The 60,948-nt window shown below is 32.8% G+C and overlaps 2 protein-coding genes and 1 long non-coding RNA gene across 4 annotated transcripts; 1 reads left to right on the forward strand and 2 right to left on the reverse strand.

Moving 5' to 3' along the window:
* Positions 1-17,949: 17,949 nt before the first annotated feature.
* On the reverse strand, positions 17,950-21,893 carry LOC123659519. The gene is made up of 2 exons (XR_006744026.1): positions 21,831-21,893; positions 17,950-18,306 (listed from the first exon to the last, which is right to left on the reverse strand). It is a non-coding gene; the product is annotated as an uncharacterized LOC123659519 (long non-coding RNA).
* Positions 21,894-27,317: 5,424 nt separating this feature from the next.
* Positions 27,318-31,885, forward strand: LOC123659518 (retinal homeobox protein Rax). The gene is made up of 3 exons (XM_045594729.1): positions 27,318-27,524; positions 27,913-28,027; positions 30,933-31,885. Exons 1-3 carry the CDS (start codon positions 27,318-27,320, stop codon positions 31,532-31,534), a joined length of 924 nt encoding a protein of 307 aa, XP_045450685.1. The 3' UTR covers positions 31,535-31,885.
* Positions 31,886-32,774: 889 nt separating this feature from the next.
* LOC123659517 (chitooligosaccharidolytic beta-N-acetylglucosaminidase) lies at positions 32,775-58,831 on the reverse strand. Of its 2 annotated transcripts, XM_045594728.1 has the most exons (10): positions 58,722-58,831; positions 57,915-58,118; positions 42,038-42,246; positions 39,996-40,329; positions 39,620-39,761; positions 38,861-39,046; positions 37,583-37,815; positions 36,927-37,162; positions 36,007-36,194; positions 32,775-32,995 (listed from the first exon to the last, which is right to left on the reverse strand). In XM_045594728.1, the coding sequence occupies exons 1-9, from the start codon at positions 58,829-58,831 to the stop codon at positions 36,007-36,009; spliced, it is 1,842 nt and encodes a 613-aa protein (XP_045450684.1). In that variant the 3' UTR covers positions 32,775-32,995. The 2 variants fall into 2 exon arrangements, 1 of the variants encoding a protein (XP_045450684.1); XR_006744025.1 differs by lacking the exons at positions 36,007-36,194; positions 36,927-37,162; positions 37,583-37,815; ... (4 more) ...; positions 57,915-58,118; positions 58,722-58,831 and adding an exon at positions 35,077-35,140.
* Positions 58,832-60,948: the final 2,117 nt, after the last annotated feature.

Here is a 60,948-nt window from a genome sequence, read left to right on the forward strand (position 1 = left end):
CATCCACGTCAGAATAAAATAAAAACTCTTTTTTACTATGAAATATTTTTAGAGGGGGAAATATGAGTCACAACATTTAATGTCTGACTGCAGTTTTTTTTTTATTAAACACTTATCTTTAATATTGATGTTAATAATTAATTCTTTTATTACTTTAAAAAAAAGCATTGTAATAGCCCCCTTTAAAATAATAAATAGCTATTTTTAGCTTGACAGGTCTATTATCGTAAACTCTATTCTTCCAATTAAATTAATCAGTGGTGATAAAACATTGTGGGAAATTAACAAAACTTATTAAAACCTGTATATTAGCGCGTTTGGATTACAATAATAGTATGATTCTGTCCTATTATGTTTTTATTTGAAATAAAAGTGTGATCAACCCTGAACTCAGTGGTAGCCGTGAGGAAAGAAGCGTACGGCAGAGCGTGATTGCTAAATTGATCATTGTTTTGGCAGTTGCATTACAGATATGAGAAAAAACACGCATGTCATAGAATGGACGCTCCTATTATAAGTTTTATTAAGAAAGAAAACTTTGTTTGTTTATCGAAACTACTGAACCTATTTTAATAATTCTTCAGACATACCGCGGTTAGACAGTCACATTCTTCCGATTACCAAATTATACCCATATTATATTACCGGAGCTGTAGCTATAATTGTCAAAACGTTAAAAACGTCAATTAAGTCTATTTGTAAACTATTATATTTCCAATTTTATATAAATTGTGTAAATAAAGTTACAGCACATTCATTAGCGTACATAAATCTTGCAACGATTTATATTAACCTATTAAATCTAGATTAGAATGATAAAAACTTATTCATAAATTACCTAACATGTTTTAAGTGTATTTCGAAATACATAAAAATAAGCATATATATAAGAAATATCCATGCTATTTTACGCTCATGTCCACTCCATAATATTCCATTGTATGTAGACAGTATTCGGAAACCGGCCACCTTGAGTGCTGTCCGCCCGCCCAAATATGGTATACGTTGACGACAACCTCTTGATACTTTACTGTATGTATAATGTATTATATTTCGTAGATAATGAGTTTATAAATAAACAACTCACAATCAACTGGCCATATCAGAATATCCGTTACCAAAAAATACATGGAGTATTATCATGTGTATAGGAGCCTATATAGAATATTTTTTTCTAAATTAATATCTAGCGTAAGATCGATTTTACTAACGTAATACATTCACATATCAGACACACCAGTCACTATCGTATTTTCTCACGCAAAACAGCCTGTGTCTAATAATAACAACAACACTATCGTATTTAATGTAGATTATATTTTAAAGAACAAATTAAAATTTTAATCGTTAGACATTTTACAAAATCTATTAAAAAAATATATTTTGATCGATTTTTATGTTTTTTACATAGTTAGAGATTAGGAAAATACATTTCTTTTAAAAAAGAGAATGAAGATGATCAAAAACTGGTGATTTCAATTTTTCAATTTCAATTTCAAATTTTTTAATTAGGTACGTTAAACTGATATCTTCAATTCTGGAAAAATCTTAAAATAACATTTTTGGCATACCTAATACATACATTGCATATTTGAAAAACATCCTGAATTATATTATCTGAAGGAAAAAATACAAATAAACTTTAAATGAATGCAACACGAGTATCAAAAGCGCCTTGTCTCGCTACGATGTCCAGTCGGCGACTTGGGCAGTTTCTTTCATTCGAAGCAGAATTCGCAACTAATTGTGGCATTAAACAATAGAACCTCTTAGCAATGCAAGTAACGCGCTTCGCCATTGTACATTTATATACAAACGCTTCGCACTGCACATTCAAAGAATAAAAATTTTACGAGAAATTGTTTGGAACTCTTTTCAAAAGCGGAACCGAGAAATACAGGTAATGATGAACGTATTGTCTGTATTAAAATGTTTAGTTTTTACGAAAAAGAAGCATTTCATAACTTATCTAGAACTTAGAAAAGATATATATTTTAAAGACGTGTTAACTTTCTAAAACAAAAAAAAACTCATTTAAATAATCTCAAGGTTTTCTCAATCTTTAGTTTTTTGTGTTAATTTTTGTTTAAAATGTAATAATAAAAAGTACTACAAACCTACAGTAATGATTACTTTAATTTTTTTAAATGTTATTTTATTATTAAGAAATAAATAATTTAATAACCAAACTTCAATTAATTAAATTTATTGAATGTTAAAACATCACTAACTTTCCAATGAATCTCGGACAAAGCTCAAAGTGTATTATTTTATAGACAAATCAAAACAAAATGGGCCTATGTGATTACATAATACATAATTACTTAAAGAACATTAACTCTTATTGTAATTGTAATAAGGTCAATTATCATTACATAATTCAATGTACTTTGGTCGTTTTCGCGATAATGAATTAATATAATAGGGGATGGAAGGGGCGTGTCCGTGGCTCGTCGCAAATATAATCAAGAACTGAAATTACATTGGAGATGTGTATTGTTGTTTGTCATTATTATAAATATATCTATAATACGTAAATCATAAGATACAAAGGGACGCAGATGAATTATTTTAGAATAGCAAATGAATATATTTGTAAATTCGGTATAATTTCGTTACTTAAAATTACCAAATCTGACATTGTTTGACATGACAGCTGTTTAACGATTGTTCAATAGTTAATACTTTAAGATAGAATGGTTCATCTTTGTAGCTTAGCGTTAGCTTACTCGCAGTTCCAGTCTCATGCAGGTACTACGATTAGATCTTACACAATACCCATTTCGTAGAGTTGTTCATCTGAATATCGATTACAAAAGAAGCAAATGCACAAACAACGTGTCTAGACGCTTCCACATAATTAATTCTTATATTTGTTTTTTTTTTTATATGTTTATTATAATATTCTTTATTCTTAGTTATTATCATATTTGATTGTATAATTTCTATCACAAAGAAGAAGTAGATGATACAAGTAGCTGCCAATAATTGTTTCGATAATAAACATTTTATAAACTTATTTAATTATTCAAAAATATAAACTATGTGAAAATGAAACGCAAACTGCGTTTTTAATAAGTTTTTTATAAAAAAAATATGTCACAAAAACAAAAAAGGTTCTGTATGATTTTACTCACTTTTACTATTCCAATTATAGAATTGGACTAGAAAGTTATTTACTCTTTAATTACTTCAAAACCTTAGCCGATAAGCAACCGATTTTTTTTAAACAAGATCAACATAGGTAATCAAGAATCAATGCGTTCAAATTAACAAAAAAAAATTCTGTTAGCTACTACTAGCTTTTACCCGCAACTTCGCCTACATTAACAAAATTATTATTTATTATTATGCTTATTGTATTTAACAATATTCTTCATAAGAACAGAGAAAGCGTGTATAACATTCAAAAGATTGAAAAATTTCTATGTAACATAGTGCTAATTAATTAAAATAAAAGTTTAATAACTTTTTTTATGAGTCATTCAAGATTATACATTAAATAAAGGTCAAGTATTAAAAAAAAACTTAGCGTTATTTGAAATCTATCAAGTGATATTTCCGTAACGAATAAAACAACGGTAAACCAGAACTCAACTGCGGTAGGGCACAGCAGGAATTTCCTGCTCAAAATATGGAGCAGCCCGACTGGGGTAGTACCTCGACCTTACAGAAGATCACAGCAAAATAATACTGTTTTCAAGCAGTATTGTGTTCCTGTTGGTGAGTAAGGTGACTAGAGCTCCTGGGGGGATTGGGTCGGCAACGCGCTTGCGATGCTTCTGGTGTCGCATTTGTCTATAAGCAACGGTAATCGCTTACCATCAGGTGAGCCGTACGCTTGTTTGCCGACCTAATAACATAAAAAAAAAAACCGCTATCATTTTATATCTTTAGATCCCATTCGACTCCATCGCTCCCGATGCTCACTAATCAGCGCTACGTCTAAGCTCCGCGCTGAGCGGTCTATCACAATGCCGCTATTACATTTGCTTAATAATTGCCACCCGCCCCCTCACAGATGATCGCGCCTCAATACTGCACGGGGTGGTCAATTTGCGTGATTTTACTATAATCAACTCCAGATACCTTATCCTATTCTATCCACATCGATAAACCAAACATTCTATATGTATAGGTATCGTTATACTTGTAATGTAAAAATGTAATAATAACGGCTTAAATTACAACACCTTTTTTCTTATTACAAAATTTTTTAAACATATTTTAGAGAATACAGAATAATAAAGTAACAAAAGCGTGATATGAATATAAATTATAAAGTTCTGCTTTTTTATACAGATACTTATATTTCAACTGAAATTAAAAATACTAGGTAACTAAGCTATTATTTTTTATTTTTACTAAAACTTTATCAGTATTTTCAAACATAACCAAATCAGTAATTAGTTTTATACCAAATAGAATTCACCTTAGAGTGGCAGATTAGTGGATTTGCGGCGTGCGGTCGGACTAATTCATTAGGACCTGATTAAGGCTTACGGAATAAATAACTACACTCACAAACTGACTGTAAATCATTTAACATAGTTATATATTTTATTAGTAAACATCGATTTTAGTTATGTATATAAATATTATAGCGCATTTTACTTAGATTTAGTAGTTATAGGTATCGACACAAAAATGTATTTGAAGCAGCTCTGGTTACTTGATAAAGAAGGATCAATTAAAGTTGATGGTCGCGGGTTCGCAAATCAAAGCGATAATTTTTATAAAAAAAAAAAATGTCAACCTTCGAGTCGTGCAGAGCTGACAGTGTCGTGATGTGAGTTTTTTTCTGATCGCTACTGTTAGCATTACAATGTTTGTCGTCTCTTTTTTAAAAATTATTTACCAATCTACAATCCCGTAACATGACAAATTATTCTCTAACCTCTTTACTAAAGAGAATAAAAGCTTTTTATCTAGTGGTACTTTTACGTATTGTTTCAGTGACTTCAGTTATATTATAAGCTATAAATAATCCTAAAGTGACTAAACTATTGTTAAATATTTATTTATTTTCGCCCGTATTTTTTTTCTTTAAGCATTATATAATCCTATATTATCAGTAAGGTTTTACGGACATTTATGTTTATTGCATTGCTTGTCCCATTTTTTCTGACAAACAGTCCTCGTTATACCACTTTCCACATGTTACAAAACTATGATCAATTGAAATTTTTGAAAGAAGTCGCAATTTTTTATTTTATATTGTGTTCTAAATATTTTTATAACATTTATTAGTTTTTTAACCGACTTCAAAAAATGAAGGATGTTACTCAATTCGATATATATTTTTTTATGTATATTCGGGGATAACTGTGTTGTTTATGAACCGATTTTGATAATTCTTTTTTTGTTGGAAAGAAAATATCCCTGGTGTAGTACCATGATAAGGAAACCAGGATCTGATGATGGGATCCCAGAGAAATCGAAAATCCGCATCACTTTTACTGAGTGTACCGATTTTGATAATTTTTAATTTAATCGAAAGCTGATGTTTATCATGCGATCACATTTAAATTTCATTGAGATCTGATTACAACTTTTGGAGTAATCTTTGATAATGCGTATTTACTTGAGTAATTTTTCGTCTTCCTACGTTGTATTACTTGTCGATATAATTGAAATCGGTTTTTTTTTTCGTTTGCCTACAAACACAATAATATTTTTATTATGTTGTATCCTTACCGCTACTTGTTTTCGACCTAAAAACCCGTTATTGAGCTTTATATATATAGGTATGATAACTATATTACTTGTATGTTTATCAACCAAAAAAAATATGTGTTGCAACACTAGAAGTATCGCTAGCGCGTTGCCGACCCTATCCGCATTCTTCCCCAGGAGCTCTTCATCCCACCACCTCACCTTACTCATCAACAGGAACACAATACTGCTTAAAAATAGTATTATTTAGCTGTGGTCTAAAATACCTCAAAAGGAGTCTCGTACTCAACAGGAAAAAAAAAACGGAACCATTATAGGATGACTTTGTTGTCCGTCTGTCTGTCAAGATCCTTGTTTTAGAAACGCTTGGAAGTATCAAATTTATATCAAATACTCGGGTTTACTGTCCTTTGAAGCTGTGAAAAAATCAAACTTCTAAGCCAATGCATTCAAAAGATATAGCCGTTTATGCTGCCAATTTTCGACTCTCCCCGACTCCCAAGGGTATCAAAACCTACACAGGATACTTTGCATGAACTCAGAATCTTGAAATTTGCTACGAAAGAACGTCTTATAGCACACATGAAGGAAAATTTTTGAAAAGTACAAATTTTCAGTTACATATTTTCAAAATCAAAATCTCAAAATATTTTTAATAGTTTTGTTTATACGTAACCCTCGGTGCGCGAGACCGACTCGCAGTTGGCCTGTTTTTATTTTATCATCTCGTAAGTAGTGACAAGATTCCGTTACTGTAGAAATTTTGGGACTTCTCATTAAAAAACCGCGACAAATAGTTTTGACAGTCCTATCTTGATGTTAACTTAACACTACCTAAAAAATCTGAAGAGACTGAAATAAACTAAAATCTGAGGGTACAGGATCAGGGCCACATGGTGGATGCATTAAATATTCCCAGTCAAACTCTCTTAGTTTTTGTTGTGTGGTTAAAGACGTATGTGGTTGGGCGTTGCTGCGATGAAAGACCACGCCTTTTCTGTTGAGCAATTTTGGTCGGTTATTCTCAATTTCTTGCTTTAAGTCTCATCAGCTGTTCACAGTAGAAATCTGAATCGGTGGTTTTGCTCAGCGGTAAAAGCTCATAATGAATTAAGCTCTTCCAATCCCAGCATACACTCATGTCACCGCATTGCATGTAAACCCAGATTTCGCGGTAGCCTGTGCGGCATGGCTGACCTTTGACCACGATCTCTTTTGTACATTCTTATCGTGTGATTCATTTTTCATCACCAGTAATCAATCTCTTCAAAAATGGTTCGATATCATGTCTTAAGAGAGAAGCAAAGATGAGGAAACGGTCCATTAGGTTTCTTACAGTGAATTCATGTGGCATCCATATCCAGCTTTTTATTTAGGATGAAAACTGTTTATAGTCGATTCTCAGACTTTCAGCTATATCGTAAGTACTCGAATGTCGGTCTGGTCCCGCTTTTTCAAAAGTGTCGTCACGTTTATCCGTAACTGGGCGACCAGAATGAAATGCATCTTTGTCATCAAAATTTCTGACTGAAAACGCTTACACCAATATTTTTCTAGTCTTACTGACATGCATTAGGTCCATAAATGTCCCTCTGTCCGCATTTTTTCCTTTTTAGAGTAAAACTTTAAAAAGTACCGAATTTCTTCGTCGGATCCACCCATTTTGGCGGATAGAAAAACAAATGAAAGGTGGCGGGAGACTTTTAATTCATTTTTTAAATGTCACCTTTTCATGGTATCAAACAAAACCAGTCGGCGGTTACAAACAATAAAACCAAAAAGATTTTATTGCAAGTCTTTACTAGAAAATGCGAAAAGGCTTTTTCGCCTACCTTATTATTCCACATATGGAATAAAAGTAATTCTATCTAAATAAATAAATAAATAAAAGTATTACAGAACTCCATGATGTATATAAACATTAATGAATTTCTAACAACTTAATAAATTACACAAACGTTACATAAACGATTAGATAAATGCTAATGAATTTCTAACGATTTAGCGACAAAACCCTTAAAATAGCTGATAGAGTGGTATTAATTAAGATAAATGAATCAGAGATAGCTTTGAAACCGGCGAAACGTCTGCAAATTACTTTGCAAAAGTAAAGCGTAAAAGTAATTACTTGAAATGAACCGTGCCGATAGAAATTAGTTTAAATAGGGTCGCCACGTGTAAATTAATTTGTACCTATTAATCAGAAAAAATAATTACAGAACATGCGTTTACTAAGCAACTTTTTTTGAAGTAAGTAGTTTTTAACTGACCGCATATTAGTACGAATAAGGTTTGAAACTATTTATTAGATTTAATTAATTTTCATGGTGTCTACAAAAGTTAATCAATTAGGAGAAGAAGGACACCAATTTTATTATGAATAAAACTACATTCTTATTTATAATTTAGGTTTCCTATTTATTAAAATACTAAAAAATTACTTTGAAATTTATTTTTTGGTTCTAGATTTATTCGAATGATACCTAGATGCTCATGGTCATACCTAAATGTAATATTTATCTACATGTGTTTAATTATTCGGCTTATATGGATGATAATTTATTTTATAAATGTTTATTTATGTATGAAATGTGTATGTACATATTTTTTTGTTTTACGTATATTTACCGTTTTTTTTTAATTTAATTTACTTTATATACGAATACCGTATATAATATTTAGTTTAAATTATTAATTTTTATACTTTATTGTTTATGTCATTAATATTTTCTCTATGGATTGGTTGTCTGCAAGAGACCACAGTGATAAGACTGCTATTGCACTTTTTTAAGTTAAAATATTATTAATTTTATTAATGTCATTTTAAATTTGCAATAAAATATTAAATAAATAAACAAGATAATTGCTACGTATTCATATGAAAAAACGTGAATAAGTTTTAAAGTCTCTATTTGCCGTTTTGTTAAGCGACCCTACGCGACTCTGTCTTTGCCGTGACCGCAGTGCTTTAATTAAAGGATTACCTGTTTTTCCGCCCGCCACCGCCCGACAAATACGGTTACCGTTCGTTCGTATCGAATGCGGAAACTATTCCCATTACTCGTATACAAAGTAATACTGTCTGTGCTTTTCTACGTCCTGATAAAGTACAATACTGTTATTTTATTTTAACGCTTATTTTTTAGAAAAAAAATATATGGAAATTGGTTTTATTGTACGATCAGCTTGTTATTATTAAAACTGCACCAATTTTATTCCTAGTGATATACGCTTTTTATATATTTAAAAATCCCGAATTTGAAACTGAATTTATTCTAAGGCATTTCCACATATGGTTATATTATTTTAAATGCTAAAATATTAAACATATACAACATAAAAATTATACACAAATAAAAAGTTTCAATCAAAAGTTCAATTCGCTTAAAATACCGATGGAGGAAAATCGTGACGCGTATTTTGTACATGAAACGTACATATATTTTATTAGCCGGCATCAAACGAATGGTAGTCGGATCCGGTTAGTACTCCAGGTGCTGAAACGAAATGAAATTTTTACTTTTTACCTTCGCTCGCCCTCTCTGAATCTGAAATATCTTTGGTTAGCGGTGTTTCTACTAAATTTATCTGAAATCCCATTCAAACATAAATTTTTGTACGAATGTCCATATAAGTACGAGTATACAATTAATTACAAAAAAAAATTGTTTTAAAAATATATCTTGAATTTATGAAAATGAAATGATGTTCGTATCTTATATTACGAATAAATTTGCAAGAGAAGGAAAAACGAGAAAACTATTTTAATACATTAAAAGATTTCTTTCCAGTCAGACCAGTCTTTGAACCAAGAAACATATATTTCATTTCATTTTATTTCTACCGATTATAGTATTGCTCACAGTAATTAATTATAATACATCAAACACTTAGTATATTATTTCCACAAATCAGTCTAATAAAGAAGTAGAAAAGTAATAAAAGTATATATCTTACAACAACAGAAGCATTAACGGAATTTGTAATTTAAAGTGTAAAGTTCAAAATAATGTTTTGCGGTAGGTATTTTCCAATCATCTATACATTCAGTCATTCATTTAAGCAGCTAAATAATTTATAACGCTACTTTAATATTTAAAAAAAATCTTTAAAAACAAACACATCATGCGATTATAATAACATAGCTTTAATAAAAGCAACTTTCCCGTAATGAATAAAACACAAAAGACTAAATACAATCGCAATACGAGTTCAATATGTAAATTCGAACAAAGCAATTTCGGTACATTCGAAGTGAAAACAGACCAACAAAAATGATCAGATGCAAACAAAACGCTCTTTATACATTATCCACTTTCAGTTAAAAATTCCCGGAGCGTATTCTGCGCTTTAACAAACTGCATTCGAAATTAAAATTTTTCATTCCCTCTGTCCTTACCGGAGGATCACTTTTGATTATATTCTCTCCACCGCAACGTAATTGGGATATTCTCTGAGAGCAACAATAGCCTTGCACAGTCATTCGTTTTAGGTATTATAAAATTTCCATTCTTCCACAATGCTATTCTGTGTGTTTTATTCTTATTTTCGCTTAGCGATTGCTTAGTCCTTTTGGATGTTTTGTATCATAATGTTCTTACCTGTTCTTTTGTTGTTTGCTGGATTCTTGAGACGGTTGTATTCAATTTGGTAAATGTGGCTAAGAAAGGAACCGAATAAATGAATGAATTATGAATAAACGAGATATTTGATTGTATAAGGTTTACATAGTCCTACTAATATTATAAACGCGAAAGTTTGTATGTATGGATGTATAGATGTATGGATGTATGGATGTTTGTTCCTCTTTCACGCAAAAATTACCAAATGGATTTTAAAGAAAATTTACAATAAAATAGCTTATAAATTAGAATAACACATACTATAAATACGAGGCTATAATTTTTAAAGATAATGTGTGAATTGTCCAAAATATAACGAACGATAATTGTCAAGTAAGTCAGAAAAAGTCTGCCATCTGCGATCTATTCTTGCGTACGTGTTGCTCTATGGTACGCTGCAAATACTGTATAGTTTACACGTATATAATGTATAAGAGAAATATTTATTTTAATTAGTCCTGAAAAAAAGTCCGACAACATATATCTATCTTTTATGAGTAAGCCATTATCGCAAAAACAGTGTACCATAAGTACAATAAAAGTAGATAATATATTTCTAATGCATATTTGGTAGTAACAAATTGATTTTTATGTCACAGAACCAATTTTGATGAATTTTGGTATAAAGGTAGATATTGAGAAGTTAATAAGCTAATCGAAGTACTTACTAATCCTGCGCAGACGAAGTCGCGGGTACCAGCTAGTTTAAATATATGTTTAAAACTGTTATTGAAAATAATACATAATTAGCACTATAATTTTGTACACGATATTCCACAAGTTAGTATTCATTTATGTATTTTAATAATAAATGTTAAAAATAATAGAATACACAAACGAAAATTTAATAATTAAAATAGTCTTAATAATTAAGCTTTCGTGGTTAAATTTATTAAAACTTAAATATAATTTTAAGAAACTAAAGACAGATTATAAATAACAGTAGAGTTTAATAACATAGAAAATTGCAACCATTTGTTTGTATCTTTACCTCAAAGGTTTTTATTATGCATAAAAGGCTTTATTTTCTTTATGTTTCTCATATGCAATAAGAACAGTAAACTATTTTCTACCTTTAGCGTGGAAACAACATATCGTATTTAATATATATTTTGAAAGAAAATATGTATTTATGTATTTATACTTGACTGTACAAACTACATGGGATACAGTAAACATCGTTTTAAGGTAATGCAGTTATATACTAAACTTACATGCAAATATCTATTATACATACTAATACTTATACAAAATACGTGTATAAATGTATATATAATAAGGTTATATACCTTATTATAAACTAATAAACATTAAGAAAAAATCCCTCTAAAAATATCTAGGTACTCTCGTAATTATTGTCACGTTACTCACGTTAGACACTATTCTGACAGAGAATAAAAAACAAGTTTCTTGCATCTCACCTTAGCTGTAAAATGGTACTCCAATCTTTTAAGGCGAATTACCGTGTGACAATGTGGCTCATATAATCGCTACGAGAGCGCCAGCCCGTGACGTCATCAACTAATGCACTACACTGATTATTGTCGTAGGTGAGGCCGCAAGGTAAGGCATCGCCGTGCTTGACAGATATACTGGAAATGACCCTTATTTTAAAGTTCCTATTAGTTTAGTTGACCTCAATGGCCTGGCAATATTGGTATGATCTCATCGATTTTCTCTGCCTGTTTTACATGGAATAGCATTTTTTTATAACAACACATCTGCTACGTCGTAGCGCCCCACTAGAAATGTGTTGTATAGTTACTGTAAACTCATGTGCTATATATAAAAGTAGTAGTAGTATTAGTAATACGATTTATACGATCATAAATAATTCCAAATGCAGATTTACGAGTATACTTGGTATTTTTATTATGTAGCTGCGTAACAAAATTTTACTTTACCTACAAATCATAATAATATCAAAATTTTAGCGAAAAAATAATTTAACCCTTATTCGCAATACTTCTATTATTACTTATTTAGTAATTCTTTTATTGTGTTAAGATAGCTACTTCTATTATTATTTGACATAGCGATAACATTATAAACCAATAAAAATATATTTTATAGGAATTTCGTTGTAGAGTCATTATATGTATTATCGTTTCAACTATCACTAACTCTGTGCAAAACCAGGTGCAAGATTGATTACTTCGCTGGAGCCCGCGACACGCACGGAGCAACTAATTAACGGTGTCACGCTGTAGTGGCAAGACAATAGGTTACAAAAAAACACCTTACTGAGAAAAAAAGCATACAAAACATTATCTGTAGTTTTAGATAGAGATGATTTTTTATAGATACTTTTTCCTGTTTTGAATTTAAAACTCACTTCGACTAAAATGTCATTCGTCGTCAGCTCTCATTATACGTGATGTTAAAAAAAAATTACAGTCAAAGATAATTGATTTATAAATTGATTAAACTTGTATTCAAGTTTTTGTTAAGAATTATATGGCATTGCGATCGCCAATACCCACTCACTAGAAGCTAAGAAATATAATTTATGTGACATGAGCTTATAGAGAGCTATGATGCAGTTGCAAACTTTTCACATGCATTTACAAAATGAAATTAGTGTATATTAAATAGAATTGAAAATTTATTCAATAATACATTGAACTTTTTTTGTAATGTTAAGCATTTAGTTTTATGCTTTTTTCAATATTAAATATATTTTTAACTTTAAAAACTCATATTTTATTTAACAAAGTTTTTTTATTGCTTAACCTATGTATCTCAACGAGTTTAACACAGCACACGCGACCATTTATAAATGTATCAGAAACAGATTATAGTAAAAATTTTGAAAGTACATAGGTACTAGATACGTTAAATTATTACTACATACATGTTTAAAATTATTGTTAGTAAGGAATACTTATTGCAACACACTACGCTCTACGTCTACGTTTTCGTACAAAACAAACGATAGTGAAATCGGAAAACAGGCTCCAAACTATTTATATTTATATCAAAGTAATAACTAACATTTGTTGCTAATTTATCGGACAATTATATTTTATTATATTTATTATAAAGTATTCATTATCCATTCATAATGTGCAACAACAAACGAGTTTATTATAAAGCGCCTAAGGTTCTTTGAGATGTTGACAGCTACCGAATGCGCACTCGGTAAAAATTACAAAATGAAAATTGCGGCCCAGCGCCGCTGAATACATTAATATCGAATATTGAATACATTTATTTTATACCAAAATATTGAATGAATGCCTCGAAAAATGTGAGTCGAATGAAAATAAAGTGATATTCCCAGGAGATTTTATTTGAAATGAGATGTTCGCATTAATGTTTATTGATAATCTGTTTGGCGCATTTTCCCGTAAAGAGATACAGAGCGTATGTGAAAAGTTATTATTTTCAGTAATCCAAATTACGATCGGGACAATACAACCTTCTTTTTAGCTGATTAATATAATTTTATTAGGAACTGGATATAAGTTTTATTTATTATTCTTTTACTATAGCTTAATAATACATAATTAAAGCAAATAAGCTAACTAAACCTAATTTAGCTCTATAAATCTTTTGCAAAATAGTCTTTCTATAATAAAAAAATGTTAAGGGAAACGGATTCTAACTTCTTTTCGTCGTCATTCTCCTTTCATCTTAATACACTGTCTTGAATTAAAGTTATAACTCTATAAGCAATGGTGAGTAACAAAATTAATAGAGTATTTTTGTACACATACCTACCGCGATCGAAATCATATGGCACAGCAATTTAGTAGGTAAATAAAATTAAAATGTTAACACACATGTCATCATAGTTTTATAACACTAAAAAAATTGTAAGCTAGAAGTACTATAATAGTTTTTAAAACTATTTCAATAATTTATAAACAATAGCCGTCTTTTATCATAATTAACCATAAAACATTACAGATATACAAACAATTAAACAATAAACAAATCAGATTAATGAAGTAGTGGTGGATCGGCGGAGGAGGGGTGTAGAGTGGAAGAGGGAGGGGGTATTTTAATCAACTTTGCGAGCCGATAGCCGACAATGCGCGCCGTGCAATCAATTTGTGTATTCAATCATCTCTCCGCTATTGAAAAATGGAAATTCAAATTAAAAAGTTTACTCGGGATGTTCGTCGAAGTTTATATTATTCGATACGTTTATTTTTAATGTAAGTAATTTAAATGTAGTTAGCATTGAGCGATGTGAAATTCGGCCTTCAATTAGTAATGATAAATAATAACATTGTTTAAGTGTAATAATTTATTCCACGCGGATATGATTAGTTCTTAAGTTGTGAATTGTAAATATGTGTAATGTTTAATAAAAATAAGTAACTTATAATATTATTACAGCAATACATCAACTACAACAATCTAAGATATATAAAAATAAAAATATGAAGGTAACTCAAATAAACAAATGACAATAATAAAAAGTAATCATAACCACGATATCAATCCGAATCCCCTTATAACAACCGTCAATTTTCGAATGTGATTAAAAATAACACACCGCCCCTATAATAGCGATTAATAGCATGAGCCGGTTGGTTCCGTAGCGAGAAAAGAGTGCAATCACATTAGCGGGTGAACCCTAAAATTTTAATCTGCGCCACAATGGCAGCAATCGCTGATTGCAGCAGTGCGCATATGCATAGTCTTTGGGGATCGCTTAGCGTACACTTCGGGCGCAAAATGTTACATGCGTTACGTATTACGTAGAAGAAATACGATAAAAATTTAGTTTATTAATTTAGCTTGTTTAATTACATTTTACATTAATTAATCAATTAATTTTTTGAAAAATGTATAAATTTTAAGGATATACTAATTTTGTATGATAATATTAATCTAGTCAACAATGACAAAAACGTGTTAAATAGAGGTATATACAAGACATAGATTATATTCATACTGTAAAAAAATAATCAATAACATACACACAGTCGTTTGTTTCTAAAGTAAGCAACTTAATACTCGTGTTATAGGTAACAGCCGAATATTGATAAAATTCAACTCAGAAATAAATAACCTATACTGTAAAAAATTATGTTACTCATAAAGACTATACTGTTATATTAAAAATATAGAAAACAGTAATTAAAAAAATTGACACCAATTCACACCACTGCAACGCAACGGAACTTATATATATATATATATATATATATATATATATATATATATATATATAAGTTCCGTATATATATATATATATATATATATATATATGTAGGTTCTGGTAATACTAACAAGTAGGTGTGTTTATTAGAAATATAATAATTTTGTACATCTGGCTGACCAGACAGACGTAGACCTGTCTCGCGAACTATCAGTTTAAAAAAATATCTGTACGTAATACGAAATTTTACAATGCTCTACAGATTTTTTATAATTTTCATTCTATAAGAACTAAAAAAAAAAATAACTAACACAACGAATTTAGCAAATTATTTTTCTTTATATAGATAAAGAAAAATATTCTGACACACTTAAAGTAAAAGTTTGTCAGTGAAATGGTCGCGAGTGTACAAAACGCGTAACTGCCGAGGGACGAATTGTTTTCATATTAATAGTATGTCGAGAGGTACTCACAAAGGCAAGAAGCCTGGCCCCTCACTAGTTGGCATGTTGTTCATGGCCATTTAATCATGTCGCATATTTTATTGTAATTATTAGTAAATTAATAATTTATTGAAGGCTAATTTTAAATTAATATTTAAACATTTAAATTATAAGTGTATACTATTAAGTATAAATAAGGTGTACTAAATACTAGATGCTTATAATCTACTAACTCTTTGTAAACTTAAATAATGAGGTATATTTGTGTTACGAGTACTCACGGTACTGAAACTGATGCTATAACTTGCGATATGAAAATATCTTCTTCTGCCTGAAGAAATAGGCCTATCTCAGTAAAAGCGATGTTACAGGATGTATCATGATTCGTGATTTATGAATATTCAGTTGTTTGTATGACAATTTGGGTCTGCAACAAATATATATATCAATAATGTTTCTCGTGTTATCACTTCTCCCTTCCATTTGTATCCAGATGACTTACAAATATACATGCACTTCAAGTTGACTGAGCTGCATGAGGCTGTAGAAAATTTAAATAGCGACCTTACTGCGGTTCAGGTCTGGGCTAAATATTTTGGATTGTTGGTCATTCCTGCTAAGTCACAAGCTATCATTATTGGAAGTAGTCGATTGAGAAGCAGACTTGACTGGAAATTGGTTCCTAAAATCTCGTATTCTGGGGTTCCGATTCCGTACTGTGATAAAGTTAGGAATTTGGGGCTCATTATGGATTGCAATTTATCCTAGGCAGCTCATGTCAGTGAAGTCAGCAGAAGAATACACTACACATTCCAGTCTCTCAAGAGTCTTCAACATTTTCTTCAATTTTAAACCAAGATTATTGCTTGCACAAACCTTTCTGCTACCTATCCTTGATTATGCTGATGTGTGCTATCTAGATGTGACTGAGGAGCTACTTAAAAAGTTAGAGCGTCTCTAAAATCTTGCCATAAGATTCATTTATGGCCTGCAAAAATTTGATCGCATCTCTCACTTTCGTGCTCAGTTAAAATGGCACCTTATTCGTCTTCGGCGTGATATGCACATCTTGTCCAATCTCTTCAATATCCCTTATGATCCGAATGCTCATCATATCTTCACTCCCGGTTTCACCCCGTGCCCTCTCCTACTCGTTCCAGGCGCCCTGCTAGTAAAGCTATGTTAGATATACCGAAATGTAGAACAAAATTTAAGTTAAATTCATTTACGGTACGAGCCTCCATACTATGAAACAAACTCCCAAGTGACATCAGAACTAGTCCTTCTCTTGTTTCCTTTAAATATAAATTAAAGATACACTTGCTTTCACAAGCTAATGTGTAATCACCTGTATATAATATGTATGTATATACTTATATATTGTAGTGAGTGTGTATTTGCATATGTACAAGTGTATATTTGTATTTTGGTATGTATCTTTATATGTAATTGTTAGTATGTAGTACGTTATATTTTTAAGTATATATATACTATGTATAAATTTATCAAATTTATCATCTTTTTTTTGTAATCTTTTTATGTAATTTTTCTTGTTCTTAAGTAAATACCTCTTACACTGTTTGCCTCGCTTATATAAAGCACTTACTCATGACCATGGGTTGACTGAAAGAAATCTCTTTCAGAGATAAATTCACCTCTGCCATAAACCTTATTATTATGTTGTTTTTACATGTATTTTTTGAGTGCATTAAAGTATATATATAAGCGTTATTGGTCACAGGTCTGATCTAAACTAGCCCCACATTACTTAAGTACTCGGTCTTCCTGTGCTGCGTTTGCTTATAAAATTCATTATATTCTTTTTAAAATATTTTGTCCCAAAAATCTCTGGATATGACCCGGTATAAATATTAACGAGAACTCACCACAGCCAATGCTACATCCATTTACTTTTACCATCACACATGGAGCTCTATCGCGTTTTAATAATAAAAAACTAGTAGGTATAATCTTAAGTAAGTAAGGTCTTCGTCCACCATAATCGTCAATTAAAAGTGTTACTATCTTTTTAAATGTGCTTAGTATTACACCATACCCATTCTTACGATAATAACACCAAATGAAAATTATGTTTTGATTGTTCATATTATTGACTAATTTATAATATCATTACATTATGAACAGTAACACAAAAAACATAAGCAAATCAAACTTTAAGTTTAGTAAATATAAAGTAATATACATTACTTAAAGTAAATACAAATATTTACTTTAAAATATAGCATTACATAAAATCTTAATTTAAAATAAAGACGGGAAAGCAGAAGCAATCTGCAGTTGTGAACTAATTTACTCTTTGACGGGAACTAGCAAACGGATTTGCTCGCAGTTATTACGTTGTGCAGGTGCGGACGTAGTTTTGTTTCACTCCGTCCTCCCCCTCGGCTCCTCTTCCCGCACTACAGACTACTGTACAGTTTCGTCGCGCCTGAAAATTAATTCCTCTACATAATCAGAACTTCCGTGAACACGCCGCCCGCCCGCGGCCCGCCGTAGCTTCATGTCGAAGTATTTAACTTTATTTTCAGATACTTTATTTATTTGTTTTTTTTTTATAAGGTACAAATTTAAGTAAATTTTAAAGTTTAAGTTTATTAAATTTATTTAATGTATCAATAACTCATTCCTATTATTAATGTTAGAATCTCATTTGAAATGAGTGTAAGTATAATAGCTCGAGAAATGGAGAAGAATATAGATATTTATTTGGCTATTTTGGTTGTACATTGTGTTGTTGTTGTGTTGTTTTTTCTTCATAATGTATCTCTTCGTACCTAACAGAAAAAGTAACAAAATTGCTACAGTAGGTTAAAGTTTTTTTTTTATATTCCAACGAATCTCATATCCCTACAATATTAGACAAGTCTAGACTCTAGACCATAGGTTCCCTACGGGGGCGGTACCAACCCCTAGTGGGCTCTGAAGGTTTTCGTGGGGGCGGTAGCTGGTCCAAAGGCAAATGGGGGGCGTTATGAAAGTTGCGGCATACCCCCTAATTAAAAATTTAATACAATAAAATACTTTGAAAACACGTCTATTTTGGTTGAAAAAAATTTTATTTAGCCATCTAAGATAAGTTATTTTATTAACGAATTAATTGATTCGGTTTAGGATTGGTGGTAACAAATCTACGCAAAATGGTAAAAAAGACGTGATTTACGCAATTAAGCATGTTTCGACAAAAATACGGGAAATTGTAACAACCTGTTTGCATGGCAAGTGCACCGCCGCACCACAAACAAAGGCATACAATATGATTTTTTTATCGAAAGCTACGCTTTTATTCGAAAGTTTACTTAATAGAAAGCTTACTTTTGTAGTTTAAATATTTATTAAATCATAAGCGTCGGTACCGCCTCCGTTGGTGGACTCTGGTTAGAGTCTAGTGTATATACGTATATCAAAATAATTTTATACGATAATCAAACGTGGTACCAGTGCATATTACATCCAGAAATCCACCAGAGCCCTTGTTATAGTTGAGACAAAAAGGCCCAACGTCATAATTAAAAAAATCTCGTGCCTGCAAAGAAAGGGGGAAGTGGCGCGAAAGCAAGACGGATGGGGCGCCACAGAGGGGCCTCGCAAAGACAATGTCGCTTTAGAAGCGTTGCTTAATCATAAATATATCAAGCGGAGACGTAGCAGGCGTCGGGCACACTTGCGAAATATATTTGTACTTATTATCTTACATGTCAGAATAATTGCAGGTATTAATTTTTTTCGCAAGTATCATCAGGTCTAATGCCTCATTACCTTTTAGAATATTCTTTTCATGTACGTATTATTTAGATACAAGTTGACCCGCCGGCCATGGGATTAGCCCTTCACACAGTTTACTTCGACTTCACACGGTAATACGCTATATATCACACATTATTATATACTAGTAATTTAGTTAAGCTACTAAACTAAAGTAAAAATAATCTAATAGTATTTAAGGATTGTTCCTACATTAAGACTACTTATTACTCAATTATCACTACAAAATGTTGGAAACAAAACAATCTAAGAAAAAACCAAATTTCACATATAATTTTATTTGAATCTTTGTTTAATGTGCTTTGAAACTTATCTCTTGAAATATTAATCAACGATAAAAACATTACAACATTAATAAGATACAATTTAGATACATAAACACATCAGCCTTTTCGCCAAAAATGGCATGAACTCATGTGTTTTGCCCATAGTCACCACGCTGGGCAGGCTAATGGACAATGCAATGAATTTTTTGTATATCTTCATATTAATGCTTTATTAGGTATCCATACCTATTTAATCCATCATTATTTCAATGCTATAATCAATATCATAAACTTACAAAAAAAGATATAAATGTAGTAAAATAGTGTACATTTTTTACTTTAATAGAATAGTATAGTTAATAATAAAGTATTTTTAACAAATTTTCTTTAAATATTTGGCCGTAAATATCTTTACAAGTAATAATAAATAATTGATAGCTTATAGAGTCAACAAGTTAATAGTTACTATATATTTTGTGTGGCACCCCTCACCTTGAATAAGGAACAGGTACCATCAATGTAAGCTTTGCTCGTATATTATTTGATTACTTTTAAAAATACATTATCGTACAGTATATACTAAGCTTAATTAATTTAAAACAAAATGAAGTAGTGTGCGCGCGGCGCAAGGAGCTCGAAGGAACCTATGCACATGGGCGCATGCTAAAGAGGGTGTTAAAACAAAACGAATGAGTTCGGACAAAGGAAGCGACGCGTCCCTGCGATTACAAGCCTTTTGATTCTATCATACATAACATATTTTGATTAATGAACGCCATCTTTATGTACACAAAGCTTTGTTAATAAAAAGTACAAAGTAAAAATTTTTTGTCATCTGTTTAAAACGTTTGTTTCTGTATGTAAATTTAAAACATACGTAAGAAAACTTGAGTGAAAATTTAAACGACTCTTTATGTGTTCTTCTTTCGAATATCTTTTTATTTTTTAAATCATTGCGATGTGGTAAGAGTATGACGCGAGTCTACGTTATAAAAAAATACAGTAATTTTTGAACATAAATTTCTAAAAAAAAAATTATTAGGTAAATCTGCTACTCATTTATATTTGTTAATCAAAGTTATGAGGGCTTTAATTTAATGCAACATATTAACTGAAATATTGTAAACAAATAAAACATATACTAAAAATAAAGTTATGTTTTATGTTCTTTATTAGTGTAGTAAAGAAGATACAATGATAAAATTGTGTAATAAAAATGCCAAAATGATAAGTTATAAGAAAATAAACTTTTGTATGACACCTATATTTTCCGTCAAACAACATTCAAAAGTTATGCATTATGTACCTATATGCTGTGTGGCTACGGCAGTAAGGAATATAGCCATACCTCTCTTTCCGTGTGTATCGTAAAAGGCGACTAAGGGATAACACAATTCCATTACCACCTTGGAACTTAAAAAGCCGAGCTATGACGGGATAACCATCCAAGTGCTAGCTTTCAAATACACAGGCCGAAGACGGGCAGCAGCGTCTTCGGTGAGTTTGCCCGCCTGCCCAGCGTGGTGACAATGGTTCGTGTCATTTTTGGCGCGAACTTAGGGAGGCCTGTGTCCAGCAGTGGACTGTGATAGGCTGAAGTGATGATGATGATGAACATTCAAAAGTTACTCATGTTGTATATACCTAATACCTCCTAATATAAAATTTGAAAATTTGATAGATAGATAGATGTTTAGATTTGTTTAAAATAAGTAATCAATATCTGAAATCAAAGTCATAAAAGCTATAAAGCTATAAATCATTTTCAATGTGAAATATACCTATATCACATACCTACAAAACGTATTACACATCCATATATGTACGTTTATAACCCATACGATCATTTACGACTCAATCAATAAACAATACACTGAAGCAATGCAAATGGAAACGCAGCTTAAAGAGATAGGTATATACCTACTAGGTGAGTTGATTAGCAGCCAGTTGCCGGCAGCCGCGTCGTTCTGGTCTGGTCCACGAGCTTCGTTCCCGGCGCATTGTCTGTCGCTCTGCCGGCGAATAACTAAACACTGTTAGTTCATGTACGCTAGGGTTAACACTGTCTAGGATTGATTGGAAATGTACTTATTGTTGCGTTACTTTCATATCTACTATTACGTACAATAATAGGCTATCTAACTTATTGCGATTGATAACAGGTTGTGATTGATATTTCTTTTTATACTTTTAAAATTTACTAGAAAAGTAATCAAAATTATATTTTTGTAAGCTTTCTTTCGTATCATTGTATCGTCTACGTTTCTTGGTTTTATTGTTTCGCTAAATTTACAGTTTCCCAGTTTCACATGACTTTATGGGTTTTTCTCCCTCTTTTAATATTAAACTATTTTAATACAAGTTAAAATATATTAACAAATAGACATACGCCGTATGTAATTTCTTTGTTGACTACGCTTGCTATTCTTTATTAAATTAAAAATCAGCTTATAATTCATCGCTCCGCAGCACACCACCACACACGAGCAATTGAAAGTTAGATCCTCGCTAAGCATGTATGTGCGTATTTGTACAAATATTTCTTTCCAGTCTGGTTCTCTGTCCTTGTGGGTATCACCACCGTACATCGGAGAGCACGTTAAGCACTCGCTCCCGGTTGTTAAATCATAGACACATGATAGCGAGCGTTACTCATAGTAAGGAATATATATACAACCCGCAGTGCAGCAGCGTGGTGGATTAAGTTCTGACCCTTCTTCTATATGGAGAAAGCCAGCAGAATATTAAAGTCTGAATGACTTATAAACTTTAACCGTTATATCTTTACAATAAAAGATAAAACAAACATTATTTAACACTGTAGGTACGAAGTACATTTAATTTTAAAGAAATCTAATGTACAAATACATTAATACTGCGTAGAAAATTTGAAAAAAAGAACTGTTACAACCCTAAAGACAGTAACTGGGGAGGCATTTCCCACTGGTTTGCGTCTCGCTTATAAATGCTATTTTAACGCGGAAAAAAAGATTAATTAACTAATTGAGCTGCCCGACATACCGACTGTGCTTTCATTTATCAACTCAACGCAAATGCTACTTGCGATTCTGTCTGGGTTAATGACTCTCGTGACACATGTTGATTATATGTTGACATTTTATCTTAGCAATAGATGTAGTATTAGACTTATTTTGCTATCATTGATTAATCATCTTATACATATATAGTCAATACTGAATTTCTATAGCTAATAAAATTGCTTATTTTAATGTGCTTAGCTCAGGATAACTAGAAGGATTTCGATAACTTTTTATTTTAGAAAGTTATTGCTAAAGGACAAATGATACGTAATATTCATAGGTACATAATAAATAAGATAAATACGTACTATAATATAATATAATATATATTATATAACATATATAATATAACATAATATACGTATAATATAGTATGATAACGAATTGTTTTATAAGTATTAGAATAACTTAGTTTAATGGAATTTTAGTAGTGTATTTTTTTTAGATAATTTAATAATCCTATTATCTAAAGAAGAATAAAAAAAAAAGTATTTGTACAAAAATTGCTGATGTATTCTATTTACGTGTAACGTTGGATAAAACTTAATGTAATATTTCAATTCATTGTCTAGTACCAACGATAGAAACTGCCTCTAATTTGAAACCATGTCGAATATCAAAGCTTTCGACAAACAAAGGTTTTTCACCAAAACTCCATACATAACTGTAAAGCTAATATGTGGAAAGCTGAATAAGTACATTACAGGGATTTTGTAGTATACGCCCATTAGAGGAATTTTACGGTAAGTTCCTTTACAACAGTTTAATTCTCCATTCTATTTTAGTTCATAGCACAATGACACTTATAAGTATTATTTGGTTCTGATTAAACAGTCTCCATCAATTTTTACTATATTCATATGAATAAAATACCATCAATTCATAAAGATGTCGAGATTTACAAAAATTGTTACACGTAACGTTAACACAATTGTGTGAGCTTTTCTAGTTTAAGTTTCCATTCAATCAGGTAAGTTGACATATAAACTGACTTATTATTTATTTGAAACACATTGTAACGTCCCACTGCTGGGCATAGGCCTCTTTCCCCATGTATGTAATATATAGGTACAACTAAATCGTTCCAATATCAAGTTGCATGCCACATTTTCATAGCAGAAACAACAACACATTTTAATATGTCTCAGATTATTTTAATCATCGTTTAATTAAGCCGAAATTTAATCAGCGCATTATAAGGCAACGAAATCCAGCATCGTATCTGAAACAATATGGCTCGAATGTTTAATTAGCGCATTGCAGGCTGGAGGGTGGAAACGGGTGGGGAGGTGTTATTCATTAAAATGTTTGCGGAAACTCGTTTAGTGCTGCGGTGGCTGCCCCGCCCGCCTCGTAGGGTTGACTGAATTATACTTAAAACTACGAACGGTAAGCTTGTTATTGTTCTGCTGAGACTGGGAATAGTTCTTAAGTTAATTGCTAATTATATGCATACAACTACATTAACGCGTCTTTGCTAGGAAAATATATTGTATTTTAAAACATTTTTTATTGTTATGTGTATATTCGTGGATGTAGTTTCTTATGAGTCTAGTTTATTTTCGACTTTAAGTAGGTGTTTGTATTGTAGGTTATAGTTTATTATAATTCATACAAATATAGACACGAATATTGTATAAAATACGCAGTTTTGTAAATCTTCCGCCAGGTGCGCTGCAATCTTAGTTATAAATTCATTAGCCGAGAAGTTCATATTTGAACTTGAACGAAGATCTCTAGTGAGAAAATACTTGCTGAAGAAAATGAGGAATTGTTTATTTGATTAAAAATTCTTTCTTAAGAGTGTCTATCAAACACTGATCAACAACAACCCTCCGTGGTTCGTTAAGACCCGTTTTTAGCCAACAGAACACATTTCCATATTCCAGCATTCAATATTCTTAAGTACACATCCGCGACTATCCGCGACTATTTTAAACGATGTACTAAATTCTAAAAGTAAAGTAAGTAATTATATAGAAAGTTAAGACTAAGCTGGATGATGGGAAATGGGAGATGGTAAGCGAGACGGCAAGTGCGCTGTATTTTTAGAATCGAAATATAAGTTGTACAAATACAAGAGTAAAGACTTAATATACAGTAAAAGCCGATGAAATGATTCAACAATACATTGTTTTTCTCCTACACTATAGTGAAAAACTATTTAAGGGTACGCCTCATGGTAAGCGGGTACTGTAGCAGTACATAGTACTGCTGCAACACTAGAAGCAATACTTTGTTAAGCCTCTAACAACTTATTCACAGAGATTAGAAGTTTGCATGAAGGAAATTTTTAGGCTACTGATAAATTTATTTCAAACGTTGAAGATAAAATAAAAATATAAATATGTTTACCATATGAATGGACAAGATATCAACAAAAAATTTAGAACATGTCTTAAGTTGAAAAAGAGGATATTTAGAATCTGACCACAACTGTATCAACAAATGGATCCGGTACGACTAATGAAACTGTTGATAGGATTTAGAGGAAACTGACATATGACGCAAGGACTAAGTAAGTCTAATTGCATCAATAGACGCAAAAGATTATAAGTATAAATCATGATATATATTTATAAAAAAATAACAAAAGAAATGCGTACTGACTTAGTATGATCAGTGCTATCTCTTCCTAATCCAAAAGTTAACAAAAACTATGTAGTAAAGTATTATTTTATAACATTAAATGAACGCTTAAAATTAAAAAATTTACCACAGATGTCTAAAACCTATAAAAGCGTATTGTACCATATTCTTGTACTAAAAGTAATTTTAAATCCAAAGTATGGACATCTCTTGAAATTTTTTAAATTCATTTTACTCGTAATATTAATTAAATAATATAGTATTAGAGCAGAAATTGGATTGAAGAGCTTTTTAATCCAATTTCTTCTCAATCTATTTTGTAAATATAAATAATGATGATAATGTTTTATGCCATACACTCATATTATATCTACAGGTACATTAAGCAGACTTTGCAAATTTTGTACGATAAAGAAAAATAAGATACATTTAGGTTCAATTTGTTGTTTGCACAGGAAGCAGTAGAAACAATATTATTAGCTCCTCACAAATTACTCTCTGGACTTTTCCTTATCTTTACATAAATACTTATATATAAATACTTTATATAAATACAACTTATAATACGAGTACTTAAAATAATAATAACAAATAATATACATGTGGACTTTTTAAGTGTTTTTTTTTAATTGACCAGTTTATGTTAGGAAATTAAAAAAAATCCATTTTTATAAAATTTTAAACAGTATTCAGTGCGCATTTCAAATTGTCACCCCTGTGGCGGGAGTGGGGGGCGCGGGCAGTAACTTTCATTTGCTCTTCGTAATCGCAGCTTCCGTTATCTGCAACCCACTTAGCGAACTCGGTGTTTGTTTTCGTTCCTTTGCCAATTATATTTTGCTGACTCTACATAATTAAGAAAATGCCTTCAGGCTGGTTGCTTTTACATCGCTGTTTAAGATGCACAATACTTTCTATTTACTATTTTAACGAGTTACTTTTAATTAATAGTTGATGATAATAATAATAATCTATAACTACCTACTAAATTTTTTGTACTATTATTATATAACAATTTTTTGCTTTTGCAAATATAAGTTACATAAATTTCGTAGTAAAATAATATACACAAGAATCAGTCGCAGAATAGACGAAAAAAAGTATTTTGAAGAGCATTTCGAATAATTGAAATTCAATAAATTATAAGAGTATATTTCTCAATCAATAAAAGCTATGTTTATTTTATTTGTTATAGAATAAAAAACAACAGTAAATTTACTATGAATTAATTTACTGCATATGAGGTAATACATATTTTCAACAATTTAGGCCGGAATGATCGACACAAAAATAACCATTAAGCTTTACATAAAAGCTGAAGCCTACACCGTTCAATATCTCATTAACAATTTCGGTGCAAAATTAACCGCATTTATACAAAATTTATATTTACAGATACGACATAACTCAATCTACACCTATTTTAAACACAACCCCTGAGAGGACGTCACGATTGGCCGAATCCTCCATCCCCTAGGGCGTTTAGCCAATCGCGCTCGACGATTATACTGCGGAGGGGTGGAGCCAGGGTAGTTTATAGCACTGTATTTTCGCGGACTCATACAGTATAGTGACGATCATCCCTCATGCAAGACTTTTAGAATCAATGTTCAAGTGCAATATTCACGTTACGCATACAAACTTTACGACATAAATAGTGAAAATGTTGTTGAAAGGAAATACAATTTTATGTTAAAGAAATTGTTACATTTAAAACACTACTATATATCAGTTTAAAAGTATTTGACTTTTGACAAAATTTTGGATTATTCTAACGAGAGATGGCTGGACCGTACTTGTCTCCATTGCCGGGAGATCTTCTAACAGAGTATATGTTCGGTAGACGGCGGCAGAGAAGGAACAGAACAACATTTACGCCGCAGCAGCTAAGCGAATTGGAATCCCTATTTCAGAAAACACACTACCCAGATGTCTTCTTAAGAGAAGAGGTAGCGTTAAGAATTAGCCTGTCGGAAGCAAGAGTGCAGGTAAATTGCTCAATATACATATAACTGTAATCCTAGCTATACTCTATATTTCTATATTTTATAAAGAAGAAGTCGTAAAAATACCGTCAACTTATTCAACCATATCCCGTAAGTTTATTGTTAATTTTAAAGTTATTGAATAATTTATTTATTTTTAAATTTAGTTATAATATTTATTGCTTTTTATATTTAATTTATTTAAATCCATAACTATTGTTACTTCTAAAATATTTATGACTGAAAGTTAAAAAATCTCGCAGAATCTTACATTATAATCCTTTATAATGGTCTTTTTAGGCTGAATCGCTTTAAATGACTTACTTTAATATCTGCTTGTTAGTTATTTAAACAATATTTTTGTGTACCTATAGCATAAATTATTTTTAAGGTATGGTTTCAAAACCGTCGTGCAAAATGGCGAAAGCAGGCGAGGCTTCAACTTCTTCAAGATGCTTGGAGAATGCGTTGCCTGGGTCTTGGTACTCCTCCACTAGGCATGCCAGGTTCGTTCTTTATAACTATTCAAAGTCTATATTTGTTGATACGTGTATATACAACTATATATATATAAAACTATATAAACACTTAAGTATATTATATCAATACGTGAATTAATATTGATACGTTATTTTAATATTAATATGTGAAGCAAAAACTTTGTATTCCTTTTTACGAAAATTGCGCGGACGGAGTAGTATGAAATTTCGCACACTTATAGTTTATATAGAGAAGGAGTGCAGAATACTAATATATTTTTTAAATTACGCATAATACATTAAATCAATAAAAAAAATATACACAGTATTTGACACACACGCATATATACTCTTTTGTTTATTATTATAGAAATATAGTCTTTGTCAACACCACACAGAACCGTAATAATATTCAAACTTATAATTTAAATTAATTGTGGTTGAATTTCGATCACTGGGCGACCATTAGTGTTAACAAAACGTCAATTTTGTACATTAAATTCATTTTCGGAATAATGTGTTCGCACTTATGCCACTTTTAGCATAATTATAAATATTAAAGATATTTGGGAGTTAGTTAATCTTTTTTTTCTTTTTTTTGCCCGTTTGTCTAAGCCGTTAGTTGCTTTTATCCTTCATTATAGCAATAGAACATTACATTACGCTTATTGGTGACGTGTGTAAAATTTCATAGCTAGTCTTGAACTAATAATAAAATTATTCTATATTTATCCAATACCTATTAACTAATTCGTTGTTTACGTTGTAAGAGTTCTGATAAAGTATTTTTTTCTTTTTATACTGATTACTTAAAACGAATTATATAAAAATTTGTGAAACTTGAAAATTAAAACAAAAACAAGGACAGGTTCAACACAAATTTTAATCTATTTAGAAATTTTCAGATATTGAAATTCAGAAAAAATACCTCAATTTAAATATATACCCAAAATTAAATAGAAAAATGAACTGAAAAAAAAAATAATAAAATTCAGAAATTGATTACTCGATTAAATATGTTTAAATTATTGAAGTTGCTAGTTATTCTTTGATTTCGTAAACACATGACTGTGCACGTCAAGGATGTTAGTAATCTGAATGGGGTTGGCAGCTCTTTGTGCTGATGTGCATGTGATTAAAGTTAGGGATTGTTGCACTGATTAAATTCTCTTGTGGAATATTGTGATGTTCTTTCTTGTATGTCTAGAGTTTCTCGTTTGAATTATTGCATTTTTATTTAAAATCACCGATAAGGGTTGTAGAAAAATTAACTCGGATAAAAAACTTTTATATTTTATTTTTTGTTTTAATTAATACTTGACACTTTTTCTTTTCAATAACGTATTTTATATTTTAGAGGATATCTAAGATTTTAATGAACGATAACTGTAATAGATAAGGTTCATATTATAATATACACTCATTAATATTAAACAAAAAAAATGAAGAAAACGTTGCTAAAACAAAGTTTTGGGTTTTTCATTTGTAATAAATTATAAGCACGTAAATTATTAACAACTACTAATATTCCAATTTTTATTTTATTTAAAACTCTCTAAAAGAGATAAACTCTCATATCAAACGCTAGTTTAGACATTCCACGATCTTTCACTCGCGGTGACTCTATTAGTCGAAACGTGGCCATTTACGAAGCCTATTTAAACAAAAAAAAAAGTATTTTAAAAATTAGATTAGATACGTAGATAATCGGTATATAGGATACAGTTTGTTTTAATATATTAAGTATAACTCTTCTAATTTAAAAGAAAATAAATATAAAGCAAGCATACCCAAATAATTCCAATTTAGACAGATTTATTTGACATTCGTTAAAACGAATCAAAACGAATCAATCAAAAACCATATTGGGTTTAATAATTTTAATAAAAAAAGGTGTCAAAATTTATCATAATTATAATTTCTAGTTACTAATATTTCAATAAATATACTATTATTTAACATAATTTTGTATGCTCGCAAAGGAAAAAAAACGACTTCAATTACATCGACAAGTAATACAAAGTAGGGAGATGAAAAATAGTCAAATAAGTACCCATTATCAGATATAGCCATATGACACACACCACTTTTCGATTTAAAAAAATACTTCGAAATCAGTCCGCCCAGTAAAAAGTTCTGAGGTAACTAACATACCAACATTAAAAAAATATATTATATAGTTGAATTGAGAACTCTACACTTTTTAAATCGGTTAATAAATGAACAGTCTACATTTATTTTCTTAATTATGTGAAAGCATAATTGTATATTATTATTCAACTGTTCTCTTTTTAATTTCTCACTTTTTCTTTCCAAAAGTTTTCGTTAGACTTATTATTTATTCAATAACTAATTTCGATTTTTTTACAATAAATAGAAATCAGTTTAAAATTCTAAGGTCAACACACAATTCAAAAAAGAAATATACCGGCACATAACCTTTAAACATACCTATTATCTAACTAGCTGTGACTGCGACTTTGTCCGCGTGGAATAAAAAAAAATATTATTCAGTTCGCAGAAATATAAAATAAATAAATTTCTGGAATAAAAGTTACTACATCAGTTATCTGCCAGTGAAAGCCCCGTCAAATCGGTCCAGCCGTTTCAGAGATTAGCCGGAACAAATAGATAGACAGACAGACTAAAATGGTAAAAAATGTTATTTTGGTATATGTACCATATATTAGTAAAAAGCGGTGGTACATCCATATGCATTTAGTAAAAAGCGGTTATTTTAATATTACAAACAGACACTCCAATTTTATTTATTTTTATAGATTAGTTTTTGCAATTTACTTAACTAATATCAACAAATTACATGCATCGTCACCATAACACACCTAGGACATTTTTTAATGATTCTCTACCTGGAAAAATGCACGTGATTTTTGAATAATTATGTAAACAAAAAACGATAATCTTGTTACAGGTCATACGAAACCACCAGAATCTTCCCCAGAAGCTGGAGAATCACCAACGCCCAAGGAATCACCAGAGCCGCCACCTATAGACAGTAACAGTGAATTAAAATCGCCCCGACCTGAAACCTACCACCACAATGGTAGCATGACAGAAAACATGCCATCAATACCACCACCCCATGACATGCCTCCTCCCATGCCATATAGTAACGAAGATGGAAGAATGATGCAACAGCCAGCCTTCCCTTTTCCACCATTATTGATGCCGCCGCAGCTTGACAATGAAGTTGTACCAACAGATTTGAGAGTGATCACATCAAAGAACAACCCATGTCACTGTGGCACTTCTGGCGAAGAAAACGAAGAACCACAAAACTTGGCATACCGCAGGAGAGACAATGAAGCGAGTGATAGTGAAAGTGACACGGAAATCGATCTCACATCGCATTCCAAAGATGATGACTTACGTGAATCAGAGAGACTCGCTAAAAGAATAGCAACAAACATATTCAGAAGCGATGCAGTCCTACACGACTTGTTACCAAACGACCTGAGTATGGGAATGAAGAATATCAACGAAAGAAATATTGGTAGGAACGTATCGATGTAATTTTAGATTTGATGTAAATTTCTGTTTCTAGTCAATATTGTACTTTATAGACTTGTAGATACTCATTTATTTATACTATTGAGATTAAAACTACTGTTAAGGTTGATATAATTGATCTTAAGTTTGAAGCTGTTGTAGATAGCGAACCAAAAAAATGTAATTTTTAGACTGTATTTATGAACTATGTTTATTTAGTTTTAGAGGTAAAGAAAGAAATTTGGAAAATGAATAATAGATCAAATTTAGAAAAAACATTTTATTTCTTCGTTACAAAATTGACTTAACCATATTGACAATTACCAGACGGTGTCGTTAAAATGACTGTATCAATTTATAAAATTAAAGGAATTCTTAGAACAAAGGTCACTTCAATTGAAACATTTAAAACCGAGTTTGCTCTTGGCACTGATAATTATCAATTTGACAAATTACTTTTAACAGATTTTTCACTTTTATATATTTATAAATTATTTCTTCACAAATTAAGTCAATCTAAATATAAAAATATTGGAATAAATAAAACAAACAATTAAATTAAACACTAAAAATTAAAATACCTTAAAATTAATCTTAAAATATGAGATCTCTTGGGATCTTAGGTTACCTCTTGTCTTTTATTTTCGTTAGTATGCATTGCGAATTAAAAAAAAAACGATTATGCTTTAGACCACACAAAAACTGAAGTAAAACATCTTTAGCAATATGCCTGCACAATAGGCTAGCACTTTGTCTAATTTATACGAAATGTAACTGGCTATGAGAGACAGAGAGAAAAAAATTGTGCTCGCACCCCTCTCTCTTACTCCGTTCGCCTCGCCCAATCAAACTTTTTGTAATGCTCTCATCATGCATTCACCGTCTTACTTCCCAAGTCAAGCGTGCCTACAAAATTTTTACTTCAAAAATGCAATTTGTGCTTTAAATATGAGACACAATCTCTGATATTTAAGTTTTTTTAAACCCGACATGCTTAAATCTTAACATAGGCTAAACGAAGGACTTTTGAAAAATAGGAAGCTGGCGTTTATATGCATATATAATAACCATTTATAATTTGTCTTTACTTACCAATCAGTCATCAACAATATTATTTAGATAAGTTATTAAAGTATCAAAATACAAGTTTTTTATATCTTAAATTTTTAAACATCTAAAACAATATCATCAAACACAATAGTTTTTTTTTAAGCCGAAGGCTAAAATACACTTATCTCAACATACACTCAATAATTAGCAACAATTGCTTACGAAACTTTATAATTTACGTTCAGTCTCCAATTTAATATATAAAATTTAATTTCATTGTTTTTGATATCACAGAAAGATCTAATAATTTTATGCATAATTTTGAAAAAGGGAGGACTAAAAATGTAGTCTCCGTACAAAAGAATGGAAGAGTTCACATCTCACATCGGTTGCTAGTGGAATTGCAGATTTTGTTCTTCTATAGACGGTCTAGCACTGTAATAAAATAAAACAAAACTATACTTTCGAATTTAAAATTATAATAGCCTTTTCTCTGAAATTTAACTTTTAAAACAATATTGGATTGCCTTGCTGTCTAATATCAATAATTCCATTACAAATAGACGTAGTTAAGAGACTTGTTCGATACAGTGAAATTTAATATGAACATTAGGTTACAAACATCTTGTAAAGTAGAGAAATGTACCATCATTCCAAACATACAATACAATTTTAGAAAATTGCTGTAAATTTGTACACTTTATCCTGTTTTCATTACACTCTAGTCAAGAAAAAAAATAGTTCCTTAAACAAGAAACTAGCGTTATATCGAACCGACCAATTTGGTATAATAATTCTTTTAGGAATTCCTAGTCCTAATTTATTCTTGGTTGAAATTTAGTGATTAATTCGTTTTCACATTCTTGTGATTAATAATGGATCTTCTATAGTAACCCGGAATACCTATCGCTATAGTTAAACTTAAGTATATCGGCCAAATCCTTACCGACAGAAATCACAGGTGAACAAAGACCAAAGGTAAGTCGCTAGACCAGTACATCGACGATAGCATTAATCTGGTTAGATTATTAGGGCAGATCTTTATGAATTATCTTTTTTTTATACTATCATGAAATTACACGACTGAAACAGCTCAATTGTTCTGGCTCTCTGATGGTTTCGGCTTTCAACGCTAAATCATACAAAACTTGCATTGTTGCTAAAGTTGAGGAGTAGTGATTAGAATGTCCCTGATACCTGATACATTACTAGCTAAACAGATTATCACTTTTTATGGAATTCAGACAATTTCTCGAATAGAACTATTTTTATTGAATCTAGTTACCATATTTTTACAAGAAATAACTGGTATACATATAAAATGACAAAACAAAAGTAAGGCAGATAATATAATAACAGCACACATTACTAATATACGAGTATGTGATTGTATTATATTTCTTCTGTTTATCTTTTTTTAGAATTTATTTACTTTATTAAGATAACTTTTTGACACTCAAGCGCTTGAACGTTTCATAAAAAAAGTGCAGTCTGTATTATCTGTTCGTCAGTCAGTCTTTCCTTCGCAGACATAATTACATATTTAACAACCCCAATTTGGACGAAAAATTTCTCTTTCGCTTGTCGCAGTCTCAACTATGTTTACGGCAGACAAAGTGAGATTTCTGTTAGAGGTATCTTATTAAGTACTTAATTAATTTTTTTAAAGACATCTAAATTGATAATGAGAAAAAACATGAACAGTAGTTTTAGTGAAGCTTTATTTCATGCAAGATATTAATAATTTTATAATAAAACACGGTCTATATATTTAAACGAGTAACCGTTTTTTAATTTTTAATGTGTAAAATGACGATTCGAAAGTGTTTTTGAAGCCTACTTGAATAAAGTTATTTTGATTCCGATATTGACAAAGATATGTAAATAGTTCCTCATATTTGACCGCATGACATATATTAAGCTCACGAGGAGGAAGTATTAGAAAACACTCGCCGGAGCTAGACGCAGCGGCACCAGGCATCGCAACACACAGCTACCCGAGTTAGTTACGGATAAGAAAACTAAAGCTAGAGAAATACTTAATACATCACTCGTTGACACAATTGATACCATAAACTGTAAAGCTTTTCATTCTAGTCCCACTCATTTTAGTCGATGCCTTAAAGCTAGTATCAACAAAAGACACTTATCCCAGTAGGTATAAGACGTCACGCTGCGCGTCATTCTAGCCCCAATCATTTGACCCGGTGCCTTATACCTAGTACCTTCATATAGATACCGTGGTGCATGACGTTAAGCCATCACGAGGAGCAGGTCCCTCACCTAAAAAATATTTATGTAGGACCGATGGTCGTTGACGACGACCACGTGTTGGCGAACGCAGTGTGGGATGTCCTCCGGCTCGCTGGACCGACGACCTACGTAAGATTGCCGGTAGAGGCTGGATGAGGATTGCTGAAAACCGGGATGTCTGGCGCGAACTCGGGCAGGCCTGTGTCCAGTAGAGGACCAGGATAGGCTGGACTGATTGACTGAATGATTATTTATTTTTTTACCTAGACGCAGCGCAGGTCGTGCAGCGCGCACCAGGCGGGCGCCAGCGCGTCGCCGCGCACGCCGCCGCCCGCACCAGCTATGTACTAGTTTACCTAGACGCAGCGCAGGTCGTGCAGCGCGCACCAGGCGGGCGCCAGCGCGTCGCCGCGCACGCCGCCGCCCGCACCAGCTATGTACTAGTTTACCTAGACGCAGCGCAGGTCGTGCAGCGCGCACCAGGCGGGCGCCAGCGCGTCGCCGCGCACGCCGCCGCCCGCACCAGCTATGTACTAGTTTACCTAGACGCAGCGCAGGTCGTGCAGCGCGCACCAGGCGGGCGCCAGCGCGTCGCCGCGCACGCCGCCGCCCGCACCAGCTATGTACTAGTTTACCTAGACGCAGCGCAGGTCGTGCAGCGCGCACCAGGCGGGCGCCAGCGCGTCGCCGCGCACGCCGCCGCCCGCACCAGCTATGTACTAGTTTACCTAGACGCAGCGCAGGTCGTGCAGCGCGCACCAGGCGGGCGCCAGCGCGTCGCCGCGCACGCCGCCGCCCGCACCAGCTATGTACTAGTTTACCTAGACGCAGCGCAGGTCGTGCAGCGCGCACCAGGCGGGCGCCAGCGCGTCGCCGCGCACGCCGCCGCCCGCACCAGCTATGTACTAGTTTACCTAGACGCAGCGCAGGTCGTGCAGCGCGCACCAGGCGGGCGCCAGCGCGTCGCCGCGCACGCCGCCGCCCGCACCAGCTATGTGCTTGTTTACCTAGACGCAGCGCAGGTCGTGCAGCGCGCACCAGGCGGGCGCCAGCGCGTCGCCGCGCACGCCGCCGCCCGCACCAGCTATGTACTAGTTTACCTAGACGCAGCGCAGGTCGTGCAGCGCGCACCAGGCGGGCGCCAGCGCGTCGCCGCGCACGCCGCCGCCCGCACCAGCTATGTGCTTGTTTACCTAGACGCAGCGCAGGTCGTGCAGCGCGCACCAGGCGGGCGCCAGCGCGTCGCCGCGCACGCCGCGCGCCGCCAGCCGCGCGCGCGCCCGCTGCAGCCGCGGCTCCGCGCCCGCCGCGCCGCCCGCGCCCGCCGGGTCCGCCCACAGCCGCTCCGCCACCGCCGCCGCGCGCGGCCACACGCGCGTGTCTGCACGCACGAGTTTATTTTATTCTTATTTATTTATTCAAAAAGCAACAGTATCGCTTATAAGTATATACACACCTACATACCACATAGCACTTTTGAATACATTTTCGGATTAAAAACATAAAAAATCACAAACTATTAAAATATTTGAACTTTAAATGTACAATAATACATTTGAATATTTGTAATACTCGTTTTTAAAAAAAGTGACACTTAATCATTTTTAAAAGGGGCTAACAAATGTGCGGCCTCCCTGGTGACAAGCGGTTACCCGTAGTCTATAGACGCCTGCAACACCGCAAGCCAGTGCGTTGCCGAACCTACCCCCAACCCTCTTGAGGAGCTCTGACCACCACAGGAATACGATACTACTTGTCACACGTGACACACTAACACGCTCACGCACACATGTAAAACCCGCACTACAAAATACAAAAATGAGAAAAATGTTAAGTTTCATAAGTGATGTAGAGTCAACGACAATTCGAAAAAGCTGAGGCGACTTTACTCACTGCAGGGACACAACACCGCTTGAGAGCAACATTAGTCGATGAGCTCTAAATTTTGAGCAAGATATATCTTGCTCTGCACAACCTCATATATTGCACCTACATCTCGATATACACAACTTCTTACTTTATTCTACACTACATTAGGAAAATTTAGTCACATCATCATCATCAACTTTGCCTTCTAGACAATTTACAATCCATAATGAAGATTAAATATTACCTAAAGCTTGTGCATCAACATATTCGCTCCACATTGCCACTTCTCCGCCCAACATGTTCGGGTCTCTGGGCAGCGTGTGTGCATACATCCTTCTCCAGTTCGAATACTTAGTATTTCCCCAGAACCCGTGGTCCAAGTACCAAATGTCCTTGGGGACGGATACTGTGTTATACCCCATCCTTATCAATTGCGGCAACAGCCCACTGTTAACTGGTTCCCAAACTTCAATCACGTATCTGAAAGGGTTACATAATAATGCATACTAGAAAAAAGAATGAATGAAAGAATATATATATATAATTAATAATCTATGGACTGATTTTTTGTGTTAAATTGCTTATAAAATTTTATATATCCGTTATACAAACAGTCATAGAATCAATTTACTCAAAATGGAAATTTTTGTTGACGGTTTCGAATAGAGTAGACCCCATTCGAATTATTGAATGTGCTCATTTATCAGATTATCGATGAAAGGTTCTTACCTATTACCCCTTACCTTTCGATGATGCCGATTATTTAGAATATATTTATTAATGAAGACATACCTTTCGATAGCATGTGCCATGAATCATGAAAGGGCACTGCATACAAACCGATGACAATAACGATGATCTAAATTTAGAAAATAGTTACAATAGATACATAGAGCGTACCTGTCTTTATCCAAGTATTTCTGAACTCGGTGCGGCTGCGTGAGCTCGGAGGACCAGATCATCACGGGCTGTGGTGTTTGACCGACCGCTTCCAGTTCCTCGTCCCATATCTTGAGGACTTTTTCGTGGAACTCCCCCCACAGCTTGATGAAACCTTCCACGTTTGTCTCGTAGCCCTGCTCCTTCATGTATGTCGTTATTTCTTCTGAGGAGTTCCAGCAGTTGAAGAATACCTGAAATATTCCAAAAAAAAAACTACCGTGTCAAAACTTCCGTAAAATTCATTTAACAAAAATTTGTAGAAAGGTTTAGGAAACCGTTAAAAGCTCAAGTGGATTTAATTATAAATTCATCATTTTGTTTTTAGTGACGGTAGTATAAAAACAAATTGTAATATACCAACGAAATCTATTATTCTTTATAGTAAATTGTAATTAAATCCGTGTTATAATTTAATCTTTATTTTCCATTCTGCTTTTGCCTTTAATTTAGCTTTATGGATAGTACTAGCAGAACTGTAGGCCTAACTAAGGGCAACGGTTCTGCCGTTTTTAAAAAAGTTAACGAGGCTTCTAATTTGATATATCAATCATCATCATTACAGCCTATACAGTCCACTGCTGGACATAGGCCTCCACAAGTTTACGCCAAAAATAACGTGAACTCATGTGTTTTGCCCATAGTCACAACGCTGGACAGGCGGGTTGGTGACCGCAGTACTGGCTTTGTCGCACCGAAGACGCTGCTGCCCGTCTTCGGCCTGTGTATTTCAAGTCGTCGTAGTTGGCTTTTTAAGTTCCAAGGTGGTAGCGGAACTGTGTTATCCCTTAGTCGCCTCTTACAACACCCACGGGAAGAGAGGGGGTGGCTATATTCTTTAATACCGTAGCCACACAGTACAGTACAGTAGTAATTTGATATATATATATATATAGCTGCTTTTAATAGCTCCTAAACTAAAGTCATTACGTTTAATATTTTTGGTTAGTAAAATTTTTAAGCTGCAGTTATTTTAAAACAAACCTTCGTGGCTTCGTATTGCTATGTTAAAACTTAAATGATAAGTTGATAAACTGAGAATAAGACACGCAGAATAGTAGAAAAAAAACGATAGCTCAATATTCGTCATCGTCATCATCTTCGACAGCGGATAGTCGACCACAACTGGTCATCTCGTGCATAGGTTATCGGTATTTGTGCGCCAGTGCCAAATCGTACAAGCGTGGTAATATAGTTACATTTGTGATAACAGTGAAAATTTGTTAAATAGCTACTAACCTCATCTCCTCCCACGTGAAACAAGGCGGGCTTTGGTAATACTTCAGCCAAGTCTCGGTAGAGGTCTCTCAAGACGCGGTACATGGCTGGATTGACAGGGTTGAGCTGCCCACAGGGAGGTTCGATGCAAAAGTTTCGCCATGCTTTAGAATTCACGCAAACGGCTAAATCTCCAAATCCATATTCCTGGAAAAAAGAGGACAAAAATATAATTCAAATACAGTTCTATTTAGGTAGGTCCTACCAGGTTGTAATTATTTTGCTTAAAATCTGGAGAAGCCCCATCTGGGTAAGTACCTAAACCTTCCAGAAGATCACATCCAAATAAACTTTACTCAAATAGTGTTGTGTTCCTGTAGTGAGCAAGGTGGCCAGAGCTCCTGGGGACGGTCGAGAGTAGGTCGGTCAGTAACGTTCTTGGTATGCTTGTGGTGTTGCAGGTGTCTATAGGCTACTGGAACCGCTTACCATAGGGTGGGCCGAGCACTTTTTTGCTTTTTAATCGTATAAAAAGAGGCTACTTTTGGCTTTTGCCAAAAACTATCTTTTGACGACGCATTAGTGTAGCGGTCACAGCACTGGCGATAGAGCTGGCGGTCGCGGGTTTGATCATAACAGACAGATTGTATTGGCCATATAGGTGTTTGTCGTATCTGGCGGTTGTTGTATTGTATGTGTTTCCAGTTCCCCGACGTAGAAAAAAATCCTACTATGGGCTATTGAGTGTGAAGAGTTTATTTATTTGTTTTATTTATTTACCTTTCCCCACTGCCAACCATTTCCAGCGTGAGCGGGAGAGTCAATCTCTATGACGACTCTTACTCCACGCACTCTTGCATAGTGTATAAACTCTCTGACTTCATCTACCGTATATATATCATAAGCTGAATACGCTCCATACCTGAAATATAACACCATAATATTCAACATCTAAATTAATTGGGTATTGGGAATTAGGCCAATCCTTGCCTTTTCTAAGCTTAAATCAAAAAATATAAGGATATAAAACTACTACCCCAACATTATTGTAATAATTATTTTATTTACAATAGTGTTGGGTATTAGTTTTTTATCGACTTTTTCTAATTATATTATAGTTTCATTACTCCAGATAACATTTTTTTTTTTTATTTACCTTGTAAATTGAGGAACACGTCTCGATTCTAATGGAAAACTGTGTGAATCCGTAGCGTGCCAGTGAAAGACGTTCATCTTGACCGTAGCCATAGCATCGACCATTCTCTTTATATCATCCATTGGTATGAAATTTCTTGAAGTGTCCAAAAGAAATCCCCTGTATTTGTAAACTGGTCTATCCCATATCTTTGCTCCTGCGATCAGTCGTAGACTGCACTTGTATTGGTCACTGTAATCTGTCTTATCTCCTGACACAAGTTGGCTGAATGTTTCTAAGCCGTGACGAGCACCATACACTGTTTCTGCTACTATGTGAATTACGGCGTTCTTCTCTGGAAAATCAACATAAAAAATAAATCAGATATTTTGGACATAAGACACTTTTTTTCTGGTATGGAAACAACTGTCATAATTTGTTATTCAGTGCTGATCAGCCTGTTGCGGTTAACGGTAAACATTACTCTAATCGTTTATTCTAACACCAGAGTGTTATGATTTTACCGTAACAACGTGACACGTTTACAGTTATGTCAGTTAATCCTAAACTCTTGGTTGTATTAATAATAAGTAGTGTGCGAAGGTCAATAAGTAAGTTACTTAACACTAGTTTTCCGTCGCGTCTTCGCCCACGTGGATTAAATTATTTTGATTGATCTGATTTCTCCCATTAAAATATAGTGTACTTTCAGATAACATAACATTTTGCTGATGAAGGAATTTTTAAAATCTGTCCAGTAGTTATTGAGTGTATGTATCCATTACAAGCTGTGTGGCTACGGCAGTAAAGAATATAGCCAAGCCCTCTTTTCCTGTGGGTGTCGTAAGAGCGGGTAGCAGCAGCTTCGGTGCGACAAAGCCAGCCCTTGCGGTCACCAACCCGCCTGCCCAGCGTGGTGACTATGGGTAACACACATGAGTTCTCCTCATTTTTGGCGCGAACTTGTGGAGGCAGAGAGTTGGTGTCCAGCAATAGACTGCGATAGGCTGAACTGATGATGATGTGATGTTGTGTCCCCATTACAAACAATCAAAAGAACAAATCTTTCTTATTTATAATTCAAGTATATATTATACATCCAGACTAGTTTATAAATAAATGTTTTACTTTGATCTTAAATCGAAATACCCGAGTCAACGGTATTTGATTCTCTTGTAACTTAAAACTAAAATAAGAAAAGAAAATACGTAAATAACAAATAAATGTGTTTAGCAGGTACACGGTCGTATGATACAACCATACTTATTTGTTTAAAACGAGATATATTAAAATAATATTTATATGTTTTTTGTTAAAGTTGTTTAGAAGCTTTACGAAATTTGCATATAACCGAGAACAAATAGTCATATAAGTTCATATTAAGATAATAAAGGTACAGACAATACGAATTCCTTAAAAATAAAAAAATGACATAAAAAACGAATTAACTATCCGTTCCATTTAATGTAACTTGATCAGATCCTCAAAAATATTTAATAAATAAATAAACTAGGTATTAATTTTACTCAAATATTTGTTTACCTTTATTACGCAACAATATTATAGACTACGACAAGCGAAAGGCGGATTTAAAACCTTATCTACCAGATAACTGGAAGAAGTATAAGATACATAACGGAACTATTAACTGAAACTATAGTAAACAATTATTATTATTATCTAACGGTAATCGAACGCTGATCTTTAATTTATTTCAAGTTTCTACGGATATAGATATAAATACTAACTGAGCTTTGAATACTTTTACACTTTATTCGTTTAAGAAAAACTATTTGTTTGCGACCCCTGCACGATGCACAAAGCGATCGCCTCTCTGTCGCTGATAATAATTTTCATACGAATGCTTATTACAAGAGACTTCTAATTAATACCAACCTTTTAATGAAACAACTTTTTCGGATTTTATCGCGGTTTATTATTAACTTTTGATTCCCGACGTTTCGGATACTTTACAGCAACCATGGTCACGGGAGGTCCTCCCAGGAAAAAGTTGTTTCATTAAATGAGTAAAATTCGCGTAAACATTAGAAAACAATACCAACCTTTACTTTGAACGTCCAAGCGATACGTTTCGTCTGTATCCCATGTAAGGTTCAGATTTGTCGTTTTCACATTGATGTAAACAACGACGGGAGCCTCAACTAGCTCGGTCACATTACCGTCACACTCGTCGATGAGGTTCTGTGTGGTCACTTGAGTCATCTGAACTAGGAGCTCTCGTGTTTCTGCAGGCGCATTGCTGAGATCGAACCTATAAAAGAATTTAATAATTCGCCACCAAAATCTATAAGCCACGAAGTTTTAAAATTATAATATTCCCGGATTCTCATTTATTAATTCTTCTATATGAAAAAAAAAACTAGTGTTTCAAAAAAAAAATTAAAATTTGAAAAAAAAGTAAATAGAACTTTAAGAAACTTTCAAACAATATGTTTCGTTAGAAAATGCCTTATTTTTAAAACTTTATCATATTATACTTAAAGCTTACCATCATTATACACTTTATCGTTTATAATAACAAAAAAGACACTAAATTGATGTTAATGTGCCTAAACAATACTTTAACCCACATTATATAATATTTAAAACATAATGCATATGACAAAATAACAAAACTGGCGATGTCATGTATACATGGCATAGGACATAGGACCACCCATAAACTACGTCACAGGAATTTCACGATTTTTCGACCCCTCCCTCGTCCAAGCTTGTCACGCTTTGAGATGAGATCCCCTTTCCTGTCTGTTGTGACGTCACATGTTTTGCAATTTTTCATATAAGCTTTGGCATAGGCCTCTTTTCCTATATAGGAAAAGGATCTGAGATTAATCCACAGCGCTACTCCAGTGCCGGTTGGCGGATATATTCCCTACTATGAGTATCAGGTGTATATGATAACAACTGGGGCCGATGGCATAGCGTGCTCTCGGTAGCGAGACTCACAAGGACTGCACAAACACCCAGACCACGGCAAACATCTGCATGACCAATACAAATGTTCGTCAAATGCGGGGATCGAACCCGCAACGTCAGCGCAGCAGCCACAAACCAGTGCTGTGACTGTTGACCCAACGTATCATCTTTATTCTTTATTTCAATGCTAATTAATGTAAATTCACCAGCAACACAATTTAAACTACAATGTTTTTAGGTTTTTTGTTAATATGTAGGATATGTGGGTAATAGAAATATCAAGTTTTAATAAAATTAAACCCTCCCCCTTAACGTATGACGTAATATATGGATAGCCCCTATGTAGTATTTGAATAATAAATCGCAGACAGTGGGCGGTGAAGTCTCGACTTGGCAATCACGATTTGCCTGTCAAATAAATGATCAAAGATCATAAGGTCGAGGTACCGTTAACACTTATAAATCGGCCGTTCAACCCGGCTTTGCTATGCCAATTTACACAAACGCTAAGTAAATGTCATATTCGTATAGGAATGGATGTGGTCGGTGATCTCATCCCGCTACATCTCAGCACTGTTATTTTGTTTTCGTTTATAAACTTCGATTAAAATTTACGATTATTGTTTAAAAAGCTGTTAATAGTGCAAAAGCTTATAGTATTGAAATAGTTTTAGAATGTATTTTATTGATAAAAAAAAACTTAAACAGAAAAATTACTTAGATTACTTTTCTATCACTCATATTGTTTATCAATATATTTTGTAAACCTATAGTAATTTAGATAGAACGGTATTTTACTCGTCGTAAAAAATACAATATTTCAATTTGAAATATCAATAAATTCAATATTTGTATTAAATTTTATCATTCAAAACTCTTTGACTAAATTTAAAACTATATATTGTCTTTTTCGTATGCAAGAATTTTACATTTTTTTTAATACAACTCGAGCGGCAAACAGGCGCACGAATCGCCCTGATGGTAAGCGATTACCGTAGCCTATATAGACGTCTGCAACACCAGAAGCATCGCAAGCGCGTTGTCGATCCTAATCCCAGTTCCCCCCAAGAGATTTTATACAACCTTATAAGTAAAGCTATAAGGAATAAATATTCCTCTTTGTTGATAAGTTAAAGTATATAGTTGATAAGTTAACAGTCGCAACTTATCAACCATGTTATTCACAACAGATACACGAGGCCCTGAAAGGACATTCATATTCAAAACAGTATTTTCAGAAATCAGCACGTACAAGGTTTGTAATATTAATATAGATTTTTAAATGTTTTGTTAAGCTGTCGAGCTTATCTCAATGCCATTCCATATAATGACATCTGTCATCTAGCATGTCTTCAATTTGCATATATGTATTTGTACTATAGATTACTATTCCCTACTGTTATTACAAGCACGTTTATTATGAATAGTCGTGCTTGTATAATGCAATAATATTGAAACAATGATTCTTCGAGATAAGAAATATATAATCTATACCTACTCTATTCTACATAGTTACACACAGTGTCATTTTAACATTATTATGTATGTAAAAAGAAATTCCTATTTCCCTTAGTCACGCCACAACTGAATATAGATTTCGCCGATTTCATTTAACTTCTTAAAGTTTTCTGGCGCTTACTCCTTAAGAATCAATTCTTATAAAAGGCCGCTGGTATGAAAAAAAGAGAAGTAAAATCTACTGAACGAATGACCTCATTACGTTCGTTCGTTATTTGATTCGTTTATTTACCATTTAATATGGTATTATTATTTTTTTAGACTAGTAAGCCTTTTTTGTGCCTATTTAGACAGTCGATCTGAAGGAGTAAACTCCATTCGTGTGTCGGAGCTGACACACACAATTTTTTGTAATTTGTAGCGTTCTTACGAAATAATGAGAATTATAAAATTACAAACATTCAGAAAACACTTCTCCGATAGACATTGTGTACAGTTTGAAACTTCGCAAGACTGTATGGTGTCTGTCGGGTGAGCTTTAATATTATAAAGAGGAAAGTTTTGATTTTATGTTTATTTGTGATGGATACACCTAGGAACTACTGGACTGATTGCAAACATTATTTTTACCAGTATAATGATACATTATTACTGATTTATTTATAACTAGCTGTGCCCGCGGCTTCGCCCGCGTAGAAATTAGTGCGTCACAAAGTTTTCCCGGCAAACTTCCAGTGAAACTATTATCGAAATCGGCTTAGCCGTTCCGTAAACCTTTCTCTCCAAGCCCTCTCTCCATTGGTGAAATCGCATGAAAATCCGTTCTGTAGATTTTGAAGGAATCCATCACATATACTTTTGGGGACTTTGTTTTATAATACACTAACTGTCGCCTGCGACTACGTCCGCGTGGTTATGAAGACATGCATTACTATTAAGATGTTTAACGCAAACTATTTTTTTATTTCAGTCACTTGAAATGCTTATCAAACTGAGTAACTTTTTAAAAGGCACAATTTAGTATAATTTAATAGTTATTTTTATAAAACCTCTCTATACACCACATTTTTAGTTTTATTTTCAGGCTGTATATGTTTCATACAAACTATCAACCTTAATTAAATCCTCTTAGCAGTGGAATATTGCATAATCCGTTCTTAGCGGACGTCAACTAACTATAATCTACCTCCCTGCCTCATCTTTGTCCATCCTGAATGGATGGACCATCCAGCGGTTATTAAGTTCTCGTGATGAGTGAATCAGTGACCTTTCTCTTTTATATATATAGATTACGGTGCATTATTTGGACACCTTCTCGCTATCTATAGAGCATACATTTTAAATTTCAAGTCTTTTACTTCTAAAACATAGGACTTTCATACAAACTTCCAACCCCCCGTTTTACCCCCTTAGGGGTCGAGTTTCGCAAAATCCGTTCTTAGCGGATCTCTACGCCCTATAAGGAGCCTTCCTGCCAAATTTCAAGTTTGTAGCTGTTATTATTTCGGAGATTTCGTGATCAGTGAGTCAACCTACTTACCCCCGTTTTAACCCGAAAAAGGGGTTGATTTCTAAAGATACATTATTTGGACGCCTTTTCATCATCTATAGAGCATACATTTTAAATTTCAGGTCTCTTACTTCAAAAACATAGGACTCATACAAACTTCCAACCCTCGTTTTACCCCCTTAGGGGTCGAGTTTCGTAAAATCTGTTCTTAGCGGATGTTTACGCCCTATAAGGAGCCTTCCTGCCAAATTTCAAGTTTTTAGGTGTTATAGTTTCGGAGATTTCGTGATCAGTGAGTCAACCTACCTACCCCCGTTTTATCCCCAAAAAGGGGTTGATTTCTAAAGATACATTATTTGGACGCCTTTTCATCATCTATAGAGCATACATTTCAAATTTCAGGTCTCTTACTTCAAAAACATAGGACTTTTATACAAACTTCCAACCCCCGTTTTACCCCCTTAGGGGTCGAGTTTCGTAAAATCCGTTCTTAGCGGATGTTTACGCCTTATAAGGAGCTTTCCTGCCAAATTTCAAGTTTGTAGGTGTTATAGTTTCGGAGATTTCGTGATCAGTGAGTCAACCTACCATCCCCCGTTTTAACCCCAAAAAGGGGTTGATTTCTAAAGATACATTATTTGGACGCCTTTTCATCATCTATAGAGCATACATTTCAAATTTCAGGTCTCTTACTTCAAAAACATAGGACTTTCATACAAACTTCCAACCCCCGTTTTACCCCCTTAGGGGTCGAGTTTCGTAAAATCCGTTCTTAGCGGATGTTTACGCCTTATAAGGAGCTTTCCTGCCAAATTTCAAGTTTGTAGGTGTTATAGTTTCGGAGATTTCGTGATCAGTGAGTCAACCTACCATCCCCCGTTTTAACCCCAAAAAGGGGTTGATTTCTAAAGATACATTATTTGGACGTCTTCTCATCATCTATAGAGCATACATTTAAAATTTCAGATCTCTTACTTCAAAAACATAGGACTTTCATACAAACTTGCAACCCCCGTTTTACCCCCTTAGGGGTCGAGTTTCATAAAATCCGTTCTTAGCGGATGTCTACGCTCTATAAGAAGCCTACCTGCCAAATTTCAAGTTTGTAGGTGTTATAGTTTCGGAGATTTCGTGATGAGTGAGTGACCTTTCGCTTTTATATATATTATAGATAAAAATTATAATAAATGATAATGCGTTACATATCGGTGGTAGCTTTACTTCTACAAATATAATAATTGATTTTTAAAGTTTTAATTTGTAAAATGACGATTCGAAAGTGCTCTTGGAGCCTATTTGAATAAAGTTGTTTTTGATTTTGATTTTGATTATCCTAGATATTTACACAACAACAATTAAACGCAGGCGAAGCAGCGGGCGGAAAATACTGATCTATTATTTGCTCTGAAGTTTTCCGGTGTGATGGATTTTATTAAATAAAACATTTTATAAATATTAATAATAAGTGTTTTCGTCTAATTCAATATTAATTTGGTTTTTAATTTTATCCGTCACCCTGCAGTGGAGCAGCGTGGTGGAGTAAGCTCTGATCTATATCCTACATGGGGAAAGGCGCTTATACCCAGCAGTGGATTTACACACATGATGGGATACAGGCTGCAGCTTTGATTATTTCAATTATAATAAAATTTACTAGCTATACCCGTGCGAATATTCGCACTAAATAAATATAATAATCATCACTTTATAAAATTATAAAAAAGTATTTTATACGTAAGTTGATTTGAAATTGAACAAAAAAGTTTACTGACCATCATGTTTTTATTTTGTTTTTTTTTTCAAAATTAAAGCCGTTATATATGCAATTTAAGGAATTGATTAATTTAGAAAGTCTATATAATTTTTTTTTGTTGTTGATGCCGGTAGAGCAAGCAATTATCTATAAAACGATATATAACTGATGTTGAATTATTGTGAGTTTTTTTTTCTAAAAAAGGAAGCAAACATCTTAACCTTAACGTATTAATATTATAATATATATATATATATATATATATATATATATATATATATATATATATATATATATATATATATATATATATATATATATATATGATGATACATATTAAAACACACCAAATATAAATAATAATCAAATATGATAAAGAAAAATAAAAGTACATATTCGTATAATATTATCAGTATTTAACGTTTTTAGCAGTTGCAATAAGTGAGAGGAAACTATTACCGGGTTTAAGTGATAAGTAAGTAGTTATTATTTTTTGTACAAAATGTCGGATGATACATAGTAAAACATAACGATAATTAGGCATTACATTTTTTGGAACAAACAGTTAATATATAATTCAATCAGCTTTAAAAAGAAAAATGAATCTTTTGTACGTTCGTTATCAGTATCTTCAGTATGTACCTATATGTAAATTTGTATTTCTCATTATCTTATTTTTAATTACCGTCTTTGTGGTTATTTACAAAATACCAACGACTTGTACTAATTATAGTAAAAATACAATCGTTACTCGAGTTTTCATTCATTTATATTTTAAAAATAGAACTGTTTGTTTAAAAATGTTGCATATATAAATAGTTAGGGCTTAACATCATATTACAACGAGTTCTAATAATTAGAAAGAATTATTAGTGTTCATTTTTTTTAATATAAGATTTTTAACAGAATAGTTCAGAATTACATTTCTTATCCTAGAGTTTAAAATGGAGTGTGATTTAGACCACAGGACTGAAGTAAAACTTCATTAGTTGCCCCTACAGTAATATACGAAACGAATCTTATATCTCCCTCGTCAACATCCGGTCGCCTCGCCTGATCATATTTTTCGTAACGCTCTCATCACGCATTCACCAGCATACTCTATAATTCAAACATGCATAAAAAAGGATTACTTCAAAAACGTAAGTGTGCTATAGACCACACGACTGAAGTAATACTTCTGCACAATAGGCCTGCACTGTTTCTTAGATATACGAGACGTAACTGGTTATGAGAGAAAATGAGAAAGAAAATGTGTGCTCACAGCTATCTCTCTCTCTCTCTTTCTCTCTCTCTTAACTTCTGTTCACCCCGTCCGATCACACTTTTCGTAACGCTCTCTACACGCATTCACCAGCTTACTCTCCAAGTCAAGCGGGCGTAAAGAAGGTTTACTTCAATAAAAGCTTTCTTTAATAAATTAATTTTTCCGTTCCTACTTTTAACTCCTATAATCATGTTTTATCACTCTCGAATTAATATACTTAATATAGGTAAAAACGTAAAAAGTGTACTTTTCATTTTCAATTCCATTAATTAATTACAAATAATATGTTACCGTTATAGCGTAGAACGTAAAATGGACTTATAAAATCAAATAATAAAAACATACGCATATTTTATTTATTTCAATGAAAATCGTATGCCATATTCACGTGAACGTAAAATAGTATAATATGTATCACGCTAAATTTAGCTTTCAAGTCTGCGTAGCGGTTGGATGGCTCCCAGAAAATAAAACAAAAAGTTTCATAATGGCGAGCCCTTCCAAACAGGGATCAAGAGGATAGCCGAGCATTGACCGCAGAAGCGACTCGAGCTAATGATCAAAACATCTCTACACATAATGATGTGTATCACACACACAAATTTTTGATATTTTTATTTTATTTTATTATACATTTATACATTTCTTTATATATACATACATTTCTTTATAATATACGAATACCTATTAAAATAGGTGTTAGCGTTCAGATGAAGGACTGTAGAAGATTAAATTTTAGTCGTAATAATTACATGATGAATAATTAATCCTAAAAGTACCACATTTCTTATAATCAAATGTTTCTTTTTTCTGATTATATCATTTCTGATTTGCGTCATATAACCATTTTTTATATGTTAAGAAATTCTCTTATCATTATTATCTTGTATTTATTAATAATTAAAATATAAAATTAAGTAAATAAATAGTGTTAAGTGTGTGGTTAAGAGTTACTTGCATTAATAATAAAAAGGAATTATCAATGCCATATCCTTTTAGGTTTCTAATTTAATTTAAACAAATAGTCTCTCACAAAAAAAAAAAAAAAAACTTACACGCTAGTATTTAATTAAATTATAATCACCGCATTTTTCAGTTACAATGCGCAATCGCCTATCTGCAAAGGATGTTTAAGAATGCCCAATTAAATGTCGGATTCAATTTAAAAAACGATAGCATTGAAATTATATCCACACAAGGTTGTTCCGTCTCGCTAATTTCTTGTACATTGCAAATCATATATATTAATACGGTAAGGTTAAGATGTTTGCCTGTCTTTTTAGAAAAAAATCTCACAGTCACTCCACGTAAATTATACATCATTTTATAGATAATCGCCTGCTCTACCGGCATCCACAACTAAAAAATTTATTATTGTTTTTGTTTTTGTAAATTAGTTAATAATTAAAATTATATATATGATGGTTTTAATTTTGAAACAACGTTTTCAAGTATGACGGTCTGTAATTTTTTTACTAATTTATTTCGAATTATTCGCACAGGTATTGCTAGTTTTAATTTTAAAAGTTTAGACGTAGAACAAAGACAAAGAGGCCAGTAGAAAGGACAATAAAAATAGACCTGTTCCGTTCTGCGTAGAAAGTGACGCGATAGTTGACAAGACTTTCGTATAAAAATAAACATCATGGCGTCTTAGTTTATAAATATATACAATAAATCGTATCACAGCGCCATCGTATTGGTTATTGTGACGTAAACATTGTCACGGGACTAGAAATAGATAGACGGACGACAGACACCTGTATCATTACATATTTTATACGGAGCACGTTCGCGCGTGCGTGGAAGTAATCATGACAACATTTACGACGAAAACACACATAAATTATGGCAAGGAAATATAGAAAGTAGCGTATAACTTTACAGTTAATTACGCCTAACATATTAGCGTTTTCTCAGGGTGGCTTACATTATTACTAACTTAAAAATAATAAAAAAGAACTAATGACCCCCTCTCTTCCCGTGGGTGTCGTAAGAGGCAACTAAGGGATAACACAGTTCCACTACCACCTTGGAACTTAAAAAGCCGACCGATGGCGGGATAACCATCCAACTGCTGGCTTTGAAATACACAGGCCGAAGACGGGCAGCAGCGTCTTAGGTGCGACAAAGCCAGCCCTGCGGTCACCAACCCTCCTGCCCAGCGTGGTGACTATGGGCAGCACACATGAGTTCGTGCCATTTTTGGCGCGTACTTGTGGAGACCTATGTCCAGCAGTGGACTGCAATAGGCTGACATGATGATGATGATGATGATGATGATGACTACTATTTATCTGCTGAAAAACTTAGTTAATATAGGTATAACAAATATTTAACAAAGTTATAATTGATTAATTGTAAAAAAATTACGTAAACATGTTTTTGGAACCATAAAGAAGCTATAAGTCATTATTATATTTATATCATTTTCAAGAAATTAACTTTAGTTTTTTTACAATAATATTTGTAGTATTTTGTAAAGTTTTGCTTTACTTTATATACAAATTCTACATGGCAGATTTTTTTTAATTACAATAAATGTACCAATTATATGGTTTTACATAATAAATTGCGACGATATGAACCGTACAATCACTGCGAACACTTTAAGGCTGAGCCAATGAAACATTCGTCTCAATCAACTTATTTATATCAGTACAAGAATGATCGTATATTAAAATTGACGCACTCCTTTAAATTCTATTTAAAAAAGTGATACAAACTTAATATTATGTCGCATACAGAGAGTATTGTACCGACGCAAATAGTAACTAGATAATCGTATTTAAGAGAACTAAATTCATAAATATTTAGAGATAAATCTTAAACCCTATCACTGATAATCTATGATATAAAAATGAGTCGCTGAATGTGTTGCTAAGCGCAAAACTCGAGAACGGTTGGACCGATTTCGCTAATTCTTTTTTTTAAATATTCCTTGAAATACGAGGATGGTTCTTACGGCGAAAAAAAATTCGAATAGTTTCCGGGAAAACCCTAAAATCAGCGCATTTGTTTTTCCCATACAAACGTTTTCTAACTAAAATATAGAGTCAATTTGAACTTTATTGCTATTCAATAAAGTACATGTTAAATGATATATTAGGGCGATTTTACGTAAGTTATTAATGATTAAATTGATCTTAATCGTAGACCGCATTTTAATTTAATTTACATACAGTAAAAATGGTATTAACTAGCTATTTCACATTACTTATTATATTCTTGCGGGGGCGTTAACAATGGAAAATTCCCGTTTTTAAACTATAGTTCCTATCAACCCCAAATTTGGTACGAATCTCCTATATGTTATGTAGAAATGGTCAATGAGCGGATTTTAGGATAACTCATCCCCAATAAGGATTGCGTGTGTGAGCGTTAACAATGAAAATTTTAAATGTATGTAACTCCGAAACTACTGAGCCAATTTTTATCGAATTTTTTAAGCATCTGTAATTTGGTCCAACTTGGGAGATTGTGTAGTTTTTATCTCAATTAGGCCCGAAAGGTGGCGCTGCTATTGGTATGTAACTCCGAAACTACTGAGCCAATTTTTATCAAATTTTTTAAGCATCTGTAATTTGGTCCAACTTGGGAGATTGGGTAGTTTTTATCTCAATTAGACCCGAAAGGTGGCGCTGCTCTTGGTATGTAACTGCGGAACTACTGAACCAATTTTTATAAAAAAAATTACACATATATAATTTGGTCCAACTTGGGAGATATGGTAGTTTTTATCTCTATTGGACCCGGTAGGTGGTGCTGCTATCGGTAAGTTAGTTATCACATTTGGTAGCTGTTTTACGGGCAGGACAACGTCTGCCGGGTGCGCTAGTCTATAATATAAAAATGAGTCGCTGAATGTGTTGCTAAGCGCAAAACTCGAGAACGGTTGGACCGATTTCGCTAATTCTTTTTTTAAAATATTCCTTGAAGTACGAGGATGGTTCTTACGGAGAGAAAAATTCTAAAAAAAAAAAATTAAAATTTCCTGAAACAGTCTAAAAACAACACTTTTCTATACTCCCATACAAAAGATTTGTGATAATACTTAAAAGTCAATTTGAACTTTAATACCATACGATAAAGTTTATGTTAGGCGATACGAAGTTCGCCGGGTCAGCTAGTGTTTTATATATTCATACGTCACGTATATATAATCATAAGACGATAGAGGTTTGTCGCTGTTGCCGCGTGTCACGGAAGAATTATTAGATTTGAATAAAGTCTTTGAAGTGTTATTTTTAAGTCACTTGGCCCTTATCTCTACAAATAAATAAAATAGGAGTGTCTGTTTATAATATTAAAATAACCGCTTTTTACTAAATGAATATGGATGTAACACGGTACATATACCAAAATAACATCTTATACAATTTTTGTCTCTCTGTCTGTCTGTTTGTTTGTTCCGGCTAATCTTTGAAACGGCTGGACCGATTTTGACAGGGCAATCACTGGCAGATAGCTGAAGTAATGAGGAGTAACTTAGGCTACTTTAATTTTAGATTTCCTTAATTTTATAACTCTTAAGACTGCATAATAACAATTTTTTTTAAATTCCACGCGAACGAAGTCGCGGGCACAGCTAGTCTGATCAATTTATTGCGATGTCTTTTAATATAATATTCTGATTTTTTTAAATATAGTAGTAGGTGGTAGTAGTATAGAAGAATTATATTTTAGTGTTTTACAAAAATGCTCTCCTATCCAAAAATATGCACATAAAACTTAAAAACATTCATTCTTACTTTTAGGGGTTATTAAAAATAAACACATTATTATTTTCCCGTAATCTCAAAAAAATACCCTAAATAATAGTTTACATATTAGATTTTTAAGATCGAAATATTTATCTTAAGGCTTTACCTACTTAGAAGAGTATAATAATGAGATATCAATCATAAATCAAAACATAACTATATAGTGGAGTAAAAACACAACTCTGTGAAAACTGCATAATAATTTTTAACCAGTTTCGAAACAGGAGAATGTTTTCAATTCGATATTATGTATTATGGACATAGCTTTTTACTGGTTTTACCGATTTGGATAATATTTTTTTCCCAAAACTGCCGTGCGTGTGATCCCGTTTTAATTTATGCAAGATCTAAGGATAGGCTCTTGAGTTAATCCAAATTTTTTTATACAACTAGTTTGACAAACAAGCGCACAGCTCACCTGATGGTAAGCGACTACTGTAGCTTATAGACGTCTGTAACACCAGAAGCATCGCATGAGCGTCGCCGACCTATCCCCAATTCCCCCAGGAGCACTGGTCACCATACTCACCAACAGGAACACAACACTGCTTGAAAACAGTATTATTTAGCTGTGATCTTCTATAAGGTCGAGGTACTACCCCAGTCGGGCTGCTTAATATACGATTAATAATGCGTATTTAATTGAATGTAATCATTCGTTTTATATGTTGTATTACTTGTCGATGTAAATTGAAATAGGTTTTGTTTTTTCGTTTTTGAGCAAACACGCTTATTTATAATAGTAATAACTATATAAAATATGATTATTCGCATTATGTAGGCGTCAATCACGATGCTTTGTGTTGCCAAGGTTACGTGTAATGTAGAATGATAATCTACTCATAATAGAAATCGAAATACTACTGAATAAACATGTTCTATAAATTGAAATAATCTAATTATACGAGACACCTCCTCTGTAGGCTCTCAATGCAACTATATTTTTAACCGACTTCCAAAAAAGGAGGAGGTTCTCAATTCGACTGTATTTATTTTTTTTTTTTATGTATGTTACATCAGAACTTTTGACAGGTTGGAGCGATTTCGCCAAATTTTCTTTTAATCGAAAGGTAGTGTGTGCCAATTGGTCCCATTTAAATTTATTTGAGATCTAACAATTACTTTTCGAGCTATATCTAATAATGCGTTTTTACTTGACGCTTTTTTCGTCGACCTACGTTGTATTATACCGCATAACTTTCTACTGGATGTACCGATTTTGATAATTCTTTTTTTGTTGGAAAGGAGATATCCCTAGTTTGGTATCATGATAAGGAAACCAGGATCTGATGATGGGATCTCAGAGAAATCGAGGTAAACTCTCGAAAATCCGCAACAACTTTTTACTGGGTTATCGATTTTGATAATTTTTAATTTAATCGAAAGCTGATGTTTATCATGTGCTCACATATAAATTTTATTGAGATCAGATAACTACTTTTTGAGCAATCTTTGATAACGCGTAGTTTCTTGACTATTTTTTCGTCGATCTACGTTGTATTACTCTTCGATGTAATTGAAGTCGGCTTTTTTTCGTTTGCGAGCAAACACAATTATTTTATGTGTCCTTCTCGTAACTTTTTACTGGGTGTACCGATTTTGACATTTTTTATATATTTAGAAGCTAGTCATTTGAGCAAGTATTTAACTGACTTCGACCATGTCGATGATATTCTCACTTTCTTATTTGTCGATGTAAATTGAAGTCGTTTTTTTTTCTCCTTTGTGAACAAGAACAACTTTAAAATATTAGAAAAATCTAATGCAACAAAATTTTTAAATCGAAAATGACTCTGAACTACTTTTTTGTGTTAATAATGTCGTTCACAATAGCTGCCGTTATCTTCTTTTTTTTTTGAAAGCTCTTTTGGCTTAATCACCGCATAATTACTTTTAAATTTAAACTAATATTAACATACTAAATACCCAAAAGTATGTTAATAACGGTTCTTGACAACAATTAGGATTTAATTATAAGAAATTAACAAAGCTATGCAGTTAACGACGTGAGTAATTTCTCGTCAAAATTGTTCCATAAAGTGGAAAGCTACTATTTCTATTATTTTTGAAAGTTTAATGGTTACCGTGTTTTAAAGTTACGCGTGGAACGCTTTTGCTTCAATTTGACATAGTCTATAATATATCTAATGGCAAAACCCTGGAACGGGAAAATATTTGTAGATATAAGGTTTTAAGTGGTCTTGACTTTTTGCAATAATTTAAAATGTGATACTAATTTTAATGTGATCAACCTGCTTAAAAAATAAAAAATATATCATTGGTTTATTCAAAATGATCTTTAAGCTAAAACCTAATCGAAAGTAGGTAAAAATAGTTTATTAGGTAATAATTTTTGATGAAAGGCGATAATATTAACATGAAATAGAAAACACGATTTTTATCACATCCGTTGATATTAAAGGAATAGTCGAAAACATACTTGTACTGTAAACATTAAAGATTATAAGTGTTTAATTATTGATAACGAAAAACCTAAAAATAATGGGGAACGTATCAAAAAAAAGTTAAAGCTACTGATACTAAAATGTAATAAAAAAAACTATTTTACTTGGCATTAATCTTACATATAAAATTCTCGTGTCACAATGTTAGTTAAAATACTTCTCCGAAACGGCTGGACCGATTTTTATGAAATTTTGTGTGCATATCGGACAATTGGGTAGGTCTGAGAACCTACCAACATCTATTTTTCATACCCCTAAATTATAGGGGGGGGGGGGTTAAGGGGGTTTATAACATATATGGCGAAACAACGTTTGCGGGGTCAGCTAGTAATAATATACTATGATGGTTTACACCTGTGATATCATATTATGCGGTTACACACTTCTTTTTAGACTAGCGACCTGGCGAACAATTTGCAATTATGCAATGCATGTAATGCAATTTTATTATTCGTAATTATATCAATTTTATTAAACAACTAGCTGGCTCATGCACAACACTGCTGATGGATCGTGATCATGATCAAATGCATAGTTTACGATTTAATAAAGGACATACAGATAAACATTCGTTTAATATTATATATATATATATATATATATATATATATATATATATATATATATATATATATATATATCATATATATATATATATATATATATATATATATATTCTTTTTAATAAAACCTTATCCTGATAATAACCAACTCAGAAAAAACTCCAACTTGGTGCAGTCGCTTGGGAAATACGTATACATACATTTCAGCTAATAATTTTATGTATAAAGTAGATATAGATAAATAGTAGATATAGATAAGGATAATCTTTATAAATGTCACAAACTCGAAAAATATCATAAACGTAAAGATAAAAAGATATTTGTAATTCTTTCACAAGAACCGGTTACAAGGTTAATAAAACATGTGCTACTTTTTACCCTCATACTCCTAATTACTCTCTTGCGCATCTTAATTCATTACATACAGTTAAATTAATAGTATCAACGCATTAAAAATCACGAGAACTATCTAGCAATCATGATTTATATTAAGAAATGTGTTTATTGATTCATCATCATATCACTTAATCCTGTAATATCCCACTGCTGAGCATAGGCCTCTTTCCCCATCTAGGGAAAGGAACAGAGCTTAATCTACCACGCTGCTTCAATGCAGGTTGGCGGATATATTCCCTACTATGAGTAACGATCGCTATTAAGTGTACATGATACCTACAACCGGGACTGACGGCTTAACGTGCTCTCCGAGGTACGGTGGGGAGACCCACACGGACTGCACAAACACCCAGACCACGGCAAACATCTATATGACCAATACTAATATTTGTCATGTGCGGGGATTGAACCCGCAACTGCGCAACAGCCACAAACCAGTGCTGTGACCGCCCCACCGCGGTGACATCGTCATATAACCGAAAGTAATAAAAGTAGAAACATGGAATACTAACTGTGTATTCTTGTAGTGACATAGAGGCTTAAATTATACTTTTATTATAATTCAACAATTTGAGATATGAACGAAGGTAAGTGAAGTACAGGACACAAAAAGTATTTGGTAATTGTCATAAAAATTAAAAAAGATTAAATTACATCTACATCTGCGTTTGCAAAAATTTATGACATAAGTACAGAAAAAACGTAAATTCTCTTAAAACCGAGCAACATTATTCTTCTTCTTCAGGTTAAAATCGCTTTCAATAGTGCCAAATGAGCACAGGTGACATATTTTATCTAGTAAGGCTATAATTGTATATAATTAGTTACCTTAAATAATTAGGATGTATCTTCACAGTATGGATGCTTAGTGCGGCTGTGACGGGCCTGGGCCAAAGCCCGCCGAACCTTCCACAGACTGTTCTGCAGAGGTCTATACTCTCAAAAATCAAACTTGACATATTCGTCCCTGGCTGGGGATGCTCGGTTCGCTGGCAACCTTCATCTGGTATGCACTTGTAGGTCCATGATGGTCTAGAAATAACAAAAATAAATGAACATATGAGAACAATGTGGTCCTACAAAACAAAAAACAAAATGTGTCCAAAATTCATAACCAATGGTCTCCAAATTAGTAATCTTATTTAAAATTAGAACAACTTAACTGAAACAATCGCATTCTGTAATAAATCATAGATTCAAATTGTTGCAATTGAGGAATAAAAGATAAAAGCAAAAATTCTTCTCTTGCTTGTTTCGTGCACGAAATATCTAACCATAATAAAATTTTATTAAGATAGACTATAAAAGAATAAAATTAAAATCAAAGAAGCCAACATAATCATATTCATCTATTTACAATATGTTTGCAGATCTCCTTTTTGTGTTTGATAAGATACTCTTATACCCAACAATATTAATTATCAAGTTAAGCTTTTATGTCTAATATATACAGTTAAATTATAAATTTCTAAAGTGTAAGAAATGTTATAACACACATATGGAATAAATAACAGATAAATTCATTCATCAAGTACTCAGAAAGTAGAAATTCAAAGACTTCTTTACATATCCTACTTTGACATACTTGCTCTCAAACATCTGTTTTAACAATAAATATTTGTCATGCAAACTCACTCATACACCGGCGCTTCTGACTTGGAACTGTCAATAGAATTGTCGTTACAGTTCACCAGATGCACTATAATGATGGCCGCAACCGTCACCACTGTCCATCGTTTACCCATCTCTGACTGGAACAAAAAAAAATTTAATTAAAATCTAAAGTTTATTTATGCAAAAGCACTTTTATTTTTTTAAAGCCATTATTAAATTTACTTGTTGCATATTTACAGGTCATTTTATAGTTGCTTGAATGAAATAAATAATTTCGGTATATCTATGAATACCGTATAAATAAAATAATCTAAAATATAATTTTAATAATAATAACATCCGTGATTATTATTATTTAACGACCTTCTGATTTGTTATATTAGATTAGAAATTTCCGTATTTTCTCTCGCGTATAAAATCAACACCAACCTATTTACTCTTTAGAGTAATACTTACTAGTATTTTACTTTTTAGAGTTATGTGATGATACCTTTCTAGATCAGTGATCCTCGTTTGACAGACGTGTCTTGTAACAAAATAATAATAATAATTTGACTAGTAGGTACTTACATAATTATACCCTTGTACAAGCAACAAATATCCTTGTAAAATAAACAATTCATAGAAACTCATCGTATTTATGACAAATAACTTTGTAATATACAGTTATTACTAGTACATAATCGCTAATATGACCTTTAGCGTTATCTGCGAAACTTGAACTATTACTATATTATTAGCTTACTAAGCTAGTTTATTGGAGGAGTAATTAATAAATAACAAGACAGTTTGTAAAACTCCGTGAACATACGATTACACCTAATCTTAAAATAATTACTTTAAAGAAAATGATTTACCTACATTGTTACGACGTTTGTCAATAACTTACGTCTGTTGGGACAATATTGAGGTTGTATTAGTTTAAAAAAAAATTAAAAAGAAAAATATTAAATAAATCTTTCTTGAATTTAACACCAAATATTTTATAGTGTTACGTGTAGTCACCAAAAATTGTATAACCTCATAGTTGCCTAAATTTCTATAGTCAGTTGGTACATAATTAGTAGTAGGTACGTTGAAGTACATAATTCAAATTATTTTTTTTTTAAATAGCTTCACCTAAAACAAAGTTATGGTCTGAAAAAGTTGTTGTAAAGTATATTATCCACATACCTATCCCTTAAACAGTTATATCGACAATCTCATGTACTCCTACTTGAAATTTTCTTTTTAAATGCAATTAACTTCGAGGGGTACTCTATCAAACAGTCTTCTCCAATTTTCTTAGTTTTGTTTTTGTTAAATCGATTTTAATAAATACGAGTTACGTATAATAATATCACTATCTGGCCTATTCCTAGCTAGCTAACCCGGCAATCTTCATACGATATTTTCGATCTTTTTTATTTTTCTTTTATGCAAACCTTGTCACAAAACAAAGTGTGATTACTTTAATCCTGGAATAGCTATTGCTAAATGCTATCAAAATAAATAAATTTATAATTTTTTTGTACATTTTTTGTACAATAAATAATTTTATAATTTTGTATTACAGCCTATAACTTTCCTCGCTAAATGGGCTATACAACACTAAAAGTACCGTAGCCACATTAGCTCCGTACCTACGTCATACCAAAAAAATATTCAGCTTTATAATTATAATAATATATTCGTCAGTTGAAAGTGTATGCCTTTACACATTAATTGGACGATAAATCGATTCGAACAAAACAATTAATTCTAATGAATATTCAAGTTACAGCATATATGCAGTTATGCACATTGCGTTGCGTGCGCTAACGGTACACGTTATCGCGATGATGATTCCATTATCGGAACTTTACGCTGTGACACTTCCGCACGCGATTACTATACGGAATTGAATTAAATATCGTGAAATCAAATATATTGAAATTTCTCGATCATATTTACACTACTGAGCTAGAGATGATTCGTTTTTACACACAAGAATGCCAAGAAAGACAACTATCGATTTAAAAATATTTGCATTACTTTAAATTTCCATCGACCGTCGCCCACCTTCGTCTTAATTTGGTTTCGTGCTTTTTGTTTACTAATACGTTTAGATATAAGGAAACAAAAGTTTGGGAATTTCTATACAAAAAATATATTCAAGTGTAACTTTATTTACATCTTACCAAACATTTTTATTACACAAACTTTCTTGAAAAAAAAATTATATATCAAAAAGGTTTACTTTCCTCATTAATATTTGATTGTACCTACT

The sequence above is a fragment of the Melitaea cinxia genome, chromosome 14 (assembly GCF_905220565.1).
Source record: "Melitaea cinxia chromosome 14, ilMelCinx1.1, whole genome shotgun sequence".
Classification (NCBI taxonomy): Eukaryota; Metazoa; Arthropoda; class Insecta; order Lepidoptera; family Nymphalidae; genus Melitaea; species Melitaea cinxia.

Excerpts from the sequence above, each read along its gene's own strand:
- LOC123659518 (XM_045594729.1), top strand. The coding sequence starts at position 27,318 with ATGGCTGGACCGTACTTGTCTCCATTGCCGGGAGATCTTCTAACAGAG. Across the intron at positions 27,525-27,912 it reads TGTCGGAAGCAAGAGTGCAG|GTATGGTTTCAAAACCGTCG; the intron begins GTAAATTGCTCA and ends ATTATTTTTAAG. Across the intron at positions 28,028-30,932 it reads TCCTCCACTAGGCATGCCAG|GTCATACGAAACCACCAGAA; the intron begins GTTCGTTCTTTA and ends ATCTTGTTACAG.
- LOC123659517 (XM_045594728.1), bottom strand. The coding sequence starts at position 58,831 with ATGGGTAAACGATGGACAGTGGTGACGGTTGCGGCCATCATTATAGTG. Across the intron at positions 37,163-37,582 it reads AAATACTTGGATAAAGACAG|ATACGTGATTGAAGTTTGGG; the intron begins GTACGCTCTATG and ends TAACCCTTTCAG. Across the intron at positions 36,195-36,926 it reads TGTTGATGCACAAGCTTTAG|ACACGCGCGTGTGGCCGCGC; the intron begins GTAATATTTAAT and ends TCGTGCGTGCAG.